We start from the raw sequence: 72,089 nt of genomic DNA, 5'->3' as shown, positions 1-72,089 counted from the left end.
CATTCTAAACCCATAGTTTGTTTCCTCTTGAGCAATAGAAAGTTAACCATTAAAAAAGTTAATAAGTTAAAAGAAGACTTTTAAAGAGGGGGCCTTTAGTCCAGTAAAAATCATCCAAATACTTGTGTGGTAAGCTTGATCTCATTTATGAGCTTTTGAATGGTCTCTTCCTTTCTCTTACAACTTTTCTTAGTTAACAAAGATATTTGTATTATTACCACAGGCTTCTGCCTTCACATTTTCATTTTCTATGTGATCTTATAGTGATGCTGACTGTAAAACTTTGCAGCATTTCCATGGCAAAGGCTGCAAGGTCAAATGATTGTGGGTATATCTTCACGCAGGGCGACACTGTTGGTGCCACTGGATTGATTTTGCAGGATCGATTAAGTGGCAGTGGAGACCTGCTCAATCGATCAGGAAGTTGACTGAATAAATCCATTCCCCACAAAAAGATTAACGCTGCGTCGACGGGAAGGCATTTCCTGTCGGCGCAGCGTAGTGGGGACTCTATGTAGCTTGTATATCTCCTGTTGACTACTGCTGAATTTCACAGCAAATGTAGACCAAGCCTGAGAGTCACTGTATTTATTCAGACATGGGGATCTGCAACAGAAGTCAAGGGAATAGCTTAAGAGTCTAAACAGAAAGGCCAATATTTTCTAAAGCAATTATGGATGCTTAGCTGTATGCATATGAATAGCCCATTGACTTCAATGGGACTCTCCACTTATGCAAAGTTAAAGACATACATAAAACTGGGCTGGATCAAAGTTTTATTTGACAGGTTTAAAGGTTTCTAAAATCTCAGTTTTCCAATTCAGTAATTGTTTTCTCATTAATCTGGAGGAAAAAACAACAGTGAGCAGGTACAGAATGAATTAATTCCAGGACTGTCTATATCAGCTGTAGATGCAATGTGGTCTGAACTAATTCCCTTTCACATTCTTTCTCCTCTTTCACTGCTATTCCCTCTGAAAAGATTTGAGTTTAGTTATAACTGTGGTGAACACAAGAATAGTATAAGGAAGCCTTAACAGACTCTGTCCTGTGGTCTGGTAAGGGCTAATGAGAAAGAAGTTTTCTTTGGGCACATATTTATTATTGCATTCAGTCTTTTAACTAGTTTTTAGAACCCAGCTAACATTCAGAAGCAAAAACTGCATCAGAAAGGCCTTAAGGGGGATTCCAGCAAAGGTTAACCAGGAGGCCTTTACAGGTTTCAATACCAGATAGATTCTTGCCCTTGCCAGCCATGCTTAGATGTTGTTGTGATATAAGAGCATGAGTATACAATAGGGTGACCAGATAACAAGCGTGAAAAAGTGGGAGGGGGGTGGGGAGTAATAGGTGCCTATATAAGAAAAAGCTCGAATATCAGGACCATCCCTATAAAATCGTGACATCTGGTCACCCTAGTATAAAACTGCTTTAAGAGCAGCAAGGGTTGGATGGGAATGGAATCAATCAAGAACAGTAGAACACTCTGGGTTTTCTCCTCCACAGGTTTCCTCTCCTCCCCCTTCATCTCCCAAGAATAAACTTGAAACTTAGCGACATGGTTCTCTTTCAATAAAAACTCACCAGAAATCAGCAGAATTCCTTTCCAGCTCTTTAACAGTGATTACACTTCTTCCTCATCAAAATGAAAGGAGACATCCTCTTCCTGCTGCTACATGGGGAGGTTGCGTGAGTAAGGTCTACAAGAAGACAGACAGACAGACCAAACAACCAACACCACCATCGCTGGAACTGTCCCGTAGGCTCCTCAAAGAGGCATAGTTACCTATTCAGGTACTGTAATAAAGCTACTTGTGGATTGTTGACGAGGAGAGTTGGGTGGGGGAAATTGAGGATAATTAATTATGGGACAGCACTTCACTTTACAGATTAGGCCTCATGTAAATGTCACCCAGGAAGTCATTTTAATACCATTAAGGCATGGAGGTGAATGCTGGAAAGATGGTCAGTTAACAGTCCCTTGGGGATGTGGCAGTGTGCTGGGCTGTTCGCTGCCTTGGGAGATGACTATACTATAAGAGGAACATCTCCTCAGTCAAGGTCGCCCTTTTCATTTGCCCAAGAACGGCTGCGATAAGCTCTGGAGGGCTTTGTTTAGTCCTGGGTTGGCTCAGTACAACAAAGAGCCAGTGGAGAAGGCATAAAAAGCAAAAGTGAGGAGAACTTCCTGCTCACCTAATTCAGAAAAGTACAACCAAAAATTACCGTGGCTAGATATTAATTGAGGCCTTGGTTCCAAATGACCATTAGATATTCCGCTTTTCAAAAGTTTTAGGGTAGCAAAATTTGCTGGGTTGACATTGCTGAATACTGAAGCCCCTTTATTCACAGAAGATAGCCAACTTATGAGTAGGGAGAAGGAGTTGGCTAGTATTTAAATATAACTAACATTTGTATTCGGGGATCCTAGGGCTCAGGAAATATATGTTCCCTTCAGTTTACTCAAATACTACATTTACAAAAGTTGCACATGCAATCGGATAGTTAATAGGCTATAATTGTCTATTTGCACTCACAACAGCCTATTTTGCACTTGTAATTATGGATATATATTATGCATCTATTTTTTTGCACACAAAACTACTTCCTTTTCTCAAAGTTTAGTGTTCAATGTCTCTCCTCCATCATGACTAGTTTAAAAACCCTAATGGACACATGGCTTTGTATTTCTATAATGAGTGCTGACCAGTTCTTAGGAACATGGTAGTTTGGCTCATCTTCAGAAATTGGAACCAGTATGTTGCAATTCTAGACAATTTTTATGTATATGTGTGGTGATGGGAAAGCTGGTAGACAGATAAATATGTGAGAAATAATGTGGGAGGTCATATTTCTTCAGGTGGAGCTCTGTGGAAGCTAAAGTGTTTGTCTCTCTCTCACCAACAGAAATTGGTCCAATAAAAGATATTACCTCACCAAGTTTGTCTCTCTGGTATACTGGGACCAACAGAGCTACAACAACACTACATACAAAAAGATAATTACGTGCTCAGTTTTGGCTGAGTATGGCTGCTCTCAATGGCACTCAGTGACCCAATTTCTTGGTTTACACGTTTGTACGCTGGACAGATGGTGTTACGAGTGTAAGATGATTATCCCACTGCAAATCCCTGTCTTTAGCCATCCCCCTACAGAAGGTGAGTGAAGTAGAAAACATGGAATTAATCTTCCTTCACCTGAAGATGTTTACAGGAAATGCATGTGAGGCACAAAAGTAAATATTGAAGTTTAGGCTATGACTCAGGAGCTCAAACGTTACTCCTATTCCTTAACCCATCTTTCTGCTTTTCCAGGAAAGAGAGAGAATGCTTTCACACCTACATACTTGAGGGGATAGGGCTCAGACTTAGGGAATTTCTTCAGTGCCAATAGCTGCCAGGTCAGAGCCTTTAGCACCTGGAAGGACAGGACCATTCGTTGGTGGTGTTTAAGAAGTACTGCACTGTGTAGATCACCACCCAAGCAGGACACAATCAATAAAATTGATTGTTCAGTACTAAATCTTACAGTATTAATTACAGGTTCTGATAATCTGGGGCACAAATGACTTTGGGATGAAAAAAACAGAACTGGAGAGCAGTGAGAAGAAAAGTAATCATAGCATGGTGGGTTAGTTGCATGGGGAACTCTTACTTTTCCCCACAGGCACTGGAAAGAAAACTAATATTTGAAGAGTTCTGCAAATGAAGAGGCAGTGACACAGACAACTGTGCATATCTGATGGACACAGCTGACTGATTTGGGGCACAAGAGCTTATTAGTTAAAGCTTTTTCCCTAGGAGGTGTGAAATGGGAAAAAACCTCTCTATTTGGTGGGCAAACTTCTCAGATTAGTTTCCTTAATAGTGCACTCTTTCGAAATTCCCAGGCTGCTGCTCTCAGCAGTCTTACCCTGGCACTACTTCCTTTCTCCCCATGTCTGCTCCTGCTGTCCCCAGGGTTTTTATACAATTGGTGTTATTTGGAATAGGGTAGCCTGCCTGGGCACCATCTGACCCTTTGATTCTTATGTACTTGAAGGGCCTGTTATAGAGACCAAAAAGCCATGAGGTATTTTTTTTTGCCCTTTCTGGCCTTGTATATTTCATTTACCTACTCATGGCTCCTGTAATAGATGCCTTTTAAATTAGTATATGAGTCATAACTTGCTTATCTTCTGGTGGAGTAAGGGAGAGGAGAATGGATTTTGTTCCTTTAACCTGATGAGTGTGCATAGCAATTATGGGAAATGTTATCCACATATAATATTGTTAATTTAGCAGACACAGCTGTAATGGCCAACAGCAGAGACTGAACTGGAGATCACCAAAGCTAAAAATCATGAGTGTCTACAACTTGTGCTAAACAGCCAAGCTCTCTAGCACTGTGGTGTAACAGACTCTCATCCTCCGTGCACTGAGTACAAAGGTGGACAAATAACATACAGTGACCAGGGTTTACATAATAGCTTTCCTTTCATTCCTTCAGGTATAAGGAGAAACATGATTGTATACCATTTTTATTTCTTATAACTGCTTTTGAAAGAACCCTTCTTCCCTCTTTCAGATAAAGATGTCTGCCTGTGTCAGTGTTTCCTTTCCAATATAACTGCTCTTACCACCTTCCTTCAAATTTCCAGTTATTAGACTATCCCCCGGTTCACTCTACAAACTCAGAGTCCAACATTTATTCAAACAAACACAAGGATGATTCAACACTATCTTTATTGTAATTTGTAGATACATGGATGTTCTGCTTAAATGTATCTAATCAAATGCATTCACCAGATAAGCTAGGCTAGGTTTTGTAGGTTATATTTATTGCCTTATTTTAAATGCAATTAGTAAAATATTTTTAGACCTAGATAATGCCAAACATGCATAGTCCAAGAAAAAAGAAAGGGAAGAAAAGAACAGGTACTTGTAACTTAAGCCATGTGCAGATTTTAGTTGCATGCTACCATGTAATAAGAATACCTTAGTTTATCCTTTCAAGATTAGAACTGATGCTGAAAGTGTTCCTGCACTCAAGTAACTTTAATCATGCAAGTAGCCCTATTGAGTTCGGTTTCACCATGGAAATGAATAAAGTAACTCACATGTAAGAGTTTGCAGAGTCTGGCCCTTTAATGGTAAAAATTCCACAGAATATATTTTTATACTATTGCTAATGTACTTTTGAGCTTAAGTTTTTGTTATTCAGTTTCAAACTCCCTTTATTCTTCCCCTTCACCCATCAACTGGGGTTGGGTTATTGTGCAAGCATCCACCATCTTCATCTGTGCAAGGTGACACTAATTTCAAATAAATTGCTTGAAAGGGATGATTTTTTCAGGGAATCATTCTCACTTGATTAGAGATGAAAACAAAGGGGGTTAAACTAATGTTAAAGACCAGAATCTCAGTACTGGTTATTACTACTAAAAATCATTTCTTCATAGCCATAAATGTACATGGTGATTTTTAGAAAGTAAGCCACTCATTGCTCCAAACAGCTTTCAGTCCAAGATATGTATGTTACATTTACTTGTATTAGACAGATGCATTCAGAAAACAACAAAACAATGACAAAACTGAAATTAACATTTGTGACAATGATCCAGAACATTCAAACAACTGATTCACCATTTCTGACTTCTGAGATTAATGACATTTGGCACCTGCTTATCCCCATTAAAAGGCAGTTCTCTAGTTTCTGAACATGGAGATAGAGAGCCATAGGCCCTATATTACAATGAGAACATTAAACACCAAGCAGAAATGTAAATATAAGAAATGATGGTACCCAGATGTTTTAACTGGGGACCACAATACTTATAGAGTTAACTGCAAATGAACCCTGCCAATCAGGTCTATGTACACTTCCTGTTGTCCTAATTTTTCAGTCCCTTGATATCATTCTATTTCACCCTTTCAAAATGTGCTTTTGTTTATGTGCCATAAAACACTAGCTTCAGCAGTACCTTAAAGGAACAACTGCCTTAGAACTCACACAGAAAGAAAGGGTTTAAATAATTAATGCTAAGGCATTTTTTGAACATTGCTCATCAATCAAGTAATGCCATTCTCCTAGAGATAAGGCAGCTGGCATTTTAGAGCTGATCCAAAGCCCAATGAAATCAATGGAAAACTTTGTATCAGGCCCTTAATGAATATTTAAAATTGACCTGTTTGTCCCTCTGTCATGGTTCTCAGCCCCTGCTCAGAAGGCTGAGCTCTCTCTCACGTAGGAGAAATTCACCTCTGTATGAGGGCCAGCACAAATTTTAAGCATCCAAGAAAGACTTAGGTGTTGCCTAGGTAGGTTTATCCAGGTTTTCTGCACAAATAGGGACAAATTTCAGCACCCAGACATCTGTCTAAAATTGTGATCCATTTGCTGATATAAGATAGATTAAAAAAAAAAAAAAAGTGAATGACTACAAGGAAAAACAAACAGCCCCTCCCCAACCAGCTCAGCTTGAGCTGCCAAAATTGTGTCACACAGAATGGTTGTGTAGAAGGCTTTCTCGCTGGATCTACTGACTCTGCCACTTGTTGGGGGAGATCCACTATGGAATAGAGGGGCTGCCACATAACTGGAAAGTTTGAAGTCCAGTGACATCCCACTTCACACAATAGCTTTGGAGAGTTTTTATTTTATGCAAGAAAGAGAAGAGAACGCGATGAATGGATGAACATTGGTGACTGAAAGCATATACATTCCTGATTTGTATACTGAAAGGATGGTTCCCCATAGAGGGCGCCAAGTCAAGTAAAAGCACTATGAGATGGAGCAGCAGCCAGACTGCTATGGACCACAGGCCTTTTATGTTCTGCTGAGGCTGTTCACTTTAACTCTGAGGAAGTGGTCCTGTTTTCGGAGGACGCATATGACTTCCTTTTATGCGATTACATGATCTACAGCGTTGTTTGTTTTTTCGATGAGACGTGCCTGTAAAACACAGATGGAAAGGAGAGAGAGAAGGGAAACAATGTTTAACTACAAACAGGCAGAAATGTGTACATTTTTAGCAACTGAACAAATTGAAGCTTTTACCCTGTCCCAAAAATTGGATGCTAACCCGCTTCATTAGAGTAATTGACATATAGGCTACGTTTACACTGATGGCAGCAAAATCGCCGTTGCCAGATCGATCTCTCAGGATCGACTGAGGGGTCAGTGAGACCAGCTCAATTGATCAGGAAGTCGACTGAGTAAGTCCAGCCCCTCAAGTAGTGTAGCGCTGAGTCGACGGGAACACGCAGTGTGAACAGCGCGCAGAAGGGAAGCTGAGCAGTCGACATCAGTTACGCAAACTACTTTGCGTAGTTTGCGTAACTCCCGTTGACTGCCGCCGAATTGCACTGTCAGTGTGAACCAGCCCATAGAGACTGATCCAAAGTCTTCTGAAGTCAGCTGAATGGGCTTTGTATCAGACCCTGACAGCCTAGTATTAAGACCATCAATGGTCTGAAAATATCCCATTACTCTATATACATTAGAAACCGAAAGAAGAGGGCCTGGATATTTTCAGGGATTGACAATACAATGCAAAGTCTTTCACCATAAGGCTGATGGAAGTGGCTAATTCCAAACGGACAGATGCCCCTACCACAGCAACTGCTGTTGTATTTGTTACCGTTGTTGGCAGTCTCAGAAGAAAGGCAAAGGACTGGACAGACACAGGAACAGAATAGCCCTCTCACTCTAACTCAAGACTTGCAGAAAATGAAGTGGTGCATGCTGGCTCACCCCAACCACACACTCCAGCCTGCTTAGAATGAAATATTTGGTGGACAATGATGCAATTTCTATATTTTCTTGTCATTTTTATTGCCTCAGTTTTGGTATTAGAACTATTTTTAGGAAATCAGGGTCTTTGCTGGTTAAAATTTATTCTGTACCAGTTGCTTATTTTCCTTCCAAAGTCATACTCTCTTTGGGTCCCCAGATCTGGTTGCATGTCATCTCAGGCTATGTCTGAACTATAGCCTTTGCAGACATAGTATAGAGATAACATACACCACAATAGAAGGAGATTTTCTGCTGGTATAGAAACATTGTCTCCCTGAACGACAGTAGCTATGCTTACATAAGCACTCTTATGAGGTTTATTTCACACCTCTGATTGATATAGCTATGCTGGTAGAAGTTTTAAGCATAGACAAAGGCTCAGATGAGTATGCCTTGAGCTGGGGAAAGAGCAATAGGAGTCAATGAATGCTTAAGGAACAACTATCTTGTTTGTTTACTAAATGTCATTAAAAAACATCCCCAATCTTTCTTACTTTAAAAAAAAAACAAAAAGCAGCAGCTAAGCCTATGGCACAAGACCTGCCATTACCCCCAATAATTCAATATTAATGCAAAAGAATTAAACAATGTACGAAGCAGAGGTCACAGTACTCCAGCCATCAGTCTAACCATTAGTGAGTTTTTGTAGGCAACATGACAGAGGAGAAGTTTAAGAGGATTGTGTGGTGGCTTTGCAGTGTTTTATGAGGAGCTCTTTTCATGCATTTTTCCCCAGCAAAGTCCTTTCCACTGATGCATGAAACATATGGGTATTTGAACGTGGAAAACAGCGGATCTAAGAATTTGTAAAGGGGCACACTGAAAAGGGACATGCTACTCCATTAGCACCTCCAAAAACCAATCAATCAGAAAAAGCAAATGGATGTTTTTACAAATGGAGTTTGAAATACTTGTCAGAACTTCACATCCTGAAACATCTCTCAGTAAGATTAAGAGTCTGGAAACTACATTCATCTCATCTCAGTGCAGAGCTCTGGAGAGATAGTGGGTTCAACTGGGACAAAATATCCATTCCTGCCTCTCCCAACCAGCAGAGCAAAGAATCAACTCTTATTCTCTTTGGTCTACATCGAAAAGGAGGGTAACAATGCCAAGTGTGCTCAGGCAGGCCTGAGAATACTGCAGGATGTAACTGAGTCAGTATCAGAAAAATCCTTTGGCTCCATTCCACACAACAATTAAACCATACTTCAGTGAGAATCACATCTTCACACAACCACACCCAGTTTGCCAAGTCAGTAAAAACAAACAATCCTACTCCCCTGATCGCAGGAATGATCCTGCTAAGTGCTTAGTGTCCTTGGCTCACATTGATGTCAGTGGGAATTTAGGGCATAAAACCTCTCATTGGATCAAGCTCATGTGACTAGGTGAGATAAGCCTTCCATTTGAAAGTATTAGTCACGTTCACTGGTTAAAGGAAATGTTAAAGGAAAACTCCAAAGGAATATAATATGTGAGGATTTCTAGCTAGCTCATCTAAATACATGATGTAAATAACTAAAAATACTTAATACTTATATTAGATTGTTCTTTAACACGCACAGGAAGCCACTATAGTAATACATTGATTATGATAGTACTGAAAGATCAGCCCTCAATGAGAAATTAAGAGAAATCAGTTTATTATAGGCCAAGTTGTATACTTAAAAAAGGTTAATTTAACCAATGCTAAACCTTAACAAAACCTTTAACAAAAGGTTAAACCTAAACATACATAAGTGCACCTTGACAAAAGGTAAATTTAAACAAGAGTAATTTCAAAATTAATTTAAAAATATTTTAAAATTAAAATCATTCTGCAAAATTTACCTTTGCTCTCCATATATGTAATGATTTCTAAAGAGTACAGCTAGTCCTTCAGTCAGACTCTGATCTGCAAAGACTTAGGCATATACTTCACTAATGTTAATGAGACCACTGACATGCAGAAAGGTAAGCACTGTGTATTCTCAGGCGCAGGGTCTTAACTTTGGGTCACTAAGATGGGTCCCTCCACAGATGCATTGAAATGGCAGTCACCATCGAGTTAGACAACCACCACTTTCACTAAACTAGTGAAATGGAGGCAGGTGTTTTGAAAAAGCAGCTTTGAAAATGTATTTCTTCTTAAGGAAATATTTATTTAGCTACCAAAAGTATCATTAACTAGAATTGGGAAACTACATCAATACACGCTTTGCGTGTTTGCATGTTGTGAACATCTCAACAAGTGAGCTTACTGGCTGAAATGGGCATGTCTACAGGTAATTTTAACTGAATAAAAGGGAAGGCACACAAAGCGAATGCTTAATTGTAGATGCGAGTACTCACACCAGGACCCTAACTGCGGCTACGTCTACACTTGGAGCTGGGCGTGTGAGCCCCAGCTCGAGAAGTCATAGCGGGCTAGCTCTCATCAAGCTACTGCACTGAACACTGCAGTGTAACCACAACAGCGCGGCAGTGTGGACTAGCCACCCCATGTACCAAGCTGCCTGCTGTCATGGCTTCTCTACTATTTTTAGCGTGATAGCTCTATGAGAGCTAGTGCGAGTGTTTCCTCTCAAACTGGGGATTGCACCCCTAGCTCCAAAGGTAGAGGTAGCCTCTGACAGTAACACCCATCCCCTCAAAAATACCATAGATTGATGGTCAAGGTCTTAAAAATGCCTAGTGATTTTGAGTGCTCAACTGGAAACACCTTAAAGGGGCCTGTCTCTCAGGGGTGAGTGGCCAGCATTTTTCATTTTTGGAAATCTTGGCCTGTGTGTCTTTTTGACCAACACAGCTTAAATTGTGAATACTTGCATGTCTTTCTCATGCAGAACAATGTTCCTTTCCTCTTTCCCCTAAAGAACATGAAATTGTTGCCCTCCTTTTCCAGCCTCACAGCAGGAAACGCAACTTGTTAGAAACGGTCCAGTTCCATCTGAACGTGAGTGCACTCCCTACCCTCCACAACACTTGGACTTCTGTGCTAAGGGTGAGTTGGGTATTTGTGAGCTGCAGGATGCAGGAGGAGCTGCAGGCTGAACAGAAACAAAATTAAAGTTTTATTTGATTTACAGAGATGTGCTTTATTTAATCTATAATAAAATATTCACTGAGAATGCAATGGACGCTAAGTGGGACCTGAGTAAACAAAGGACAAGAGAAGGATCATGCAAACCACCGAAAGACCTATTTGCTAGTGTGGGGTCTCTTTTTTTCCTTATCTATAAGAAATACCGATATCAGGAAAATGTTACACCTGTCTTCAAAACAATAACAACACCTTTTGCAAAGCAGGTACCAATAGATGGTCATTACACATAAAACAGCTGTAAATTAGCCTTCTCTGATTGTTTTATTCTGAGGACTAAAGTGGTTTCACTTCTACTCACTCTTGTGCTGTACAAATAGGTATGTTTACATCCCATATCAGTGACACACACACATGCTATATATATTCTTGATAAAGGACCATATATGGAAGAAGGAAAGGTGAACTATACATGGTGACATTGTGATGGATCCAAGTTCCTGTAGAATATTGAAGGTTTGATTGTACTGAGAAGAGCACACACATCTCATACCTGTAATACTGGCATTTTCTGTTCTTCATACTAGTGTACTAATATTAACACTTAAAACTTACCTAGCACTTTACATTTTCAAGCAGAGGCAGTGTTATCCACTGGATACGACAGAGGACTGAAAATCAGAAGACAGCTTTCATTCCCAGCTCAGCCTTTGATTTACTGAGTGATACTGGGCAAGTCACTTAACCTCTCTGTGCCTCATTTTCCCTGTTTGTACAGCAAGGATAATATTGATTACTCACCTTTGTGAAAGTGCTGTCAGTTTTACAGATTAAAAAGCACCATTATTATTAGATATTATAATTAGGTATTATGATTAATTTATAAATGCCAAGTAATTAATCTACCTAAAACTCAGATATATTATTATTACCTGGGTGAATTTTTGAAGTGTGTCTGGGCACTCTGCAGCAGCGTATTCCATTCTTCCGACCTAAGGGTGTAAAACAACATTTTACTAATGGATATGGAGTATAAATGTGTGTGTGTGTGTCTGGATATATTCTATAGATACTGATGTTATTTCATTTATAGAAAACCTTTGAGCAAAAGATAGCTGGAGTTTCACTGCAAAGCAGAACAGATAGTAAAAGGATCATCAAAAGCTGTGTTTCAGTGTAAAACTTGATCATCAGCAGGGACCCGAAACAGCGCTTGCTGCTCATCCATCAATGTGAGTTGATACAATTGGCTAGGTACATCAGAAAGATTTTCTCTCTCTCTCTCTCTTTGAAATGTCAGATACTGGCAGTCAATTCTGTCAATGTGTGACTGAAACTGCTTTAGGCAAAGAAATGATACATTTGCAATGTTTTTACAGACATGCTACTTAGTGAAAGCAAAAAGAGACTACTATATGTGCGCATGCCCATGTGCGTTGGGGAATAGGCTGAATTGCTTTGAAGAGACCTAGCCATTTAAACCTTGGCTTTTCCTTGTTCACTAGATCTGAACAGTGCATATTGAGCTCTTGTATAACAAGATTTGTTTTTATACAGTATGCTTGATTAAAATGCATTAGATAGAGAGAGTCACAAGGTGAAAAGTAGATGAACTTGAAGTACAAGAAGCGACTCTGAGGATCGGAGGGTGAGAGGAAAGAGAGTCTGAGATAGGTGAAGCATCAGCAGCAAGATGCCACATTTATACCCAATGTTTTCAGAAAGTCTCCCATCGTTGGTCTAGGACCAGTGCTAGTGATAATAGTTGCTCTCGCATAAAGTGGTTTTGGGTGCTTTTACCAGCGTCATTTATTCCTACTTTGAAAAGTCTTAGCTGACACACTTACGTATCTACCATTGATAGAACAAATAAAGAGGTACCAGCGCTAGATCAACAGTGGGAGAAATTCTGAAAATGCTCAGTGTAAACAGAGCCAAGGAGTGACTCAGCAGAGAACAGACCATGTTTAGAGAAGAGAAGTAACTGGGCAATGAGAAGGCCCATGTGATAAACTGTTGGGTCGAGTGAAGCCACTCAAGAGAGTCCAACTGCTTCAGTGGCTCAGCCTATTAGATTAGTCTGATGGGCTGGCCGTTAAGTTGTGGGTCAGAACTTCCCTGCCTATCTCTGTTTCCTTATCCATCTTTCCTCATAGTTCTACAGAAGTTGCACTGATATATGATCACCAGCTTGAGGGGTTTGGCAAATTACTCACATTTTTAAACCATCATTGAGATCAATATATTCATGCATAAAGAAGCTATTTCCTTTTTTTCACTCTCCCTGCTTACCTAGTGATATGTAGGAATCCTGAGGTTGCACCTAAATGTGTATTTCATTACCAGTCTTCTGCATTTTCTTCCTATTCTTCCTCCTAATGCCTATGCTGCCCTCCCAAAGGCTCCATTTATATCTTTCTCCCACTTTCTTTGCATCCTTTTTCCATGCTGCCTATAGACTTGGAATTCCAACAAAGTAGTAAGATACAAAGAGAAAGTATGTATCCCAAAAGGATTTTCACAAATAAATGTGGTGAGTTCACCCTGTTACTATTCATGAGGCCAGATTATTCATTGCAATCAGTGTTCTGGCCACCAGTGTATATTCATGAAACTGTTTGTGAAACCTGAAAATGTCATGAATTTTAGCACCAAGAATTGTTTGCCAGAAATGCCCTACTACACATATGGTATTTGCTACTCATCACTCATCATTTTCCTCCTTAAAAATGTTTTAGCCATCCAAATCAGGTAGGAGAAATGGCACTACATCACACACCATCAATAATAATCATGAATAGTCAAAGAGAACAGCCCATAGGGTAAAAGTTGTTCACGTACATTTTGGTGAAAAGCAGAATTCATTACTAGAAATCAGGACTGGATCTGAAAACAGGGCTATTCATAGCAATTTGTTTGACTAGCTTTAATGGCAAACAACCTTTCTCCTTATTCAAATTTATCCTTAAAAATAGCTGCTGTGAGGTCTTTTAATAATAACCTAAGTATAGACAATATAGAGCATTTGGAGAGAAACCCACGCCATTTGAACTTTGGACCTTCGACCTACTGGTTTTACATATATGGACCTTCACTGACTACATCTAATGTATAAGATAAGCATCTGTCTCACCCTGAGATTTTTACAGCAAACACACTGCTGGATCTCATCTGATAATAACTAATAATTATAGACATTAAAACTGGGAAATGACTTCTACATTACCTCCCTGTAAACCCAGAATTAAAGTGTAACAGAATCTGTGTTGTGACAGGCTGATCAAAAGCCCTTGGGCTTAGTTGTACAGCAATACTGAATAGGAATAGGACTTAAACTCTGTTTTGCAAGGCCATATGAATATTGGGAAATCCAAGGTGTTGACTAAATGGTGATGAAGCAATACAGAAATTGAAAATACACAATTACAGTGAAAAAATCAGCCATCCAAAAAATCATGAGGTCCTGTTTCCTGACATGCAACATACACTTTGGAAAAAGCTCCCATTCCCATACTTCCAATTTAATTTCAAGGCCCCTTGTTCCATTAGGAGAAACAAGGTATCGCTATGTTGATCTGGTGTGCACTAATCCGAAAATATATTAGTATTATTATAGCATTCACATCAAAGTATTGCCAAATAGGTGATCTCTGGAAATACAATAGGTTACCTATCTGACAAAAGCTTTAAATATCATACTGTACAATGTGCAACAGAGAGCAAGACAGATGGCTCTGCAGTGCGAAGGTAACACCAGTAAAGACCATATTCATCAGGTCTAACTCCTCAAAGTTAATTGCTCATCTCAGAGCACTAGGTGTTTGTAGTTTTGTAGATCATGAAATCAGCCTAAAAATAGCAAATACGTACTTTAAGTTGAAAAATAAAAGACTAGGACAGCAAAAAAGGCAGTCATGGATAGGGCTAATAGGAGTTTACTGTACCTTCTGTAGAAAACACACTGAGGCACAGGATCAAGACACACAGCAAACCAAAGAGTGTCAAGAGCTTCATTCTTCCAGCTAGTCAGGTAGTTTCTCTGACGTGAGATTGAAGCAATGGTTTTGCTCTGCTGTCAAATATAAACTGATGCTTTTATATACAAAAAGGAAAACTGCTGTGTTCATGCTGGGTGGAGATTTGGCCTTTGTATTTCCCTTCAGGAGACGGAAGAATCAGCCCTTTCCAAACTAAGAAATGGCTGGTTGCCAAAAAAGTTTGATTTGTCATAGAGATTGGCCCAACCTACAAGACTGGGATCCTGGATTTTGGGCCCAGAACATTCAGGGGTGTTCACATACAGAGTTTTGGCTTTGAACCCCTCTCTTGCTGGCACTGTACCAGCTTTGTTGAACAACATTGTGTAAGCTCTGATTGATGCTTGGTGAATTGTCTAGGCAAGCTATGAATGATAGGTATAGAGAAATGATTGGTACTGGAAGAACGTTACAAAACACAAAAAACTCACCCTGGTGTATACATTAAAATTATTGCCTCTGGTTCTGTCAACTCAACAAGATAACAAGACTTCTGATCAAGCAGTGTATTTTTAGGTTTATTATTAACTTCCTGAAAGTTATTATACCTGCATCATTATATCTCTGCAAATAGAGTTGAGATAAAGATGTCCAAATTCAATACAGTATCTAGGTCCAAAAGGCATATACTGATAATGTCTTTTCCAGTTTTAAGTAGGGATGAGCTGTGGAGGTGTATTCAGCTTCAGATCAGGCCAGGCTTCGAGTCTGATGGCGCCAAAATCTCAAATGTTATCCTTGAGAAATTTGTCCTCCAAATAGTAGAAATTTCATGAGATCAGTTCTTCTTATGAGGTTTCATCTACATTGGAATCTGAAACAGAACATAGACTCCTTCAGGACTTGGATCTGCTTGCAATCAAAACTAGAGTGGACGGTTCCAATCCAGGGACTCTGACTCTTCCCATATGTTGATATTCAAAGGATTCAGAACCTAGATTCCAGACATGGCCTATTTCCAGTGTTTAAACTGCTACAGTTTCGAATCTGACTACCTACTTATCAGCATTTAAGGGCTTGCTAGTCGAATGATTGTGGAAGCAAATTGATTAGTTATCTTGAGATAGCCAGATAATTTGAAGTATTGACATTGCTTGTCCTGGTATTTGCCAGCTCTGCTTTCACCACCACCAAAAATAAAAACAAGAGCACTTACTACACATAGCAATGTTCTTTTCAAAATGCTTTATAAATATTCATGCCTCAAGAATGGGACAAATTAAACAGCTAAAACTCTACTGGTTTAGCCTGCTGCAAATGTAATTCGCTTCATTCCTAAAGCCTCTCATGATGCAAGTTTCTACAGTTCAGTTAATGATGCAGAGAAAGAATGGGAAGGCAGGGGCTTGATGCTGTGTTATATTCTTAGACTATCCACCGATAGCACAAGAGTATGTATACAAACCCTGATCCTGCACCACTCACACTGGGAGTCTTGCTAGTGACTTCAACAAGCATAGGTTCATCCCTTTACTACTTTGAGTTGAATTCAAGTAAATAGTTCAGCTGAAAAAAATGAAAACAAACATTTTAGAAATGTTCATATAATTTGTTTAAAAAAAATGCCAAAATGAACCATTTTGCTATTGTTTTGAATCAGCATTGCCTAGATGAAATGTCTATTCAAAACGACATTTTCAAGATGAAATTTTGATTTTAATTGACATTGAAAACAACTTGTTTGACCCGAACAAAGTTGTTTTGGTTTTTCATTTCAGCAAGATAAAACTGAAAATTCAGTTTCAGTTTCAAACTGATTTCTGTGCGTGTGCGCGTGTGTGTTTGTTCAGCTCCATTTATGAGTAGCAAAGTATTTCAAGGGAGTGTCCCTTCAAATTCATGCAGCATAGTCATTCAGGACCCAGTTCAGAAAATCACTTAGGCATGTGTTTAGGTCCATCCCTATTCAGGAAAGTAGTTAACCATGCTGTTGTTAAGCAAGTGCTTTCCTGAAAAGGGATGTTCTTCCGAACATAGTTAAAAAGCTGAAGTTCTAGATTTTCTAGAAAGCAATATTGTGTACGTGACTAGCCATCAATATTATGGGAATCCTTTCTTATTTTTAAATCCTCTCAGACTTAAAGGGCCATGAAGGAAAATAAAATGAAGGAAAATAAGGACCTTCAGATTCAATATGCAAATTTTCAAAACATTTTAATTCCTCCAGGGTTTCAAACTGAGCTTTGTAATATTAATAATGAGGCAGAAAATGTGCTATTTCATCTTCAGAAAAGACATTATGATCATGGTGAGAAAACAGGGAAGTTACTGACAGCCCAACTATGTTAAAATCAAGCTCAGCATGCAACTCCTGCAATTAGCTCCCTGTGGGTCAAATTAAAACAAAACTATAGGAAAGCAACAGGTGATTCTGCTATAGTTACAATGGTTCATATTTGTCATAATTTCCGAAGCACTTCTTATCCACTTATAACATTCCATTTATTTCTTTATAGAAAATCTTTGCTTACTGTACCATTATTATATATATGTTCAGAGCTCTGTGGGTCTGATCCATTGAAGTCAAATACAGATTGCTTATATTATTCTTATACAGGAAAACCACATGTTCATCATCTGTAAATGCAACCTCTTGTACTAAAGTATCCATTATGTATCCCCTGGCAATGCAGATTGCTAGCCAGCTGCAGGATTTATTTCTGTATACATAAGCCACAAAGAGTTTTTATTACCCTTGCTAGAAAGACACATTTCAAGCAAATATTGTGGTGCCATTTTATTTTTTATTAAAAATAAGGTAAATGTACATAAAGTAATGACAGACTAATGATATTTAGCTCTTAAATAGATCTCCCATGAAGGGGTATTTCTCAACACAAATAGGAAAGCAGGTACAGAAAAGTTAATGGAGAGTTTAGCAAGGAGTGGGTGTAATGTTCATCCTTTAACCAGAGCTGGCCCTAGACCAAAGGGTGCCCCAAGCAAAGAGCATCTTCAATCCCCCTCCCCTCCATTTGTTAAATTTTTGAATACGTTGTTTTTATTGCATTTGTAGCCCATTTCACGACTTTGATGCACGATTTGCATGCATGATTAAACCCTGTCATATAAGACCATAAATTTACATGCTAGGATGTACTGCTAAACCCTTAAAGTCTTGGCTACTTGTTGCCTAGACTACTATAAATCTCTGACCTCATTTCTCCCACTCCAGGCTATTCCAAATTCCATTTAAGATAACTTTCCAATATTTGTCCAGGTCACTCCTTCTTGAAACCCTATCTGAGCTTCCTGACTATTAGTGCATCAAATTAAAGCTCCTCACCCTCATCTACAAGGCTTTACATAATCTTGTTCCCCTGTAGCTTTTGCTCTGACTTCGTCCTCTTCCCCCTAATCTCCTGGCTTTACTGATCCCTTCATCTCTTTCCATCACCCTCTGCCTCCTTACTAACAGGGCAGTCTGCCAAGTGCTCTCTCCCTATTCCAGTTCACACCCTTCTTGAAACTCACTTATTCCCAGAATGCTTCCTACTCCCACCTGTAATTTCCCAGCTTCTCTCTTTCTCATACTGTTGGGCTGTGCCTTGCCTTTGTTTGCCTTATTTTATATCTTCAGGACAGGAAACACACCCAACTGTTTGTAAAACTTCATGTAAGCTTACAGTGCTATAGATGTGATCTTTAATTACACAATCATGAGTGTGTTAAAAATTCCCAGCTTTCCAGCTAAGGGAATGATAGCACATGTTCCAAGGAACATTAGAGTATTGGCATACATTTATCTGTAATTAAATCAGTTGATTCTAGACTTTTTCATCAGAGGATAGTGCAATACCCTGCAAGAGTTACATTATTTGTCACTGTACTGTAACACTCACACAAAGAGTCAAACGGACGCACAACATGGGAATGACATCTTTATCTATGAAACCAGCACAGCACAGGCAGCTCCTCCACCGTGCAGTCTACTCATCATGGAAGGATGGTCTCTTATACTGAAGACTAATAGAATTTCTCTATGCAGTGAATCCCTAGCCTTATTTCTGCATAAATTGTCAAGATGGGTGCTTATTAGCAACAGTTGTGTTTTGTGGTTGTGGAACCTGTCGTCTGGCATGGGACTGAGACCACCAGCTCATTTCGTATGTGTCGCGAGAGAGCCATCAGATGGTCACAACTTTCATTTGCTATTACCCTTGAGTTGGATTCGCACTGGTGACCTGACAGTGAAAGACTCTATATCCCATGACCAACCCCTCCACCATTCAGTCCCAACAGCATGCTGCTCTTCTCTAGTCAAGGATATCTTTTGTTACATAAAAGTTCTATTAATTGGTTTATCATAACACTGAGGCCCTCTAAAAATACAAATGTCAATTGTCTCCAGTGCCTTCATGTAGTATTACATAATACATCTGCCACAAGTTCTTGTGATGGGAAAGCAGTTAACTACTTATCTCAAGAGAAGTCAGTACGTTTCCTAATTACATCTACAGATGTATCTTTTGGATCTGAAAAAAGTGATGCAAACAGATGTGAGCATATTCTTTGGGGGAAAAAACATATTGGCTAACCATCTCACCTCTCAATTTAGGTGCTTGGATTGAGAGCATTCACAAGGAAGGGGTGACAGTTAGGGTTGCTGGGACTGACGCAGTTACCTAATCTGTTGTTTTTAGTTCTAGTTGTAACACTGATCGCCAGTAGTACTTTGTCAATAAACACAACTTTGTTGCCACAAAGATCTGTATTAATGTACCGAACAATTCTTTTGCCCCAGTAAAGTATTTCCCTTTATTATAATGTACATAAGAACTAAACTCAAATTGAAAAGCAATTTTTCTTTGAATAAGCAATTTAGCAATGTGTCACATGAGGCCATTCCTTTGAATTATCATGACACCAGTAAAAATTAATGCATATTATTTTAAAATGCTTGAGCATGTTTCAAAGGAGTGCCATGACAGTGTTTGCTTTGTGAAAGTTATGATTATGGCTAGCAAAACTCATATCAGTCATTGAAAGTTTGACGCCTAAAAGGAATCTACTACTAGAAGAAACGTGTGCGTGTGGCCATCATGTGCAACCAATGCATAGATAAATGCTACATAATTGATCTGGAAACTGAAATCTTCCTTGAGTGTGAATGTAGCACTCATGAAAGGTGACAGACCAACCTGAAACCTTAAGTCCTCTGGTCATCTACAAAAGTACAGCATGGACAACAGAAGCGCATACCTCTTCATGTTGTCTTGCCAATGTGTTTCAGTTCTGGTTGAGAGACCAGGAGAAATCCCAGTTCTCTCTCCATAACCCATTCCTTCACTGTCCCCTCTGCAGAGACTGCTGACAAGAGTGCCAATTCATTCTGGTTTTGGTAATAGATTTTGTGCTGTGGCTACCAGTCCACTGAGAACTAGACTGAGATCACCACTCCTGTTCCACAAGGGAAACTGAAATGGACATCAAATGAGATCAACTTTTGATCACTGCTAACTGACCTGATCTAGAGGTGAAGCGGTGACCCAGAAGTAAAGGTCTGTGTTTCATTATCAATTCTGCTGCGTGGCCCAGTCCACCTTTTCTAAAATAAAAAAGCTTCATCCTGACAAAATAAATGTTTCAAATAACAAATGACACTAAAGGTGCTTGTTAAAGCAGCATTGCTCAACTATGGTTTTTTGAAGAACTTGTAAGAGCAAGTGAGAATTTCGTGAAACAGATGTACCGATAGGGAAAATGTCAGCTATGAAGAATAAGAAGGGGAATTACACCACGGCCTTGAATAACGAAAAAAAAATCCCATTATTTATCATTCAGATTGAAGGACAGATTTAGACAAGGCTATGTCCTACGCAACCTCCAATACGCGCCTGAGTGGAATTTCCCTAAATAAATAAAATCTGCTCCCAAATTTCCACCTAAATTAAAATCTTGCTCATCAACAAAGTCAATGAGTGACTGAACTGCAAAAGCTGTGGAGATTTTTGTTGTTGTCTCCTTTCTCTGAAGTATCAGTGATGAGACAGTGGGTGGGATGGGCCAATGCTCTTCTGAGGTAGTAATCAGAATTTTCTCTCAGCTGCTTGACTTGTGGGTCCTATTGAGGTGCTCAGGGTCTAACTGAGCGCCACATGTGGGGTCTGGAAAGAAGGTCAGATTGGCAGGGACTAGTCACTTGCAAGCATTAACTGGGTATCTATAAATAAATCAATTCTCTGATATTGCGGGGGCCTCGAGCATTGGTGCAACTCGGTCCCTCCTATCTTTTGCTTGTGGCACATAATAGTTTAGTCTCCTATGAGCTGTAAAATGCTTTGGTCTAAGTTTGGTTGCTAGGTTTAGTGTGCAGGTGCTGGGTGGTGTTGGTGACCTGAGATATACAGGAGGTCAGATTAGATGATCTGGTGTTCCTTTCTGGCCTGAAACTCTCTGACTACCTTTAACACTTTTCTCTTTTCCCACTCCTATCTCTCTTAGGGCAAGGAATATCTGTTCTGTCTTCGTACAATGCTTAGCACAATGGGGTCCTGTTATGCAACTGAGACTCCTAGGTGCTACCTCAATACAAAAAATATAACAGTAAATAATAAATGGAGGACTAGAACACCTCTTTTCTCAGATTACCTCTCTTTAGAGGGAAAGAACATGAGCTGAAATTCATATAAAAATAGAAGACACGACAGCATTAGCCTCTCATCTTTGAAGGCCCAGGTTCAAATTCTGGATATTTGATCACACGCAAAACAGAGTGCACTACAAGATGTTACCAAAACTATGAAGCAATATAGGATCACTGGCCATTTCAAGGGTCTACACAGGATCAGCAGGTGTGTTGCACTGGCAGGACTGAAGTGTACTGCCAGGCGTGGTGGTGAGAAGCTTCCCACATCAACCCTGACCCAAACCATTGCTATCAGTCCCTCATCTTCCTAAGTGCCAAATTCATTTCAGTTTTCAAGAAATGATTTACATGAAGGTTAGTCAGTCTTCCTCAAAGCCCTGAGGGATAACAGCTGCACGACGCTTTCCCTTTAGCGTGCTGGCCCTGTGTGTGCAGCAGTTTATCAATTTAGGCAAAGAGTAAATCCAATCCCTGCCAAACTGGCAGAACCCCAGGCAAGTGTCATTCGTTAATTACAAGATGTGATACTTCTGAAACAGGGTAATTTCACTTGAAATAAACAGCAAGAGGTGGCCAGTTGAATTATTCTACATGAAAGATGTGCTGTAAAAACCATTTAGTGCATGTCAGGGGTAAGGCCTGCAGCTGTGCCTGCTCAGGACTCCTGACACCCCTGACTGACCACCCTGCCTAATTAGCCGAGGAAGTCAGGCGGCTAGTTCTTAAGTTCAGCAGTAGCAGCTCACTTGCTGTTCAAATGCCCCTGGACTCTGCCTCTGAGTGTCTATGCCACCATGCCCTGGTCCTCCACAGCTCCAGCCCAGAGCCTACCCTGCACCCAGCCCTGCTCCTGCCCTCCCTGACTCCTGGTGTTATGGTTCCAACCCTCAGCTCTGATTCCTGACTCCGTCTCTGTCTTGACCCTTGGCTCTGGCATTCAGATCCAACTCTGGTTCTGATCTTTAGCTCTGCTTCCTGGTTCTGGCCTTATCTCAATCCCTGGCTCTGGCATTTGGACTCTGACCGCTCGTCTTGATAGTGTAATTCTTACACATGTATCTTCTTAAATTTAGCCCAAAAGGCTTTTGCAGTCTCTTCCCAACTAATTGAGGAAAAAGGCAAAAAACAATACTAGATGTCTCAGATAGTGACAAAGGATGGCAGGTGTCTTTGTACCCATGATTAATAAGAGGACTGGAAAATATTTCACATTTAGGCTACATACATCTACTTTACATAAGAACTAAGCATAATAGGAACATGTCTATAACTGCCTGCATAACCAGAGGGTTACCAAGATATTTCTGATCATTCGTACTACAGAAGAGTCAGAGCTTATAATTTTTTTTTTATGAGTCCCAAACAGACTGGATCTCAAGAGCTATTTATTAAATTTTACTAACCAGAATAATAGGTTTTGCTTTAAGCATCGGGCACCAAGGAATGAAACCATCAAGCGTTGCTTGTTCTGCTCCTAAACTCCTTTGAGCATTATTATAAGGCATGGCATATCAAATCAGCTTTCTTATATAGCTCTCACATCTTTTAAATACTGTATCTTTCATGCACATTTTTGGACTGGGATTGAAGGATACAGGCACAAGACTTTTGTTCACCATTGCTCTTTAGAAGCCAGATGCTACAGTAGCCCTGGCCTCAATTAGAATCTCTAGCCATTACTGTAAAACAAATAATCTGTCTAGTTGGAAATAGAGGGAAAACTGAAATAGCTTGTTTAAGAAAATGAGGGAAACAACTATCATTGCCCCCTTTGGAGATGGAAGGAACGGTTAAAAATTAGTGAAAAAAATACACTCTGACAAAACCCTACTAGAAAGAGCAAAGCAGCTGTAAAATGTGACTTGTGGGAAGGATAGTTCTGACATCTAAACAAAACTAAGAAGGATCAGGCTAGAAAGAGATCGAACAGAACAGAAGTAGAACTAGGAGGTAGCACTCAGGCAATCAACTCTAACATGTCTGAATGAGAAAGCAACTCTATAAAGAAATAAAAAAGATACTTTGAAGGTACTCAGAGAAAGGCAGAGGGAAACTCTGAGCAGTCGAGTACTGCAGGGGAGTAGGCCAAGTGATTCTTAAAATGCCATAAATTATTATGAGAAAATGCTGTTCTTGCATTCTCTTATACTATTGCCCCAACTCCAAAACTCTACCTGTTACAATGTTCAACACTTATTACCACTTTTCCTCAAAATGAAACAATATAATCTGAAATTCTTTCAAAGTACAATATTCTTCACTGGAAACAATGAGCCAATTCATCCCTGATGTAACTTAACCAGTGCAACAGAATTAAACTAGGACTGAATTAATAATGCATTATCATCCAGTTTCTTCAGACTCTCTCCAACCCAGTAGTCCAGGTTTTCTTTATTTTCAATTTTAACAAGATCACTTAGGCTAGCTGTTTCATCTCCTTCATCTCACAAACAGCAGCCTCTGACTTCCCAGCCTGTTTGGGAGAGTGCACTCAAGGGAAGCACAGCTCCATCTCAATATCAACAACTTTCACAATTTTATCGTGTTTTGCAGCATTTAGTGTATTTCTTAAAGCCCCAGCTCCCGGGGTTGTATGAACACACAACAACTGAAGTTGTCTTTTAGAAACAACGTAAGTTTCTAGTTATCATGGTTATAGAGAAGAACTTGATAAAAATGTCCTGAGTGTAAGCTAAAGACTAAAAGAACAGAAGATAAAGAAGAACCCCAAATTTATTCTTCTTTAAAATCAAACTGTGTCCCAGTTGGCCATGTGTAAAATTTTCAAAAGCACCTAACTGACTTAGGAGCCTAAGTTTCAATGGGATTTAGCATCCTAAATCACCTTGGTGCTTTTAAAAATATACCCGTTGTCTCTATGCGTGTGCATGCTCTCCCCAAATACACCTGCATTGACACAATTTGGCTTCACTTTCTTATAGAAATTGTTAAAGTTTAGTTTTTGGATTGTGAGGGTTTTTTTTCGTTTCCCAGGATCTGGGAGGATTTTGGAGATAAATCTGATTATTGCTTTCACTACTGCTTTTCTCCCAGCTGGAGGCTCATTTCCCTGGCTTGCTCAGAATTTATTTTTCCTGCATCCCCTCTTCCATCTTGTTTCAGGTTGATAGAGTCCCAAACTTTCTTCAATCCCCTGAATGGCTGGTGTCAGTGGATTTTTATGTGGAGGGAACACAACTTCCTGTGTCTTACCGTTATAAAACTCTCTCAGCATTATTGAAATAGTTTGGTCTCCAAAGGTCAGTCACTTACAGATAATCTTGCCTTCATACACAGCTTCTTGTCAGTAGCAGTTTCTCCACTTCCTCTCTCCCCCTGCTGCAGATTAGGGCAAATAGCATTTACAGTTGACGCCCTGCCACCTAAATGAATATGCATCACACCTTTCCTTGTTATTCCACTTACTCTCCACCTAGTGGTCAAAACTGCAAAGTGTAACCCTACACAAATTTTATGAGAAAACATCTCAATGAGAATATATATATCTATATATCTATATATATATATATATATATATATATATACACACACACACACACACAAAGCAGAAGCTCATGTGTTCTAACTTCAGGAAACAAACAAAAATCTACACAGACTCATACTAAAATTATTACTTTTGCAAAGTTATTGCTGATGACATGGCTCCTCCCATTAAATGATTGGAACTACTCTGATGAGTAACATTACTCCCTATCTTAAATCTTGCAGGACTGGGCTCTATGTTTGCATAGCAGAGGATGAGTTTAGAAGTTCTGTCACCAAGCAGTATTGGTAACAATCTTAGTCTGTTCGGACAAGGGATTTCCCTCTTCCCCACAGTAAAATACAAATAGACAAATCCTGACATCCTTACTCAATTGAAACTTTCAATGAGATCTTACTTGAGGAAGGTTTGAATAATCACTCAGGTGCTCAGATATAACTGTGAATAGTGGCTATAAGAACCTAGATAGATGAGATAGATGCTTAAACCTTTGACTCAGTGTATTAGGACTCTTTACAGTTAAACCCTGCACAACTTGTATTTTCTTTTGTGATACGATTTATGTAACTCTAAGGGTTCTTTGGGTCATCTCAGACTCCTTGAATAACCATATGTAGACTTCGCAAAACTCAATTTTTATTTTTTTGATAATTTCAACAAAGAATACTGATGTTTAGTTTTAAGCATTCTTTTAGATTGATTTAAATTTTCACAGTTGTGGGAAATTATGGGAGGAGGTTAGATTAATTATTTAATGACAGTGGATGTTGAGATTCAAAAAGTTAAAGCTTTAACTGTTAAAACAAATTGTCAACATCACACCAAAATACATACAGTAAATATATTTTTAGCAAAAATGAGAGTCCTGTAGCACTTCAAAGACTAACAAATTTAATTTCTGCAGGTATAAGCTTTTGTGGGCTGCAACCCACTTGATCAGATGCAAGAAATAGAAATCAGATAGGGGGTATATATAAATACACACATCCAAGGGAACAACAATGGGGAGGGTAGGTGTTATCAAAGTCCTTTCAGTTAGAGTAGATGAGGCCTATTCACAACCATTGATTAGAAGGTGAGAATGTGTGAACCGTGACAATTACTTCTTGTAATGAGTTAATCATTCCAAGTCCCTATTCAGACCCAGTTTGATTGTGTCAAGTTTGCATACGAGTTCCAGCTCTGCAGTTTCTCGCAGATGATCCCTTACTCGCTCAAGCCATGGGAGGCAGACCTATCCTTGCTTACAGACAGCTCCCCAACCCGAAGCAAATACTCAACAGCAACCGTATACCATACAACAAGAACACTAACCCAGGAACCTATCCCTGCAACAAACCCTGTTGCCAGCTCTGCCCGCACATCGACTCTAGTGACACCCTCACTGGTCCTAACCACATCAGCCACACCATAAGGAGCTCAGTCACCTGCACATTGTAGCCTATAAAACTAGCCTGTTTGCTTGCATTATTATTATTAGAGATATTTTTCATATATATTTTGATATGATTGTGTGACTCAATAATAAAATTAGATATTTTATTCAGCTGTGGCCTGGAAGGTACCTTGCATTACATTCTGGATGACAGCTACCGTTAATATATATATATACAACCTTTGGCTTAGATAAATGTAGAATAGGATAAGACATATATGGTCATAACCTTTACCCTAGACAAGCCAAGTCAACCTTTGGCTTAGATAAGTATCAATGTAGAACAGGATAGGACATATATGGTTATAACCTTTACCCTAGACAAGTCAAGAGACATTAAAAGGGGAAGGGGCTGTCCCGGCTACCAAGATACTTTACAAGAACACCACAGAACCCACAATAAGCTAGAAACAACAAAGGTGAGATAAAAGACCACCTGGAGAAGGATGTGGATACGTCAATAATACGTACAAACCTAGTAGCCAATAGACAATATGTACCCCAAAAGTTTGAAGGTGGAAAGGCCAAGTATGGGCCCGGATAAAGGACCCATATTCTTGGGGGTATAAATAAGATCAAATCCAGCTCATCGGGACAGTCGACTGTCAGCTATCCTTGCTTAAAGTTTTATTTAGTGTTAAGATTCATTATTTTATATTCTTAAAGTTGTAATGTTAGTCTTAGCTTATAGCTCTTAGCTTTGAAGCAGCTCTTATTCCACTCAACTCCAACTTGAGAAATTAGACATCTCTTTCAACCAAGTCCAGGAAGGGTGTGAGTATACTAGTTTAAAGCATATCATAGATATATCTATCAAATAAGTCTTTACCTTTAAGATTGTATTAATCCATTATCCATTTGATTATTCATTTTATTGTCTCTATATCAGTCATTTGTTTATTATTTTGTGTTATTTTAATAAATTTATAAAATTATACAAATATTGGTTATCACTGGAATTCTTCCTGTGTTGTACCCGGTGTCCTTATAAAACTCACCTGAAGCCTGATTTAGGACACGAACCTCATAATCCTTTAATTAGAGCAACTGGCAAACCTATTACCCTATTCAATAAATTAATAACTATAAAATCAGGCTACAACATACATGTAATATATGCCATCATGTGCCAGCAATGCTCCTCTGCCACGTACATTGGCCAAACCGGATTGTCACTATGCAAAAGAATAAATGGACACAAATCAGACATAAAAATGATAACATACATAAATCAGTCGGAGAGCACTTCAATCTTCCAGGACACTCTGTAACTGACTTGAAAGTTGCCATACTTCTACAAAAAAACTTCAAAAACAGACTTCAGCAAGCAACTGCAGAGCTAGAACTCGTATGCAAACTTGACACAATCAAACTGGGTCTGAATAGAGACTTGGAATGGTTCTCATATTACAAGAAGTAATTGTCATGGTTCACACATTCTCACCTTCTAATTAATGGTTGTGAATAGGCCTCATCTACTCTAACTGAATGGACTTTGCTAACACCTACCCTCCCCATTGTTGTTCCTTATCCTTGGATGTATATATATATCCCCCTATCTGATTTCTATTTCTTGCATCTGAGGAAGTGGGTTGCAGCCCATGAAATCTTATGCCTGCAGAAATTAAATTTGTTAGTATTTAAAATGCTACTGGACTCTTCTTGTTTTTGCTGTATACAGACTAACATGGCTACCCCTCTGGAAGTTTTTAGTGAAGTAATTTCTCAAGTAGCATTTTTCTTACTTTGCCCATCTGTAAATTTCATCACCATCATCATCTGTGGAAAATGCATCAGTTAACAAGTATATGGTGAAGTCAATGTATATTGACATTTATCAATAAAATCTAATTCTTCTAAACCTACAACTGTTACCACAGTGTGGTCTTTGTTCCCCCTATGAATACATGGATGGAATTCCAACCAAAGTCACTGTGAATTGCTCCTTCAAAAATTGAGCAATGAAATAGGACCGATTGCAGGTTTCATTATTATGAAGCTACTTTAGAATCACAGATTTCAAGGCCAAAATGGACCATATTATAATCTAATCTGACTTCCTGCATAACACAGGCCAAAAAAGCCTCTCAGTCATTTCTGCAGCAAACATTCATTCAAGTGGGATCTGGAGGCCACATGTCCCCCTTCCTAGGTAGATATCTTAACCAGCGATAGAAAGTCATTCAAGCTCTGGCCCAATGAATATTTAATTCTTTATCAAAATGGAAGAGCATCAACAGGAAAGACAGAGGACCCACTCCATAATAGCTAATAGCCCAGTGATGAGGTCACGCACCTGGAATGTGGGAGACTTACATTGAAGTTCCTGCTCTGGAGGAATTTGAACCTAGGTCTCTCACATCTGACGTGAGTGCCCTAACCACTGATCAGTTCAGCTCAGATGGAGTAGTAGCCCCACCTCCACCATTTTGTGAATGGTGCCTAAGCTGCCTTATGCATCTAGGCCAAAATATCAAAACTTTAAGAAATGTCACATAGAACTGTTTTGATATTTCTGAAGCTTTTGGCCAAAAAGAAAACTTCACCAAAACAGATGCACATTTGTGAAGTGGTCCAGTTGAAGCTGCATTTTTCAGTGAAAAAGTTTCAGCTGAAATATTGCACCCCGCTCTAATCATTATTTATAACACTGATTTCAGACAGAAGATTTGGGTTGTTTTTTTCTTGCTTCATTGCTTTTCTGACTTTATATACAACTACTAAAGAGAAGTCAACAAGGGAAGAGGTGTGTGTGTGTATATATATATATATAGAGAGAGAGAGAGAGAGAGACAGAGAGGAAAATATTCAACAGAAATGATGGCAATGATTGTTGTCCATTAATATTCATCTGAGTATTTCACACAACTTCAGGTTTATATGAAGGTACGGGCTGTTGGTGCCAGTAAATATTCTTTTATTTGCAAAAGCATGCATTACAAGGTATTAAAATTAAGATTGATCCTACACAGTGGTAAGTACCTTTTAATCCTATTGAAGTCAGAGTTGAAGGCTCTCGTCTCCTTACAGGAGTAACTCAACCATTTGGTGCCTAAGGGCTGAAGCAGACTACATCACTGGCTATTGATGCAGCAACAATTAAAGTTTTGTATATTTCATGTAAAAGTTAAATTGTTAGTCAGTATTTTAGACAATACACAATCTAGCTTTTCTTCAATTTTACCTGCTTTGATAGTGTTGCTATTCATATGGAGTAGCTACTTTTTTCTATAGCTGAGGGCTGTTACAGAAAGCATGTAAGATTGTTTCCTACTAAAATTTGTGTGGCATCAAATATTTATTGGAATTATTTGGACGAAAAAGAAAAGAAAAGAATTTTTTTTTTTTCCAGAAAATTGTTTTGAATACTACTGATGTTCCAAGAGCTCATTCTCCTAAATGGTAAGGCTGAAAATGAAGGAACCATTGGTAACAAATTTACGAACTAGCTTGGCTTATGCTCATCATTACATGCGATGAGCAGTACATATTTTACACTTAAAGGATATTTACTAATCAAAAATAAGTGAGATACTTACATTAGATGCATACTAAAAAGATAATGAAACCCTGACTTGTGATTTCAGTATCCCACATTTCACTGGTATTGGAGTTTTGGAATGCAATAATGTGTAGCAGAGAAGAACAAAACAGAATGGATACATATGCTACAATAAGGAGACATAGAATAGCATGGCATCTGCATTTTCTTACTTTAAATTATTTAAGGTATTCATGATTAATCTCATAGTGAAATAGTTATCAGAAAATGTCAAATTCAGGTGCAATTATTTTTAGTAAGTCATCAATGCTGTCTTTGTCTCACGATTTATATGTGCAATGCAACAAGTATTTTGAAATGGGCACAAGTTCCCATACCAAGTTTCTCATGAGTTGCTCCACCCCTCCCCCTCCTCCCCCCAAAGACAAATTTGATAGTGGTTGAATATACCAACTCTCTTTTTTGTTCTTGTTAAAGCACAGCATGTTTGTTTTCTTAATTTATGTAGAGACAAGTTTTAGGAGTCCTCACATCCAGGAATGCATGGTGAGACTCGACTAGAATAGTACAACAGCAAGCTCTCATTTTTCTTTTGGTAAGGACAGTTCCCTGTTCTCATTCCTGTCCAATAAATAGCATGCATTACTGGAGGACCATCCCTTATCCTAACCTGGGACCTGGCGTTCGTTAATAAGGCAAACCCTAGAATAAGCTACCTTATTTATTATGCAGTTTCTACACTGATTTGTCTTTTGCAAACCTACTTCAGTCAATAAGATCCTGGAGGGTACCAGACTGTACTGATTGGGGACTCACCCCTCATATTACCACTGTAAATTTGTTCAAAAGGGTTGCTATTAAAACTTCTCTTCCAGTGGTGGTGGGAATAAGAGGAACAGTAGACATCTCCCTCCTCTACCAAATTAAGATTAAAGAAGTGGATGCTGACAACTTCTCTTTCTATGAGTTTAGGGAGGAAGAACTATGTAGAGGTGCCAAAGCCTCTAACGTCAGACTTTGACAAAGCAATTGTCTCCCCTGGTGTTTAACTTTGTACAATAAGGAAGTGATATTGGGTGAATATACAGTTGGCTGGCATTAGATCCAACAGTTTTCTATAAAAATCACCCTTACACCAGTGAGATTTTTACAAAACTTGCCTGTAACTATCTTGGGATTCTAACAGTGTAAACCAAGAGAAAAGATCATTGGCTATCTTAGTTATTTCTTTTGATACCAGTGCTCCAGAATTCACCAGACCAGTTAAATTACTGCCAGCTGCTGTTTGTCTAGTTTGTTTTAATTCCCTCCTTGGGTTATAAACAATTTTATCCTTAAATTAAATAAAAACGATTTCCTAAAAGAAAAAAAAAAAAAAAAAGGATAATTATGGAGCAATAAACAAGCCAACTGAATAAAATTTCACACAGCTGTATAGATTAAATGGAAAATTATCAAAGTTAAGATTTAAGTGACAACTGTGTTTGAGATTAACAAAGACCCACTAAATGGACTACTGAAACTTCACCTGACAGTATGATCTGGAATCCTTTAGTTTCCTCAATGAGGACCTAATCCAAGGTCCACTGAAGTCAATAGAAAAGCTATTATATCTGTTCCATAAAGATACCATTACATATGGCTGCTCTGTGTAGTAAGCACACAGAGCAACCACATAGTAAAATTTATTAAGAATGGTACCTCCTGTCAGAGGTTATGTAATGTAATTTACTGATGCAAGAGGAATTTGACAAAGCTCTTCCTCACAATCCACTGCTCTCCTCCAAACCACACTGTAATCTGGAGTACCAGAAACAGAAGGGCATTGTTTCTTATTATAGGTGAAGTTGGCAGTGCTGTGTGGCTGCCTAGAACTTCTCAAATTTAGAGTGCCCAAGTTATACCATTAGCTCCACAGGGTGAGGAAAATTTCTTTATACCAGGAGTTAAAGATATAAGCATTTATTCTAGAGAGTTTTGCCTGTCTATAGTGCTATTTGAGAAGAAAATGCATCTAAGTGATGGGAAGATAGTGTTGTGGACTCCACTGCAAACACTTAATCATGCAGACACTGCACACAAGGAGTAGGTGCTATTCATTTAATTCTTTTTAGAAGAAAAGGAACTGGGGGAAGAAGTTACAGTGCCCATAGGCATTGGTGTAGGGTTATTAAACTAAGTAATGAACTACAGTATGAACATTGTCTGAAAGGAGAAATAAGAAACCAATGAACTGCTGGGCTTGGACTTTATTGTTTCAGAAATCAGCACACAAGCATAGCACACAATTGTCAGATGAAAGGAGAAAATGTGTTTCTTGCTGATTTGACCTTTGCCAGAACTGGTAATTAGATTTAGTACAACAGCAGTTACACAGGCTATATTTGAATTTAAGGATTTCAACAACTTGTGCCCAGTATTTTCACAGGCTTACCTGTTATCCCAGTTTATAATAGCTGCATTTGCCAAAGTAAGTATGATACGAGAACAAACAATGAAACATAGTTGTAGATTCACCATTAATGGTAGTGGGGCATTTTTATTAAATATGGTAAAGAAAATACTAGTTGTATGGCAGCAATTTGGGAAGAAGAGTCAAAGGATTACAGACCGAGAGCACTTGAAAGAAAGTATATGGCATTTGGTTTTGGGGCCTGGAGAACACAGGTCAAAAAATGCTGAATGACGTTCGTTTCCCTTTGTTCCAGCACCACCACTGAACAAATTTCAGAGTGGGACTGCTCACAGGCTGCTGGAAATCAGCAGTAAAAACAACAACTTAGTTGATTTCAGTATTTAAAAATGTAATCCATAGTTGTTTTAAATCAGCCAACACACACATTATAGTCTAAATAATGTTTTGGTTCCGGAACCAACACTTCAATAGTCTGATGTTTCCAAAGTTTAACTTCTCAATGCAAACACAAAGTAGAAGATATAGCTAACGGACCTTAAGGATGTTGGAAACATAATAGCCACACCAAACACTAATTTTTCAAGTGTACTCAGGAATGGTGCTGAAGTTCTATTTAACCACAGGACAAATACATGTAGTAAGAATACAAGCTTCTTTACCATTGCCCACTAATCTGGAAGGGTCGCACAACCTTTCCAAGGCCTTTGTATTTCTGTGTTCACCTTAATTCTTTCTAAAATTTCAGCTGAGGTATCACAAGGACACCCACTATGATAGACTAAGTTGAATTCTAGTAGATAGTGCTCCAATTCGTTTCACATAGGTCACCCAAAGGCCATCAAATAGCAGCAACAGCTTTCAGACAATACCAACATATTCCATTTTAAGCACAACAAAGTTCTATATTCCAATATCAATATCTTGAGCTATTACTTGATTCCTCATTTTGGAGATCAGTTTCTTTTTACTGTGCAATTATGGTAGATGCAAAAATGATAGTCACAGAATAACGTCAAACTTTCAGAGAAGCAGACAGACTTAAGTTTTGTGAACCTAAATTTAGAATATAATTTACTGAAATATTTTTTCCCCATGAAGATATCCCAAATTATGTACAAGTGTTTGCACTGTAATTCAAATTTGACCTTTTAACACAAGAACTGGGAAATGTATCCTTGAGAGAAAAAAAGTCAATCTGATTCATGTTGCACTGAAACAGCTTGATAATAATGTTAAAGTGTTTCAAACTTCTACATGAAAGCTGCTTGTACACCAGATTATTTTTTACTAGGCAAACACACTAAGTAGACAGAGCTTGGTGAACTATCAGATGGTTTCAAAGAAAAATCTTAAATTCACTTCCTCCTGCTACTCCCTCCACTGGCAAGCATAGTGGCCACCCGGATGAAAATGTTCAGTGTATCCATGTAGATACCCAGACACCTAAAAAACAGAAAACCAGTCAGTCAAATTTATTATAGTCATGTTCTGAAAGCAACACTGAGTAATAAACAATGTCAATTCATGATACTAGTACTGTTTAAAAATCAGGTTGAGGGTCTGACTGTCTCACTCAGCTTGGTTTTAAGATACTACATTGTGCATGTGGAATCTTGTTTTTACTGAAGTGTACTGTGTGATCATTACAGGAGAAAATGACACTGCCACTGAGACTTCAGTCATGGCATACAGCTCTTATGTATAATTGTTTAAATCTAAAGATTTAAGTCACATTCTGGAAACTGGAACGACAGCCAAATTTATTAAGCAATAAGCTATATATGGGTAAAAATGCATAGCAACTTGTCATGGTACACCGCACTTGGAGCTAAAATACTTAGTGGAACTAGAATTTGCCCCAAAACAACTGAGCTTCCATTAAATTCATTGGGACCAGAATTTGGAACAAAGTTTTGGGTAGATTCTACAATGCTGAGTAGATTCCTTCTTTCTTCCTCCCAACACCCACTGGCTTACCCCCAAACCTCTTTCCTTTTAGGGTCATAATTACTTGAATAAAAGTACATACTGAACTCATCCTTTTGAATTAACAGAAATGCACCTTTCCAACCCAAAAAATATAACTGAATATAGAGACATTTACGAAGTGACAAGGTTAGCCTATCATCAGATTTTATATTACTATTAGCTACAGTGCTCCTAAAAGTTTTACTGATTTACAATGATAGACACTAGAGTTTATATAACGTAAGATATTTACAGGTTACAACACTGCTAAAACTGCTTTGTTTGAACAGGTTAAGAATGTGAACTGAAAGTCTTTCAGAAAACAAGTACCAGGAATGTCCCCCACTCACAAATAAAAATTGCACAAATACAATTAACACTGGCTGAGAGACACATTTAAAATGAAAAAAATGACCTCCTGGCATCATATGCAGTACTTAGTCACGCTGCTGTAGTTTTAAAAAAAGGTATTTTTGTCCAATAGTTTTAGTCCCATTAGCTATTTTCATATTGTATTTGGAAAACAGTGTAGCTATAATCTAGTTCATTTCAACGTAAACTGAGGCTAAATATCCCAAAGTGAATTTCTCGGTTTCATAGATGCAGCAATGCAGCAGGTAAATTTTTTTTATACACTACTGCATAGCTTGAAGGGACATCATAGTCAGTTAAAATAGTCTTACAATCAGATCAGTGTTAACACTGGGATCATACTTACGAGTTGATGGGGTCATACTTTGCTACTCCATATACTGACACTGGATGTGTTTCTGCACGTTTGATAACTTTTTGTGTATCATATAGTAGGAACATGCCAAAGAGGATTAATCCACCATAAACTGCTACAGAATACAGGCCTGCTCCAAATGCAGAGGTAGGAGGCAGGAACATAGATCCTGGAATAAGTGTGCAAAAATGGTGTTAAAAGCAAGCCCCTGCCTTGTGTATGTGAATTATGTTAAAGACTTAATTATTTGAAGAATACCACGATCACCACCTTAAATCATGCAAGGAGCATCCTGCAAGGGTGTTCAGGTCACTTAAGGTGCATCTTACAGCCAACTATTCTCAGAGATTCTACCATGCACGTATACTATAGTAAAAAATGTTGCATTTATTCAAAATTTAAAAATTCTAGATCATGCAGTACTTTTGCAAACACTATGGGATCACAACTAGATTGTGCCAAAATGCATACGAGCCGCGGAGCAAATATGCAACCATCACTTCAGCATTTTGTGATTTGTGAGTGCTTAACTGTTCAGCCACAAGTTAAAGTAGTTAGAACTTGTAAGCCCCTTACAAGTTTCTTATAGCATCTACAAGGGAAAACAAAACCCACCTAATTGTGTATTTTCATATGAAACACTTCTATACCAGACAATTTCACTGAGCAATTCTAGCCGGTATGTTATAAAATCAGTTTTGAAAAGAAGAGAATTTGCAGGAGCTGTTATATCTAGCCAGGTGCTTTAGGGCGTAACTTTCTCAGTCAGCGCCAGTCTCACTATGTTAAAGATACTGTATCATCAGTTGAACTCCGTTTTAGACACTTAGAAATCAAAAAAGTATTTTGCTTACCAATTGAGGAGGCAAGAACAAGGCCTAGGCCTACTCCCAGTGGTCCTCCCATGTTCAGGAACTTTTCACTTGGTGCACACATGGCCACAGTCGAGAGACCTCCTACAATTCCTGCTGTGTACCAGGCAGCTCTGATCAGCAGAGGACCACCTAACAAGGTCAAAGGAGCCACCACTGCACCCATTACACCTAAGTGAAGAAAAAGACAAGTTTGAAAATTTAGTTACGTTCAAAGCTGTATACAGTATATTGAATAACTAAAGATAAATACCCTATTCCAAGAGAGTGTTTTTCAGCCACATAACTGAATCAATAGGCCACATTCTGTACTGATTTACACTCTGTTCAATCTTATTGAGTTATGTGGGTTTTCATAAGGAAGAGCCAATGCAGAATTTGGCAGAAAATATTCAGGACTATGCCCCAAAATCTGGCATCTTAAAAATGAGCTACCATTCATTTAATTATGAAGGACAGTTCAGGAAACTGGGCAGTCTTTATACTGGCTAGTGATAATAAGGGCCTGTTCAAACTCAGTAACAAGTAAATTTTGAACAGATAAATGCTTCACACAGTATAGTCAGCCTATGGAATGCACTGTCACATGAAGTTGGAGTTATAGCTGCACTTTGAAAAAGGGAAAATTTTTGACATTAGGAACAGTCATACAATCAAGTTGCTCACTTTGATTTATTCAATCAAGTCACTTTGTACCCTGAAATGTGTAACACAAGCACCAGAAAGGAATCCTTCCTCCCAAATACAGCAGCTTTATAATAAGAATTTGGCCTACCCCTACAGCAACAGTATTAGACTAGACTGTGTACGTCTTATGATCTTAAACCCTATACTAGGTACCACACAAGCCAGCAAACACAGTAGTTATACATATGCAATACCATCACATTAACATTTCTGAAATGCACAGAAACAACTGCAAACTCAGCATTAAGGTTTCTAATGGAAATCGCTTTGAAAGCAAGCTGTAGTGTCATTTGAACCAGTTAATACTTTTTCAGTGAGACATTTGTGATTCATCATCAGATTTGTAACCAAAGTTAAACATCTGCTTGATATGAGTGAAGTTCATCAACTATCTTTTTACAAAGTCTTTTCAGAACAGTGGGTTTTCACTGCCTACCTGGGCAGTGAATTGAGTGTGTGGACATTTAATATGTTAAACAATACTGACCTTTCAGGAGTTACAAAAAACAGGAGAAAGGGGATAAATGCTCTGATACATACTGTGAACAGTACAATTACAATTCCTTTACTGAGACACTAAGAGAAGAGTGTCTTCAGATGACAGACCTCATTGACAAACAAGTTACAGAAGATAAGCTGCACCATACTCAATAGTGAATAATATTGCACACAAAATAAGTATCAACGAGCTGGTAGCTCATATCAGCGTGGACATTACTGGTGTTGCTCTACTGCTTCTCACTGATCCATGAAAAGCTGATTGTTCATTGATATTGTGGCAACAGGGAACAGAAAGAGAGAGCAACTGGCTTACTTCAGTCATTTGCATATTATTATAATGTTAAACTTGTTATAATGGCACATTCATTTGCACAAAAAATATAATTCAAGTGACACTTTACTCACTCTCATCAGACTGTAGAAGTAATCTACTGCACACTGACTCATACTACTTGATTACATAGGACTGCTGATGAGACAGTATCAGTACCACACTTATAAAGCAATCATTCAACTAGTAAGTTAAGAAGGTGGCTAGAAGAGGCAAGTAATTTTATGTATTAGTGTGGCATATATTGTAGGTTTGATTTGAACATGCATTCTCACAGAATGGAGAAATTACAGTTCTTTAAAGGGATACACACTTGACTAACCACACATCCATTTAAGTGTTCTTACCGTTATAACTCCTAAGATCACTATGGCAGATTCAAGTAGTATTTATATTTTTTAGTTTGTGCATTTGAATGTACTTTTTGTACTGTCAATTTCACTGTTTTGTAGAAGTAATAAAGCTTTGTTGGGCTCTTCAAGAAGATGCTTTGCCTGTATTAGTAACTCTGACAATGAAATTAAAGGCAGTAAAAAATAGAAAAAGTGTGCATGAGAGAAAAAAGGGGTAGGTCTCAGCACATTGCTATTCTGAAGGGTGTTTTTCATGGGCCCCAAGAGAAATAATCCTAAGGGAGCAGAACATTTCTTTTGGGGTCATTCTTTTAAAATTTTCAAAATTGTTTTTAAGGGTGCTCTTAGAAAATTCCTTTTTATGAAGCATCTTTCAACTTTAAAAAAAAATTAAGTCCCTTCATCAAACAAAGGAATGGCTTTACATTCTCAATTGCCAATGGTGCATATAAAGTAATTGTTCATTTTAAATATTATGGAAACATTCCTGTAAACATTTTTTCCTATGAATGAAGAAATGCAAATCACAATTTTTGACGCTCTGCTGAAAACAGCTTTGTGACTATGAATGAAGACATCTAACATACCAGACAACCTGTCATGTATGACTGACTGACCAATAATTTCCATGTTCCTATTGAACTACAGAACTGAAGCTCAGTAATTTCATAGGCAAAGTTACCTCAAATGTTGACCTTACCAGAGCTCCTCCAAAGGTCAATCTGGATCATCAGATTTCAACTGCTCAGGTACCCTTTTGAATTATATCACAGAGGCTGGTTCATTCATACATTCAGGCCCGCTACCAGGCCCTCAATTTTTGCTTTACCAGCATGGGAGAGGGCTAGGTTATGGGTTCTATTAAGGTGACTGTGCTTGGGGAATGGTTTGATTGAATCAGAGGGTAAAGGTTCCTTGAGTGGAAAGGTATGCTTGCAGAGTCCAAATATCTTCAATACCATTTAATGAATACTAGCAAGAGAGAAAATGCACTGCAAATACCAATGCCAATAACCACATCAACCTTACAGAGGATCTGTTATCAGTCCATTTATATTTAAGAGAACAAGGATGTCTAAGCAGTTTAATACTGCACAATCTACTTGGTACATGGGCAAAAAGATTTCCAGAACTTATCCATAAGCCACAGCCAACATAAGGAAGGTACTTTAGAGACTATTTAATTAACAGCCACACAGAAGATGTTGTGAACAGGATTGAAAGGAGCTAAAGTTACAGCCTCCTCAAAAGCAAGAGTTATTTCATTAGAGTTTTGGAAGACTAAAAACTTGTTTTCTTTTAAAAGTAGGCTTATCTTCAGCAAAACCACAGACATAATACTTGATGTTAAGTAGCTGAGATATTGTCACATGAAAAATTAAATGCACGTACCTGCATGGAGCATCCAGGCAAGGTGTTTAGTACCAGGATTACCTTCATAGGATATTGACCTAACCAGCATCCCAGCACCAATCATAGCTGCAAAAGTTGCACCTATTGCCTGTAATATAAAGTATTACATATAAGAATTCAAGAGCACACTGAGCTGTGCAAACTTTTCTACTTTCTCTCTGAAATCCTATTGTTTATATTAATTTTTTTTACTAGCCTAAAAGTCAGTAGTACTCCCATGAACAATTATCTTTGAAAGATTCAAGAGCAGAAGGCTGCACACACAGCTGAGTAAAAGCACAATTAAGTCAGAGTATACAACTAAACTTCACACAGTAGTGTTAACCCAGCAGTCCTTACTCCAAGACTCCATTGAAATCAATGAATTTTTTTACCCAGAAAATCTTAGGAATTTACAAGCCAAGTGGTATACCAATTGGTGCTGTCTCTCTAAAGCTGTCCAATATAAGACAAGCCAGGTAACAAAAAACAAAACGAAACAAAAAACCAACCAACCCACATGGAAGCAGCTGCGTGGCTGATTCCAAAGGTGTCCTCTGAATCACCACTTACCTTTAATTTACTTAAAATATTTAAGCATTGATGCTTGTTCCTGGTACATGCCTTTTACCCAAGTCCCACCAAATCCTATCTATTCCTGCTCCCATTTGTTTCCAAACCATGTCTCTCTCCTTTTGCTCTGTCTAGCTGTGGCCTGTTTGAACAGAAATGGGTGGTCTAGCAGCTAATAGATGGTTGACTGAGACCATTATCTGGTATGTCTGGTTTGCTCTTGCCAAAAGCACCCCTACATGACATGCCTAAACAGACCATGGAACAATTCTATACATAGATGAAACATGGCTGTCTGTAGCTACGCCTACTACTTTGCCCAATTATCTGCACTTATCCCTTTCAGCACCCATGCTCTGCAGATACCCAGCCACCCCTTTCAATGTATGTCTCCTGCTACTCTCCCTGTTTCCTCCATATGTGCACACACTCACTAGAATTTACACCAGCATGAACATTTGAAGATTTGGGCCTGAATGTCATCACTACATTACGCACAATTGATAGATGGATTTGCAGAATCTGGTACAGACCTTTAGTACTAAATTTTCAGATAGTTATGCATGTACAATTGCCAGTGTGCATGTTCACAGGGTAGGAGACATGCATGCACAAGATTTCCAAAAGATGTGGCTGGACACACACAGAGCATGTATAGATGCAAATGGATAAAGTAATGAACCTGGCCTCAGACAGCCAAATACCATATTCATAGCTGTGCATTGTTTTGGCAGCAGCAAGTCATATGACTTGCCTGTGAACAGTTTGGCACTGGCCACTGATAGGCTTATGCATTCCTTGACGAAATCAGTCTGATCAGATATGTCAAGTCAGATGTGACAACAGTTTCATACCAGAAGCCATAGTAGCTTTAGGATTCCATAAGCTTTAAACTATGCTTAATTGTTTAATATGGCCAGCTGAAGAAATTTTTACATGGCCACAATAGAGTATTTTAACAAGTAATATTAACCAGCAACCATTAGGCTCTTGATATGCAAATATACTTAAATTAAACAGAAGACATACTTATGTTTAAGTTTAAATACGTATGTTTAGTTTGGATTCTTTGACATTCATAAAGTCATCTTTTACTAGGATTGGATAATTAGCAATAGCTCCCTCTACTGTACATAATGTGCCCTTAGCGATATTTCTGAAACAAAATGTTTAAAATAAAACTGCATGCAGCACTATGTGGAGTAAAATTAGTTTAACCTTATGACCATTTTTATTGGCAAGTTATGTATTTTAAATTAGCTATAGTTTAACTATAACTAAACTATGCATGTTTTAGCTAAGATAGATCTCAAGGATTTTTAGTTTTCTTTATGCCACTACAACTACTCTATTGGTTAGTATTAAATGTAGCTATTAAAGCGTGTTTAAAGCACAATATTTTCAGCCGTACTACTTTATGCTGTTAAACCATCTAACCATGAGAAATTGATCTTGTTCAGACCAATTCAAGTCTGAGGTTATTCAGACTGGTCAGGTGCAAGAGATTAAATTCTGCCCCCATGCAATTTAACTTCTTTCCAAGTACTGAATATCTACACAATGTCTATCTTTAAGAGCAAACACCTTTGAAAAGTGAATACTGTTTGCAAGAACTTCTTACAACTTGGTTTCAGCAGGAAGATCTGTTTACCCATCAGGAAAGGAGTATCTAAATTTGATTCTATGATGGGTATGTATTATCAAAACCCTTAAATAAATCCAGTTACCCAAAAAGGGAGCCAATTGTAAAATTATGAATACCTAAGTATCATATCGTTTAGTTTAAATATTTAAACATAGGATTTACCTCTGCAAGCTTGTTTCAACATATTTTTGTTAAGTTTGTGAGAGAGTGCAGCACATTAAATCAGATTTCAGTTTTATTGCGGTCTTCAGTTGAACTGGTTAGAAAACTGAATTTCAGTTCTGCAAAACTTTGAGTCTTCACAAAACGTTTTGTCCTTAATCAGGACAAAAAGTAAAAAACTCAAGTTTTTGCAGAACTGAAATCCCCCTATATTGTTCTAGAGACATTTATTCATGGTGTTTCCAAAACAAAATATGCTCCCCAGATACTTGGCTGCCTGCCTGTTATCAGCTTACCAAGAGTCTGGCCAATTTCACCGCTGCTGTTCAGAGATGGGCAAAAACCAAATTGATCATCATGTCAATTTCACATCTACCAGGGTTTCCAGGGTCCCTGGCGGATTGAAGAGTAGAGAGCCTGGAAGTACCAGCTCCCATATTTCAAGGCTCATGGTTCAGTTAGGGTACCCAAGCTTCCTTTCAGCCTGCCTGTGTTCCCTTGGAAGTTGGCTGAAACCAAACCATTTCCTCAAAACATTTCAATTTTGCCTAATCAACAAAATGATGTTAAAAAACAAACAAACAAACCCAAACAAAAACAAAGATGTTTCCTCAGAATTTTTCCAGACACCACTAGTATTTAGCTTAACTACTAGGAGACATTTAAAAAGAGAATGCTCAGAATGTTTACAAGTAGTAAGCTCCTACTGTCAACAGTCTAGTCTTTTAAACCTGAGCAGGGGTAGTCTACTTTTTTATCAAGTTCCAAATTTCTTGGTCAAGGCACAGTCAAGATCCAGACTTCATAGAATAATAATAATAAAAATGATAGTAAGCAAATAAAAAGATTTTAGGGTTCGTTCACAAGTGACTGGTGGCCCAGATTTGGTCTGCAGTCCGACTACCACTGCACTAGAGCTTGTAGGAGGAAATCTCCCTCTCTCTCCTACTCCCACACCAATGACCAGAAGTTTGTAGATGTTCCTTATTCAAAGAATTATGTACCCCATGCTGTTGATACCAGTTGACTGTGGCAGCTTTAAGACAATTAGACACACCCCATGAAGCTTCATCTCTTGCATTCCAAGTTTTACTTCAAAACATGATTTTCTTAATACTAATCTTTCTGGTGATTAAAGAGAAAGGCCATATAATCTTACCAGCCAAGAACCCCTCATCATGAGGCTCATGAGTGCAGGAGATCTGCTGACTGCTACAGCAGATAGTGCTGTCAAACCAACACTTCCTGCAAAGTACATGTAGGTAGAACGGATCCGATCTTTCACGTACTCAGGCCAAATACTGAAAGAGAAGAAATTACAACTAGTTATGCTGCTATTTTTTCATGTTTCATTGATCTCACCACTTATTCTTAGTTCTGATACAATCAAACTGTTATAAATATTCAAAAGTTATGAGATTCATCTTACAGTGACATGCAACATTCAGTTTAGAGACATTTGTCATGAAATATATAATGTTTTAGATCTTAATTTGTTAACTCCCTTTCCACCATACACAATTGGTTTTTTTTTTCATGGAACTATTCTAGTTAAGTACATGATGACATTCTATTAGAAGTAATGCTAGTTTCACATTTCCGGTGTGCGTTTCTTTCCCCTATGTCTCCACACTGTAAGTTTCTTACTTATTACTATTTAAAAGGCAAGAGGGTAGTGTGAGTAAGTATATTATAGGTTTTAAAAGAGTCTAAAAGGAAAAACCCATAGTATAAAGTTACTTAGAACGGTTGGTATGTAATAAAATAGTCTCAAAATGCTAAGTCACCAGAGCAACGAGTACAGTGCACCATATGATATACATGTTATGTTCTGAGATAAGGAATACCTTAGAAATGATAACCTTAGATATGAAAAGCTTCTGTATTACTATGTTTAAAGAGATTCTATATGAAAATAGAATTTCCCCCAGTTAATGATATTTAATAAAAAGACTATGCAAGTTTTTTAACATATCATTTTACAAAGTTACTATTTTTCCCACAAGTTTGCAGACAATTTGAAAACAGCTCAGAAGTGCAAACTCTTCCCCAATTCATCTTAATGGTTGGTAAATGAATGACAACTATTGAATGTTAACCAAGAAGGTTGTCAATTGTATTATGAAGATTGGCACAATAAGGTGCCAAAATGAGATGTCACTTGAAGCATGAATGTGCGGAGCTTGGAATACCACTTCTTCACAATCTGCTTCTATTATGAACCCAGTAAGTTTATCACAAAACTCTGCAAGAGAGTCTCTTATTTTAAGCCCACACATTTATATGTTTTTTAACAAAAAAGATTTATTTATTGCTGGAAGGCTATCATTAGCCAGGCTGCTACACTGTAGACATGGAACAGAATTTATTATGTTGTGGGCAAACACTTTTTGTAAGTTAGTGTTTGCAAGAGACAGGTAGATAGGGAACAGTTATGACCTGCTCACATTGTTTACGTTTTTGAACAGCTCTTGGTGATTTCAAGCAGCTATTTTTGCTTTCTGAACAGGGTCTCAGAAGAAGATAATGTGGAATTAACTACAGAAGTTAGAACATCCACCTACATTTTAACTCATGACATTCCCCAGACTAGAATATAGATACATACCCTTTGAGAGGTAGCGGGGGCAAAAACGTTTAAAAAAGTTGGTAGTATTTGCAAGATAGGAAATAGGCTATTTATAGCAACAGTTGGCCAAACTGAATTTAAACTCAAAGCTTTATTAACGTTTGTTTTCAGATGTATAAAAAAAAAATCAATGCTTTCTGCCAGAAATCAGGGTTTTTCTTTTAAAAAAGCTTTAAAAAAATCTGACCAAGTGGGCTTCTGCCCACGAAAGCTTCTGCCCAAATAAATTTGCATTTCTTTAAGGTGTCACAGGACTCTTGTTTTTAAAAAAAATCAGTTTCAAGTCATAAAAAAATGTGTGCACACTGAAGGATACTGGTTGGGAGAGAAGTTTATGCATATGTAAGGGTGAGTTTCAACCGATCTAGCCTTGATTTGAAGTCATAATAAGTTTGATATTTTGCTCACACAGCTTTTTCAATGGCTCCAATCTCATTTGACATGCCCATTCCATAATAACACAGAGCTCCAAGACCAACAGCGGCCCCTCCGGCGACAATCCATCTTCCCATCTGATCAACTGCAAAAGAGAAAAAAATGTTGATACACCTGTAAGTGTGTTTTCCTGGGTTCAAGTAGAACAGTTTTCTAATTATGGGTTAATTATGTATACAAATAACTGATATAAGGAAAGGAAAAACCTCAGGGTTTATAAAAACTCTTAATTCTTAGTGTCCAAAGAAATAAAAACATTACCTGCTAATCTAACATTTTATAGAAACTTCTCGGCCACACTGCTTCTCTGCCAAAACACCAAGGCTATGTCTTCACTGACGGTGGCAAATTCGCCACTATCAGATCGACTTATCTGGATTGACTGAGTGGTCAGTGAAGATCCGCTCAGTCGATCCAGAAAATCGAAGTATTAAGACCACCTTCTCAAGTGCAGTGAAGATGGCGCGCAGAACAGAAGCACAAAAGTCGACAGGAGTTACGCAAGTTTTTTGCATAGTTTGAGTAACTCCGGTTGACTACCGTTGAATCTCCGAGGTAAGTGTAGACAAGCCCCAAGTTAAATAGGAAGAAAGATACCCTCTGAATATCAAATTCTCTTGTACAGCTACATGATACAGCTTCATAGTACAGCTAGCTAACTATGTGGATTAAGAAATAAGTGTTAGATATTTTAAGTTTATCTTCATTACAATAGGAGGCAGTCATGTCTAAGACTATTCAGTAAATGGAATAAGATCCAAGTGTGAAAAAAGAAACAAACATTGTCACCCACCAATTGGTTAGTGATATGCACCATCATCTAGTTTAGTTTCTTCATCAAAAACAGGTGAAAACCAAAATATCAGACCTAGGTCTGTTGCCCTTATGCTCACACCTCCAGATGTTGCCTTCTAAACTTGCTCTCATTGAGAACATTTGTAACAAATTTTTATCCAGCAAAGACCTGAGATTGGAAATTACCGATAGTGCTGTAAAGGATAATTGTCTAATAAAGATAAGAAGCAGCAATTGTTGAGATTTCCAGTTGCATGGTTTGTTTTCATTGGAAATCTGTAGTCTCTCTCAAAAAAGTTTCATGAAAAAAGATTGATGTAAACAAACCTCGGCACCAGAAATATATTTTCAAAGCTGCGTGCACTGGACTAAATGTGCTAGTCAAGAGTAACCCCTTTGTGGTCTATCTGGCAAAACCATTTTTAGAAAAGCAGACTTTTGAACTTAAGTATCTGAAGTCAGTATATTTGGCATCTGTGTAATGGGTACATTCTAACAGCAGATAAAATTCAGAAGCTATGTACGCTTCTTGCTACCTTCAAACACTGGAAGACTGATCCTCCAGTAACCATACTGCACAATGCTCATGGCACCAAGGCAAACTCTGAACAGAAGACAGCAATTCCCCACACCCAAAGTAGTATTCATTTCCACTAAAAAGAACTTCTTCAATTCTCAAGCTGCTCAAATAGAGTCAATTATAAGTAACAGCCATAAATTGCCACTAAATTTATTATACTGGCACAAATTCCAGTGATTTCAACTGAACTTTACTTTTTTACAACAGGACTCAATTTGGCACACTTCCTTTCAGTCACATGAGGTGATTGTTTAAAATCTTGCCAATTAGAAGCAAAGAATATTTTGAAATTATACAAGCTTAAAGTAGCTGATCAGCTAATGAGCAGAGACTCTGGAATAGAGCTCGGTTTATCTTCCTCCCCCCACCCCAATCCCACTTTAATTACTAGATTATCAGTAGACGTGAATTCCATCAGTGACTCACTATATGAACCTGGTAAAGTCACAACCTTTTTTGCCTTTGATAACCCATCTATAAAATAGAACCAATATCTCAAGGATGTTGCAAAACTATAGAAATATGAATCAAACATAAAAACAGATCTTTGTTTCTTAAAAATATATTTAACTTTTAAGAAATTTACTACTTGACATATGAATGATTGAGAAAGGGTCTTTAAGTTCAGGAACTTCCATGTACTTTACAATGGTTATCACTACTAACAACTCAACCATGGCTACTGGAGGTACTGGCAATATAAAATGTATCAGAGACGTGAAGAAACCTATTTTTAAGACATATTTTCAAAAGCATAATTGACACTTCATCAAACTCTATAGTAAGTCATAACAATCCAGGATTTTAAACTGATTTATTTTAAATAAGTTTTATAGTTTGTGTTCAAAGATTCTGAATACTTGAGTAGAATGGTTACCTTTAAATGCAGTTTCCATTGCTGGCTCAAAGGCTGCTTCTTTAATTTCTTGGCCAATTTTTCCACGCCGGACACCCATTTTTGCTCTGGATGCATACCCCTGTTATGATCAGATAGAAAGGAAAGACAGTTAAGTAGAACCTAATTAAGTAGATCCTAGAACAAATAAAGTTTTACACATTTACAAGCAGTAGCTACAGAGTAATGGCAAAATCTATTTCAATGAATAGCAAGACAGTATATTTTAAAAAAAAGAGTTATGAACTACTGCACTTTACTTGCTAGATTTTGTTATTTAACTACAGCTGATATGTGTAACTGAGGTGTCATTATACTCTTGAAGCTAAAAACCCAAATGTGCAATACTTTAAAAACGATGACACTAAATTACAGAAATTACAAAAGTATCAATTGTATTTGAGCTTTTTCTCAGAATAAAAATCGTGCTGTACTCTGCCAGTATTCAAATGTTAAAATACCCTTCTTCTCTCACCCATGGGCCCTGTAAAAAGGCAATCGACTTCTTTTTTTAGGCTTTGCATAATAAAGTTAATTGTTTGCTGCCTATTTGCTTGTGAACAGGTCAGACTGAAAGGCACAGAGACTGAACGCAAACTGATCACAGTTATGGGTGAAGCAGTTGTAGTGAAACTCCAACTTTCTTCACATTGTACCACTTGAATGCTTAAACCCTACTCTGAAGTGCAAGAGTAGAATTGGGGTCCATAAATTAAGATTTTATGGCAGGCAAAGTCTAAGAGAAAGGATTTAAGATGAACGCCAACAAGCTTTTGAAATACAAGCATATCAAAGGTTTTTTTTTTGTTTTTTTTTATTTTTACGATCTTTGGCTCTGTTTAAAACAGTCCCCTGGAAATTTGAAGCCATTGCATTCTAATGGCTTTCCTTATAAATCTGCACATGCAGATGTGATTCCCAAATATGGCCTATAAGTACTTAGGAAATTAAAATATTCTGAAGGAGTGTTTTAAGACAGATTTAGAACTCATAATGAAAGAAGTGGTAGTGAAATTTGACCCTACCAACTTTTTAACTATAGTTATGAGAGCTTTATATTAGCGATTTAAAATGTAACAGCAATCTTTTTTTTTAAAAGCAATTTATAGTGATAAAGTATAGAAGGTGCACTGTCATACACAATTCACAAAACAACATCCTCTTTTTGCACACTTTGGGTTTTAGAATTTAAGTTGAAATAACTTGGACTTTCGTGCTCATGAAACTGACGGAATAAAAATCCTGGAGACAAAACCCCTTCTAAACACAAAGCAAATTGATCACAGAAAAATTTTCCTCATTCCATTTTGAATTTTTGTTGTTGTTGTTTTTTTGGGGGGGGGTGGGGGGGAGAGGGGGAGAAGAGCCAGTATACACCTGTGCTAACTCCCCTGGTGACATTGCTACTACAGGTGCAAGAATTTTAAAGTGGAGTTGTCTCTAATTCCGTTTAGAGCAAGTCTAGATGACAGTAGTAAATATGCCTGAGCACTGCCTACATTAGTGTTTCCAGTGCAGTAGAGAAACAAGGTGGGTGAAATATCTTTTGAGGTAACAACTTCTGTTGGTCAATAAAAGATATTACCTCACCCACCTTGTCTCTAATATCTACAAGTTTCCCGTGTAGTGGCAGAATGAGACTGAGAACTTGGTGCAGGCTTCTCCAAGAGATCAGTGCTAGAGGACAAGGCCTTCTTAGACACCACTAAAAGATGAGGTCTGAGAGGGTTTACTGAAGCTTGATGTATGTGGTTGATGAATGATTTGCACAAAGAGCATCAAGGAGAAATACTTTCATCCCTAAGACAAAAGACACAGAACACATTTACTAGTGGAGGAGGACAGAAGGCCTGATCGGAGAAGCATGGTTGATGACAGACATGACAAATGAGCATATAGTACCTCAAGAATGGCTCAGTATAGCTGTAAAGGCTAAATGCCAAATAGGAACAAAACACAAACACGGTTGCCATACAATATTTTGTACAAAAAAAGTTTTATGTTTTCTTAAAGAAAAGAGTGGAACAACTGAGGAGTTGCTGATACTGTAGAGTTCCTGTTTGTTATCTGCAGCAGCCAGAAGGAATTGAGTGGCTGTGGGAGTGTGCTCTCTTGTAAGTCCTTAGATAGCATAGCATAAAAGACGGGAAAGAAACATGAGGACTGGCAAGATCTGAGCACATCTCTAATGATTGCTGCTGTTCAAGGGTTCTGAGCACAGATGATCAAGCCGCACATAACATTTAAATGGGAATCCATGCAGGCAATGCACAAAATACCATTCTAGCCTTGTCAGCCAAGTCTTCCAACAAGGGAGTCCCAATTAGAGTAAAATATTCATTTGACATCTTCGGGCCATTGTTAAATACCCTTTTTGTCATTAGTAACTTTACAGCAGATTGCTGCTTCAGTAAAACTAGGACAACAGCACTTCAACTTAAATTGGGCCTTCCATTTCAGTTACCTCACTTACATTTTCATCTGTACCAAAATGCTTCTTTTGGTAAACAATGAAACGGTCTCAGTGGTCTAATTTGACATCTTTTGTACAAGCAATTCTTATCAAATTAAAAAAAAACTACCTCACCTGGTTAGGCTGCAAAAGCCACCGATTTGCTTTTATGCTGGAATTCCTCAAAGCTGGGAAGGTCTGTGTAAGTGCAGGACGGAGACTCTGGCACGGCAGTGTCCGTAGACAGACTAATCTTGCTGCCAGCATGATTGCTGCGATTGATTCAATAACGAGTATTTCTGTAATGGTACAAGAAGAGATGCTTTAGTATTTGGTTATTATATCACAAGCAGCACAAATAAAGCAGTAAAATTATTTAGCAGTTACGTAATAGAAAATTAGTTTTATTGATCATCAAGTACTAAAAGAACAGAGTCACTATATGAGATGCTTTTGGAGTTAAATGCAGCCAGTACAGATACAGATGAGTTTAAAAGCCTACTCTTCGGATTAGAATATCAGGGATTTCATTTCCAATTTGATTCATACCACATGCTCACCAGAGAACAGTGATGTCTTCTCTTCCTCAAACTTATCTGAACCCATTACCTGTATGTGCTCATAAATAAATGGCGGCCCAAATGAAGGTTTGAGACCTTGTGGCAACTAACTCCTGGTGTTAAGAAATTAACTAATCACCTGCTAAATATTCACCATACCTTAAATTCTGGTAATAGAATGAAATACCCTGGACTATTATGAATGTGAACTATTAATCAAGTTATCACCCTAAGTGTCTTGAAGTGATACATAGTACAACTCCACCACCACCAAGCTCTCTTTAAATAATTTAAAGAATACTTTTATTTTCTCTTTGAACAATTAACTAGCTTCATCTTAATACTCCACCGAGGTCACAGATTAAAGCACGTACACAAGACAAACTCAGTTTTATAAAGGGAACACTGAAGGGTTATTTACTATAACAGTCAACTTACTGTATGTTCTACTAGTACTACCAGAACTACCAACTTATTTGCAAAAACATGGCTTTTTTTAATTTTATAATCTTATGTATTAGAAGAAAAATAGTTCTACGCATGACTTTTCTATATAAAGATAAAGCTAAGCTACCAATACACTATATCAGAGTTACTTAACACTTTCAATTTTACTTCCATTTATGCACATTAGAACAAGCATAGTTATCTTTTAGAATTCAACTGACATTTTCTATTAGCCCTCAGGACTAATATTAGTCTTTGGGACAGACACCATGTCTTTTTTTTTTTTTTTTTTTGGGAAATACAATACCTAGCACAATGGGGCCCTAATCACGATTGAAGCCTCAAGCACTAACATAATCTAAATATTAAATGAGTTATTTTCAAAAGAGGAAAATAAAGCAGACTTCCAAAGAAGTGCTAAAAAAAAATGCACTGTGTTTCGTAACTCAGTTATGAAATGCTATTGTTACACTTACAAAGAGTGTTTTCAGAAACTAGTACAGAATCTTTTGGGTTTTTGCATTACTACATTCTCCAAAAGGCCGATAAGTAATGCAACATAAGACAAATTTTCAGAATTTAAAAGGATTTGGGGCAGGACACTCAGCTTTCAATTAATTTTTAAAACAGACACTCTCAAAAACACTATTATATTGAAACCTTGAGCAGGTTGTCAACAGAACGAGACAAATCTCAGTAACATTTTAGGTCAACATACCTTTTATGAAACAACATAAGGCAAGAAAATACTTTGGTCATCAGTGTGTGACACCACAAAGGACAAATTCTAACCCAGAAGGTCTTTTTTATACAGAAGCCTTGCTAGTGCACTTCTTATATAGTGATGGGATCAGCCAAATCCAGAGATTAGGAGTCAAGATTCCTGGATTCTGTTCCCAAACTGCCACCAACTTGTTATGAGCAAGTCATACACAATCTCTTTGTATTTCAACGTACCCATCTTTCACTTGGGCATAAATATCCAAGTTTCACAGAGCATCCTAATACCTTATTAATAGCTTCAATGGTATTACAAATACGACCAGTGAAAAGTTATTATTACACACGTGTTACTATCATTTGCCATGGAGTGCCACTGACAGTCATTTGAGAAAATAAATGTACCACACAATATAGGGATAAATCTTGGTTGCATGAGCCTCTTTAATAAAAATACAAGTTATAACTAGAAATGCAAGACTTTAATCTGTATTAATTGTGTCATACCATCAGTTATAAAAAATAATCAAGATACTAGTTAGTCCATTTTTAGATGGGGAGAGTTGTGAACTGACAACCCATGCAATTTGAAAAGACCAATGCCTATTGAACACCCCCGACCCTCAACCTGCTTATTTAGACCACAAAATACATCCTAGAAGTTTGAGTGCATGTTGGGGGGCAGGACGGGGGGACCAGCACTAGGATCAGGGGGAAAAGAGGGAGTGTTTGCTCCAGATCTGTGAAAGTAGGTCTCTCCCCGTTGTCACTCCTACCCCAGCATTACTCTTCTTTTAGAGAGAGTCTCCTGCCTACTCTGCCCAGATAGTTTATTACATCCCTAGGGAACTCCCCCCTCCCCCAGCAAGAGACACAGAGGGCAGCTCCTCCCTCCCCCAGAGCCCTTCTCCCCCCCATACAACAGCAGACGCGGGGGACCAGCTCCCCCTTCCCCCCATGCAACAAGAGGAGCAGCTTCCCCCTCTCCCTTCGTGCCCCACCCTACTGCTCCACAGCGCTCTGGCCGGGGGGGCGGGGCAGGAGGCGCAGCTCCCCCCGCGCGCTGTCCAGTGCCCGGCTCTCATAGCGGCGGCAGAGCAGAAGGAACGGGGAGGCTCACAGGGCGCTGAGCGGATGGGGGAGCCAGGCTCGGAGACCGCTCACCTGCCCGTGCCCACCCTCACCGGACTCCACTTACTGTCTCTCGTCCCCTCTTTGTGCCGTATGACCCCAAACGTACTGCGCACTGGGTCTGCTCTGTGTGCGCGCGCGCGTGCAGAAGTCACGGGTGATGACGTTAGCATCACAGCGCGGAGTGGCTCGCTCTGCTCACGTGACCTGAAGAGGGGCCCGTGCCGTTGGCTACGCCTCGCTCCGCAGACATAGTAGCTTTGGGCAACGAAGTTACCTTTCCCCCATATTGATTAAGGGCGAAGAAGCCATGTTTAATTTGGCCATGGAAGCTTCTGGAAGACATCTTGCGCGAGGGCACCACTGACAGGGGCGGGGGCGTTAGCGGCCATCTTCTAGGGACGCGACAGCGACCATCTTGAGTGACGGCATGGAAGCCGGCAGCAGCCATCTTGCAAGAGGGCACCCATCGCTATTAGCAGCCATGTTGGACGTGGTAAAGGCAGTCAGCAGCGACGGCCATTTTGAATGAGGGCAGGGAAAGGAGGAGTCCTTGTCCTTGTCCGGGCCGAGCCGACGCCCCTGCAGACGTGGTGCCAGCGCCGAGCTCCGGAGCCTCGATGGATCCCAGCGCTGCCCCCACGCCAGGGGCCCTGGGCGCTGTCGGGGCGCGGACGCTCGCTGTGGCTCCCCGCTTCCGAGCCTCGGCCGCGCTGTGCAGCCCCCGAGCCAGCGCTGACTCGGACATTGCCCAGGAGGGGGGCGTGCGGCCGGTGTGGTTGACAGTGTGAGCGGGCCCGCGGTAATTGTGAGGCAGTCAACACCCTCCCCCCGCTGGACACCTTTATGCTCTTTACTTATCAGCTAAAGCCCCACGGGTAATGGTAAAAGTAATGGTCCTCACTAGCTGCCCCTTCACTATGGGAGACCTTGTGGTATCGTCTGCAGCACCCTTATCTACACTGTCCGAGCAGCAGCCTCCCTCCTCTTAGTCTGGTGCAAAATGGTTTTCTTCTCCCAATCCCCCAGCCATTGCCAGTCCTTTTATAGACTCCTGCTGGGGCACCTCCTTGTCTTCAGCCTTTTCCTAATTTTCCATTACTTCTATCCCCCTGACAAAAAGAGGACATGTCTTGTGCTTGGTAGAGCAAACCCATTGTCCCAAGGTTATTTGACTAGATCATTGTTGGGGGCTGATCACACGCTGTATCTGGCTTAGCAGAGACATGGTGCGCACCTTGTAACTCAGAGTGGTACCACAGGCTTTTCATGTCGCAGCAATTTCATGGTACAATTTCATAAAATGATTTACAGTTCAGAAGTGGTGCAAACAGAACATCCAATTTGGTGCAACTTTCCACAAAATATGCTATCAGCTCTGTCAAAATGCCTGTGTGTGTGTATTATGGGGAAGGGTGGTGAATGGCTGGAGAAAAATAAAATAGCACAACAACTAGGGGTCACCCTATGAAATTCATAGGCTCTAGGTTTAAAACAAGCAAAAGGAAATACTTACAACACAGTCAACCTGTGGAGTTCGGTGCCATGAGATTTGTGAAGGTCAAAAGTATAACGGATTGAAAAAGAATTAGATAAATTCATGGAAGGTAATGGATATTAGCCAAGATTGTCAGGGATGCAATCCTATGCCTATGCTCTAGATGTCCCTAAACCTCCAACTGCCAGAAGCTCGGACTGGATGATAGAGGATAGACCACTTGAAATTGTCCTGTTCTGTTCATTCACTCTGAAGCATCTGGCACTGGCCACTGTCAGAGACAATATAGTGGGCTAGATGGACCGTTGTTCTTTTGTTAATGAAATCATTGGTTCAATGTGCAGTAAAAGCTGGGATTAGTGGCTCTGGGCTGAGAAACAAAACAATGAGAGTTACACCTTTGGGCTTAGTGGTGTTTAGAGACTACAGACCAGTGCTCCTATGAAATGATTATTAAGTGATATTTTAGTTCCGGGTAGCAGTGTTATTTATACAGTATTAGTTAAAATGTGGCATTGAGCCACAGCCTTTTGTTAGGAGCCACGTGATGCCAAGCCATCCCAGCAATAGCACCGAAAGCTTTGGACCCACCTATTCCCTGCCCCTTGTGCACAGCTGCACAACTGCAGGCCTAGTCTTGGGAACTTCGCTTGCCAGGTTTGGTGAATGAATAGGAGGAAGGCACATTACCAAATAAAACCTGAAGAAAACCTACCCTTCATCAGCAAAAAGATGTATGCAGATACAGTTTTGAAGCTCAATTATGATATTCTACCCCCCAAAATCCTTCCCTTCTCCCTATTTCTTTTGTTTCCTCAAACTCTCCTGGCATTCTTCTTGCCCCCACTCTTCTGCTCCTTTCAGCTGGGATTTTCAAAGAATCCTAATCAATTTAGGTGCCCAGTTCCAACTGAAAGTCAATGGGAGTTGGGTACTTAATTCCCTTTGGTTTCTTTGAAAATTTCAGCCTCACTGTCCTTCACTATAAACAAAATACTAATAAGATGTTTATTCTGCTCAGTTTGTATGTTACATCCCTTTCCCAACCCTGTTGTCTTTTTAAATGGTAAGGTCTTCAGGGCAGAAATTATTTCTTTATGTATTCTAGAGTGCCAAGCACATTGTGTATGCTACTGTAATCATAATAATGTATCTATTTAGACCTTGTATGGAAGTTAGGGGAAAGAGCATAGGGGAAGAGCCTCTTTGAACCTTTGCCTTCCCTTGAGTGTGCACACACAAACCTTGCTCTAGCGGCAGTCTGGTCCAGTGTATTGTGCGTCCTTTGAACTGTAAGATAGTTTCTCCTTGTTTCCAGCAGATGGCATTAGCTGTGTGAAAATAAATACAAGGAAGGCTTAAAAAAGTTAATTTTCTCTTCAAGGAGTAGCATAGTCCATCTTGTTCTCTGTGAGTTTCCCTCCATTTTGTCAGATATTGTGTTTGCTGAGACAGGCTTTACAACAGCAGTAAGGAGAGGTGTATTAGCTAATGAATGCAGCCACTGAGCAGTAATAGAGCAGTAACAATAATAGGGATTTGATCACTCCATGTCAGTGTATTTTAAGTGTTTGTTAATAATGACAGAGGTACAGACACAAGGCAATGACCACCACATATGTCACTGTATAAGTAAAGAAGTTATTATTTATCATTTCTATAGCAGCATACTGTAGGTGTGCATGGAAGCAAACATAGGATAACAAGGAATTGAAGGTAAACTGAATAAAATTTGAAGGTTGACAGAATTATTAATGATTGGGAGATTAGCTGTTGTATGTCCACATCTTATTTCCTTTTTAATAAGAAAGTTAATACAATAATCAGATCATTTGAAAAAGCAGTCTGGCAAGAAATCGTGTGGCAGATTGATAGATAATTAAGCAGAACATTGAATCTTGAGGAAGGATTTGAATGAGAAGAAAGAGGTTGCAATGGTGCACACAATCTGGGAGGATATTCCAGGCAGAGGAGGGCAAGTCTAAAGAGATTCAGGGCCTAATTGTTATTTACTCTAAAGCTTCTTCACATTGCTCTTGTATAACTGAAAAATCAGGGCCTTAGAACTCTGAAGTCTGTTGAATTAACTACAACACCAGAGTACTACAGCACTAAAGAAAGTGCCAGCTTCCAGCCCACTGTCAATTTTATTTAAAGCTTTACAGTGCTTATTGCAGGCTCTAAACACTTTATAATTCTTATATAAAAAGGATTCAATAGAGAAGTTTAAATTTACACTGCAGCTAATAATCGTGGTCCATGAAAACAACACATCTTTCCAACTAAGGCATCCTGACAACAGAAAAATACCCCTGGGACTTTCAACACAGTTAATCAACCACTTCTGCCCAAAATCCTGTATTTTAAAAATGGCTTTGCTCTTTGCCAGAAAGTGCATGAATTCAGGCTACAGTGCATCACGGTGCAGATCAGATTCCACAGCAGAAGTGTGTTCACGGAGAGTGTTTTGCTAGCCGCCCCTCTCTTTTTAATGGAGAGTGTTCAAGCATGTGCAGTTCACTCAGTGAAACACAACTATAATGGTATATACTGGGGTGGCCAAACTGTGGCTTGTGCACCTTATGAGGCTCTGTTACAGTTAAAGTGCAGCTCACGGGGCCCTCTATGCCCCCCCATTCTCCACCTACTAGACTGGGGTGGGGAGCTTGGAGCTTCTGCTCTGTGGCAGGATGCGGCAGGGTAGAGGATTCTGCCAAGCAGTAAGGAGTCTTGGGGGTGGGGGGTAGTAAGTTTGGCCACCCCTGGTATATATGTCCCCAGCCATTTAGGGCTTTTAGGTTAAAACCAACACTTTGGATTCCACCTGGAAACCTACTGGCACCAATGTAATGTGTGCCTTACGCAAACCTGACTGTAGTGTAAACCAGGTCCAAGAGAATCACCAGGCATATACCTTTGCTGCTGTCAGCCTTCAGCCCTCTCTGGCCTGGAGAAATTTGTAGGTGAACCCCCAACTGCCTTCCGATTTCACCAGCCTGATCTGCTCTTCTGCTCAGCTAGGGAACTCTACCTACTCCCTCCTTCAGGGGCATCCTCTCTCTGAAGCTGTCAACCCAGCTCTGCTCTTCTTCTAAGCTCTCTGTTCTTCTCTAAATAAACGATTCAGCTCTCTCCCTCTCTGTGTTCTGGACTCTCCCTTGTCTTTGGAGTGTCTCTCATTTATAACTTCCAGGAGCAGTTCTACCCTCATTATTAGGGCACATCTGTTCTGGAACAGGAGCACTGGGTCCGATATCATTTAAAGCCATCTCTCTCAGTCCCTGTGCTGGATCCAGCACCCATGTAGGGATGAATTTCCCCTTAAGTGCTCTGTCACCAACTACACCAATTTCAAATCTGCATAGTCAGTGTGTTCATATTGATAAATGGTTTGTTAAGGGTTTTTGACACTATGCCAGATGTGTACAGATCGCCAGTAATGAAATTATTTTCCAGCAAATACCGCATGAAGTATTTTTTTGTTCAGTGGTGCATGCTGCATTGCCAGGCATCCTTAACAAGACAATAAAAGATCTTTAAAATTTAGCTCAGTGCAATAGTGGAAACAGCAAGAGCCACAACAAGCCATAATTGCATTAACAAATAGGGTGATTATGAAGTTTGAAGTTTAAGCTCATAACTCTAGCTCTGGCACCCTCTTGCAGAAGAAACAAGTTTATCAGTTGTTCACATGGCTGTGTTCATAACCAGAAAATAAACGAGTCAGTGCTTAGTGCAATTTCTCCTTGGAGTGAGCTTGCTGTTGAAGTTTTTCAAATTAGATCTGAAGAAAAAAACCTGAATGCTTTGTGGCTCTGCTGACTGTTTAGCATTCTAGACATGTCTGCTGGCATATTGCATAGGACTTGGGGACTTATCTATTGCTGCTATTTACATTATCAGTGCCTATTTAATAAGAAATCCTGTTTCTATTTTAAGCTAGATTATCAATAATGTACTGTGGAGATTTTGGGAAACAATACTGCTGCCTATGTCATTATGATGGCTCATAACCTGGCAAGAAAAAAATTTCCATTTAACAGACAGAACATCACTTCACTTTGTCATGCCATAACAAGGTTTTTAAACATAGCCTTTCACTCTCCTCAGGAATTGATTACTAATATCCCGGTGGGCTGCTCTTAAGGTGCAGATGGGTCAAAATTTCTGACAGGAATGAAGAGGACTTTACAGGAGCACTTGGTTTATTATAAATCAACTAGATCTTAGTTGATTTACAAACAGAAGGTTGTTTCATTATAGTGATGCTGAGCTGAGCTATTAGAGTTTAGGATCTTTAGGAATTTCTATAACAAACAGAAAGTTTTAGTTTGATAGCCTAAAAGTTCTAAATAGCATTATGCTGAAATTTGGAGCTCAATGTAGCTGAGGCTGCATGCACTTTTTTTTTCTTACGGAATGCAGCTTCAGCTGGGTAGTGTTGGTGGCTGGGAGTGGGGGAGAAGGGGTATGTGTGGTGGTGGTGGGGATGCTATAGCTGATGACATGAGAAATATCACTTTTGAGGAGTTTCATATTGTCATACTGGGTAGATAGGGGAAGAGCATTTGTTATATTGTTTGACATCAATATGTAAAAATCATATTAATTCATGTGAGATATGCTATGTCAGGTACTGTTAGAAAGGTTATAATATGCTAAGTAAGATGATAATACTTATGTTCATGTGTAACATGTGAAATGGAAGTTATGGATATATTTGAGATATCTGTATTTCAAATTGTGCTGCCTGGGCAACACCCCAGATAGGATGGCGGCAGAACAATAGCCTGCTTAATGGCCCATTAAGACACTCAGGGATGCAACGGGCCCAGGAAGAAACTAAAGGCATACCTGAAGAGTTACCAGAATTGGCCCATATAATTCTGGACTCCATTTTAGTTCTTGTAACATTCCACAAGACAGCATGGCCAAGGCCAGAGGGTATATAATGCCAAGCCACATAAACCATTTTGTCTTTGTTCCTGTTCAGCTAGAGACATATACCTACCTCTAGATCAATTCATTTTGCAACTGAACCGAAGGACTTAGACCCATTCAGGTGTTGGATGTATGCCAGAGCTTGCAACTCCACAATTCTCCCAGAGACTTGATATATGTGGACTTTTAATCATTTGTATGTATCTGATTGCTCTAATCCTTTAACATTTCTCTTGTGGTTTCTTTCTTTCTTTTTACAATAAAACTTTAGTTTTAGTTACTAAAGGATTGGCTATCAGTGTGGTATTTTAGGTAAGATCTAAACTTATATTGAACTAGTGCTGTGGCTGACCCCTTGGTGTCAGAGGGAACCTTTTTAGTAAAAAGCATAGAGTTTAAATAACCAGTCTCTTTACTGGATCTAGTGCTGATTTGGGAGCCAGAAGCTGAAATGCAGTAAAGGGGGCTGTGTGTATTTGTATACCGGCTTCTGTGGGGATTCAAGAGAGCAATTTGTGGCTGGTTGGGAAGCCTGACTTCAGTGTCACCCACCAGTGTTGGGAGAATCTGCTCCCTTTTTACAGCCTGCCCTAACCTTGGCATTTTCAGGTGGCTACCCTGGACACGGGACGGGTCACACATATGTTTTTATTTGTCATGCTATAAATAAAAGCAATATGGCAGGCAGTTGTTAGTGTGGAGTGGTGCTTTTAGGGTGCACTTTAAAAAAAAAAAAAAAACTGGTTGGGAAATGATTTTTTGTGAAAAATTTTGTTTATATGAAAAAATGAACAAAAATTTGGAAAGTTACTGCTTAAATTAGAAAAAACTGGGTTTTAGCAGCTGAAAACTTATTTTTTTTGTTTTAAAATTTAAAAAAAATGTTTTTTTCACAAAAATTTCCATTTAATTGAAAAGCCACTTTCCAGTGAAAGAACATTTTGACAGAAAATTTTAGACCAGCTGCATTTTTTAATTGTTATTAGTATTAGACTGTCTAGGTTTCCCCCCTGTATTTGTATGTTCATTAGCTGCATGACATTTTTAGACTGAATATCAATGTTTCATAATAACAATCCTTTGCATTTATATATAGCACTTTTCATCCTCAATCTCCAAGTATTTACAAACACTTATTTAAAAAATTATTAAGGAAAAAGTGGGAAAATCTCTGGGAACATATACAATGTACAGAGCAACAGTTTAATGTTAATATAGTGACAAATATAAAAATGTAAATTCCATCAATTAAAACCTTTATTTAGTTCTCTTAGGTATCGTAAATAAAGGAATGAAGGACTCAAACTATACAGGCTGTATAGATCAAAATCAAAATCAACACATTGAAATTGCCCTCAGAAATGAAATGGAAGTCAATTAAATCTGTGCTGAATAGATTTATTCCAGTGTGCTCCATGGTTGTCATCACTAAGTAAGGGAGTGCCTGGCTTCTGCATTGGCTGAAGCGTTAGAGTGCTATTGAAAGGTAGAATAATTGCAGCACTCCAGTCAGGAGGTCACAAAGTCATGGATAACTGTAGTGAGGACTGTGGCAGAGAAAACAACTTCCTAGCCAAATCCAAAGAGAAGGCAGTACTTATGGTCACTGCTACTACCAGAGAATCCAAGAGTAGATTCAGTCACAGTGCTTATATTATATATAATTTTTTTTAACTTTATCAGTGTACTGAAAATAAAATTGACGGTCTGTTCCCTTAAAAGGTGGCATCAAGTATCAACTTTTAATATTTGTTTCCTGTTTTTGTTTTTTTCCAGTCAGTGAGAAGTGTGGATGTCACAAACAACTATACTCTCAACCCTCACTTTGAACAGTTTGAGATAGATTAGTATTATAACCCCCATTTTATGGGTGGCAAAACATTTTACTTTTCCCAAGGTGTCACAGGCCTGGTCTATACTTATGGGGAAATTCAGTGGCAGTCGAAGGGAGTTACGCAAGCTACGTATAGTAGCTTGCATAACTTATGTCGACTTCTTAAGACCTCTTTTGCGCACCGTCTCCACTACACTAAGCTGTTGGGAAATGCGTACCTGTCAACTCAGCGCTATGCTCTTTGGGGAGTGGTTTTACTAAATTGACTTCCAGATCGATGGAGCAACCTTCACTTCCGCTCAATCAATCCGGATAAATTGATCTGTCGGCAGGGAATTTGCTGCCATCAGTGAAGACATACCCACAGTGAGTCAGGAATAGGACTTAGGAGTCCTGACTCTTATCTCATTCTCTGATCTTTATTCTCACGATCTCATTCTCTGATCTAAATTACATGTTTATATATAAAGATTTCTGAATGCAAAATCTAAATGATTCCGATAAGCATTTTAATGATAATATAGTAAATATGTCAGGCCCATTGGCAACATTACATATTTAACTTTCTACAATTTATAGTAAATTGCAGGTGACTGAAAGGGTCAAGCCCTTACTTTTCAAACAGTCACTATTTCTCTTTAAAAAAACCCCAAAAAACAAACAAACAAGCCACCACATCACAGTACTCTTTGCAGACAGGATTCTCTTGCCTTCTCTCAGGTAGCCGTACCAGTGTTTGGAACTTCCATGTATATTCTATCATCCTGTATGAGGACCCTTTGTGTTTGGTTGGATATTGTATGTACCGCTGGGGCCCTGCCACAATCTTCTCTGCAGTTTTCACTCACTTTATTAAATCCAGTCACTTTCTCTCACTTATTCTGGCCTCTTTGTGGTTCTGTTTCTTGTGGCATCATTAGGCCTTGCTTTCTTTCAGACCCAATACCCCATCAGGATCTCTCTCAAGTCATTACTCTTTAGGCTTTTCTATTAGTTCCTGTGGTTGTTTTGATTCTTTCTTGGCTTTCTCCCTGACCTTCTTATGCTTTCTCTGGTTTTTCCTCTTAACATTCAATTCCTTCTTTTACCTCCCCCGGGCAGTTGCAGCTACCATAGTTGGCTCTAATCAACTCTTGTTTAGGAAATCAGGTGTGAGTTTATAATTTCTTTTAAACAAGGAGTCTGTATACTTTTCTCGACCATCTTAGTGATGACTTTGTGACTTAATGGACATTTTCCTTTACAACACTTTGTGCCATTTCTTCTACTCACTGTACACTATCAACACTTAACATGTATTCTTTTAACTGTTGACTATTAATGATATACTTTACCAACTACTAGTAAAAGATTCAGAGCCCAAATTATTCATAAAGGAAATGTGATCACACCAAGGCTTACATATACTATAATTTAGTTTATAACCGATTTGAAAAATATTGGATGTGGCATTCACTTTCATTTTTGGGTTTAATCAGTGTTATAAATGGGTGAAGATTAAGATGAAGCACAAAGTATGTAAGCTTAGGTACTGATGATGCTCCAATTCAGCAAAGCACTTACGCATGCGAATAATCTCATCCCTATCCAAAAATGCATGTAAAATACATGCTTAATTTAAAGCATGTGCTTAAGTACTTTGCTGAATGGAGGCCTCACTTTGCATGGGTATAAATGAATACACAAAGTGCTGGATATTTCTTTCACTGAAGCTTCTGTTTGAACAAATTGTGTATAAAGGGAGATTCTCTTTCTTAATCCATATTTTGGAATCCACAGCATGAATTAAATATGTATGTCCAATGGAAGGAAATGCTAGAAATAGTTTAAACCTTTTCCATTAAAAAGGTGAAATCTATAGGACCAGCATGAAACCTCTCAACATTCAAGAAATTGCTATTCATTTCCCTTAAATACAACAAATACTTATTCCCTTAAATGCTGGTGAACTCTGTGCTGCAGGAAAAAGTGACCTGGGCCTTTTTCTGAAATTCCTATTTGTACTTTCTAATTACTTTCGACATACAGGGCACCATTCTCCCATAACTTCCGTAAAAAATAAAACACTTTCTGATATCCATTAAGCTTTGATTTACAGTGATTGGCTTCTACGTGGATGGAGTGAAATTTTCTTAGGAGATTTATGAGTACATTAATAGATGCAAATACATTCATAATTCTTTTCAGCTAATTCTCTTGGGAACAATTACACAAAGAAATTAATATTAATAAATTAACAAAAAACAACAGTTAAAAATCTCAAAGGTTAACAGGATGTGGAATATATAAAAGTTTAAACATCTGTAACAATGGAGCTTGGCAAAAATAATAAACAAATATGTCATAAAACAATAATTATTATTATTCATTTGTATTCTGGTAGTGCTCACAGTGTGGTAGGCAATATCCACTCACACAGGAAGACACAGTCCCTACCTCAATGAGTTTACAGTCAAAGGGTCCAATCCTACAAATGTTTATTTAATGTTATTCATACTCATGTGCATAAAGTTAAGCATGTGTAAGTGGCCGAGTGTGGTGTTTCAGTCAGTTGTTAATATCTCCTGCATCTGTACTATTCCCAGAACAGTCACAAACTCAATCCTTTATGCTCCAGCAGATGTCATTCATCTTCATCGTATCCACTGGATAATCTCTCACATACTAGTTGCTCATATTTTATGAAAAAAAGCAGCAAATGTTTGTTTTTTAGGTTTGGTTTTCTGATTTTTCTTCTTTTATTTAAAGCATTAAACAGTCTGGCAGTAGTTGCCAGTTTTACTTTCACAGTTCATGTTACGTGCTTTTAATGTTATGTGTCTGATGAAAAATTTAAATATGGTCATCAGCAGAGTCAAAATACAGTACATTTTCAGGACATATGTATTTATGCTTGGGTATCTGCTTTCATCAGTAACTGACATTAGTGGGACAGCATCTCACAATTGATAAGCAAGATTGAAATGGAAATATCCAATAATTACTCATTGAAAAACTATTAATAAATTCTAAAATACTGTACAACAAAAACAAGCAGCGATTGCTGAGTGAATTCTGTTTATAATATAGAGTCGTAGAGTGTAAGGCCAGCAGGGACAACCAGATCATCTGACTTGCTGTAGATCACAGGCCACTAATCCAGCCACCCCCACACCAAACCCAACAACCAAAATTAGACCGAAGTATTACAGCCCTCAGGAGACTAAACTATTGTGTGTCACAGGCAGAGAACAGGAATGACCAAGGTGCACCAATGCTAGAGGCCCCTGCAATGGTAGGGAATTAATACTGCCATTATGCTTTAAAAGAGACCTCTACCTTTCTTATAATCTTCCAAATACACACTCATTCTCAGCTATTGTTGTGACTTTGCTCACCAACATGATTTTCCTTCAGGTCACTGAATTGAAAGTCTGGATGTGGCTTCATAAGTCTGGTTAAGAGTGGATAGGTGGGTCACATGACATGACAACAGGTACAGAATATAACATACAGGTATTTTCCATCACTTGTGACAAAGACAAACTTACATAATGGTTTTATCCAGTGAGACTAGGGATTGTCATTGGTTTACAAACTGAAAAATAGGTTTAAATTTGAAAAAAAAAATAGTTTATTGCAAATATTTCTCCCAGCACTAATGATAAATAAATTAATAACAAGCAAAAGCCCAAATAAAATCCAAACAAAACAATTTAGCAACAATAATCCCCAAAAAGGAGGTTTCTTCATAAGACTGCTCTGCATATGCATATGCATATGCAAACAGATAACAAAAACCTTTTATTAAAGTGATACGGTTTTATTTGTTTTGCAATTTTAGTTGGAGACTTCCAAATTTAGCAACTTCCCAAAAATAATCATTCTAATGATTTATATCCAGGAGAGAGATGTTTCTATACTAATAATGAAAATAGAGAGAGTGGCACTGTAGAAATTATAGTACAGATCCTTGGTCCCTGCTTTATCCTGCTTCCATAGCATAAAGAGGACAGAAATTCTGCCCAAACTGGGCAACTGGGTATTCCTTTTACAAAACTAAAACAGGCAAGAAGTCTTTCATGGAGACAGGCATACTTGCTCTTTATTATAAGTCCAATTTAGGTTACTGGTAGGGAATCAATGGATACTGCCTATCTAGTGCCATGATTCCATACATTTCAAAGAAGATGTGGACTTCTTTATAGGGGTGACATGGTGAATGCTCTGTGTGAATATAAATTGTCTTACTGGAAGTCAAGTAGACTTCATTAGCGTCTTCCAGCTAGTTTCTGTTGATTATTACTGGTCTTGTACTAATAGCTCCATTGCTCAATTCAAAAACCTATTAGACCAAAAGGAGCCAGAAGAACAATTTGAACTGGAGTTTCCACAAAATATTATTATTCAGTTTAAACCATATAATGTTAAAATATTAACTATGAGGCAGCGTGGGTGAAGCTCATCCATATAATACAGCCTTTATTTCTCTCCAATACAAAAAATGGAAGATCAAAACTGTAAAAAGCTTTACAAATTCATAACCCAACAGGGGAGTAGATAGCTTAAGAGGTTTGTGATATGCCTGGCTATTTGCCTCTAGGTCACCAATTGACTCCAGCCCAGGTTGGTTGTGACCCAAATGGTAACACTCTGAAGTCCTAAGTCTCATGGGGTCCTATGTGAAATGAGTTGATATCAATCCAGTTCTTAAGGGACATGTGACTATGGTACAACTACCCTTACATCTCTGGCTGTAACTGGCACCTCTACCTTGGTAATCTTAGCAGAGAAAATAAGGAACAAAATGGATGCAGAAATTCCTTGTCACCTTTGAAATGGTCTATCCAGGTCAAGATTGATGTTTAATAGTGGAAATGCCTGCACTACTACTACCCATGATGTACCTTTTCTGCAGCTAAACAGAACATATGAGTCCTAGTGATGTCAATCTGGCACATTTCACAAGCACTAAATTCATTTAAAGTGGATAATCCTAAAGGATTAGGACATCCCACAGAGAAAATAAAATTTAGAACAATGTTGAGATATAATTTGGAGAAAAGGCTTTGGCAGCTATTGTAGTTTATAACATTCTAGGCTCGCTCTAGGTGATATTTTACCAATTAGTTTGGGAACCAGAGAAAAGACCTATAAACAAGATATCACATAAGGACAGCTCTTCAAAAGAGCTCAGCTCCTGGTTACGCATCAAAACGGGTGGCTAGATTTTTCAAAAGAGCTAAACATTGAGCAATTGTGAAAACAGCATTTCCTTAAAACAAGTCCTGAAAATCTGGCTCCCATTTTGGTTACTATGCTTTTGAAATATGATCCTGAACTATTCAGAAAATCTGGCATATGATTGCTACCAAAGCAAAATACGTGATGCTGATGTGCAAAACTACGAACACCAAGGAGACAGATTACTTTGAAAATGTTGTGATGCCTCATTGACTGAGCAAATTCACTTATACTACTGAAATATTCCAGTCCCTGTTAACAAAGCATTACTTGCCTGACTGAAGTGGCCTCACGAAGAATGCCTCAGGTGGTGTAGAATTGGAATTCTGAATTTCCATGTGGAAAATCTCCTGTGTTCTGTAATTGATATAATTTCACCTGTGATAGTGAATGAGGACTAGCCGTATCTGGCAGTGCCATATGATTTAGTTATAATTGCAGATGACTTTAAAACCACATGATTTAGTTCTAAAGATATTTATGGAAGGGGATCATTTCTGGAAGATTATTGCTAAATGATGGAGAACAGTTCTAATTCATTATAGTTAATTTACTACTACATAAGTAAAAATGTGCTAAGAGCAGCACACTTGTTGAATTAAAGATCAATTAATGATTAAACAGCATTTGAAAATAACCCCCAGTTACAAAGTAAGCAGCAAATGGAAATTTTCTTTAAACTCATACATATTGGGAAAAGGAAATGACAGAAGCCCAAGAAAAAATTTCTGAATATAAAAAGAAAGAAAATAGCAATAGACAGACTAGGAAGAATTTGTTTTAAAAGTTGATTTGGGTAGGATATCAGAAAACTTATTATTGCAATACAGCTATTATTGCAAAGACATTCGCCCTGATTCTTTACTTCATTTACACCAAAACTGAAGTCAGCGGAGTTATACTGTAAAATTGGTGTAGCAGATTGGAGAATTAGGCCCATATTATTCCTGATATTATCTATCTTAAAATTTTATTATTTGTTGCCCTCCCATCATAGTGAAATCTAGGCATTTTCTAAGTAAATTCAAGAACAATAGCAAAGTGGGCTTCATGGGGTCTCTAGGCCTTCTCCCTTTGTGGGGCCAGAGCTCTGCTTGGGGTAGGCTTTTTTGCAGGGGGGATGATGCGGAAGATTGGGCGGGTTTTGAGAATAAGGGGTGTTTGTATCGTGTCATTCACAATGTTCACAGCATACACACAGAGAAGTTAAATAAAACATAAAATACTATTGCTGGAAGATTGCAACCTAACACTGCTTTGTTTCTTGGAATCCAGAACAACACACAAGAATCCCAAAACGGAGAGACAAAGCAGGCTGTTCCTTAAAACAGAGTGGCGAAGCTCACCCCACTTTACTCTAGGCTGCCTGTCTGCAAACTGGCTGCTGCTAGACCCAGCTTGCACACTTTCCTGCAAACAGTCCCCCAGCCTGCAAGTAGGACTAGGAAACCCCCCTGAAATATGAAGTCACAGCCTACAATTTTAAACACCTTTTAAATACAATGCACTTTGGAATGTTGTTCCATGGTCAGATCCCTTCAACAAATAATGTTTTATCTCCAGTTGTCACATGTTTTGTCCTGAGCTTTTTACCCACTGTTTAAAAATATTGCTGGACACAATCTTTATTAAACAGGAATTAAAATTGAGGCTAGATTAGATTAAAGTAGATTAGACAGAGATCAATAATTTAATGGTTCAAAATTTTACAAGAGCATTATACTGATGGTTTTCAACAGAGCATCATTAGAAATCCAGGAAATCAATAGTTAAGGTTACACTTAAAAGAAATCCAAATGCACAGTGAAGACATCTAAACACCGAGCCCTGATCTTCCTATCTTTGTTCCTTTGTATACTTATGTCATATAATGTGTTCTTTATCCATCAAGGACTTTTTTCCTGAGGAGTTTGAGCTGTTTTCCATCTTAAATTTGAAAAGCCACTGCACTAATGGATAGTTCCACCATCCTTCAAACTTTTCTTCACCATCTTTTCACATAAGAGCTTTATGCAGTCCTCAATGTGTGGCAGTAGAAAGGCTAAGGAGCACACTGTGGCCAGTTCCTCTGCGGGCATGAAAGGATAGCTATGGTCCATAGAGCTTTCCCCCTTTGAATCACCATGCCAGAGTCTGCCGTACTAGAATTTTGCCACTTGAGTCCGAGGATTGTTTGGGACCATCACCACTAGGCTGGGTTAGCACTCTCAAACGGGGCAGGCAGGGGCGAAATAGGCTCATGGCCTTGAAGGATGCATACAAAAGTAAAAACGTTTTGCAAGCTGCTATGTCAGAGTGCTAGTAGAAGAAAAGAGTGGAGGGCTTCTTCTGCTGCCCTCTGTGACATAGCAGGATACAGTCCAGACCAGAGGGGGCTCTGTCACGCATGCCCTGCAACCTTGGATGCCTTACACCTTGCTAAAGCATGGCCGAGTGCCTGTATTCCAGAGGTGATCTGGGAGGCATTGTGACTAACTGAGAAAGTGCTTCCCATGGGAGATAGAGGAGCAATACCAAACTGCCCCCAATGCAGAGCTAGGGCCTAATGCTTCCATTTTGCCTTTAGTTTGAAAAAAAGATATTGTACAGGTTCTGGATGGAGCACTGAAAATCTGTACCACAGAACATTGATATGTATGAAACTAGTTATAAAAATAGCGCAGTGACAAAGCATCACACTTAGTACTGGAGACTAACTGTTTTTCTTTTAGTGTAAGTGCTATCATTTCACAATTTGGGCCTGGGAGGTTTGCAAATGTAGATACACTCACTCTGTGCTTAATGACATTTGCCTAATTGGTGGCATATATAAGATCTTAATGATCACCTTCAGTATGCTATTTGTCTAATAAGGAATTTAAAATATATCCTTTTCTGTGGTCTGTCTCTGACCATGAAGAAGGCTGGAGTTCGTGCAATCACCATATGATTAAGAATAAGGCATTCTACCTTTTGCATTCACTGATGAGATGAAACTGTGTGTTATGCATGGGTATGGCTGAATCACAGTTAGTTTTTTCACAGGGAGACAGTATGGGTAGATTTTGCTAAAGCACTCAGCATTGTCCAGTCTGCTCCCATAGAAGTCAATAGGATTATGACTTGTAAAGTTGAAGCATGTTGAATGTCAATGCTAAACAAATAACCAATCAATATTAGGTATTTAAATGCACTGGTTGCCCAGGCAGTCAGAGATTTAGAGTTCCTTTTTCATAGTCCGTAGCCTCCCAGCTTCACAGGCAGTTTGAGTCAGCTGCTCCACTCCCAGGTTCCCATTTTCACACTCAGACTTCATACCTTGATTCCCATTTCCCATCCCAGATTTGTGTCCTTGGCGACATTCTGAAGTTCACAGGACTTGTTGTGAACCTTAATAGATCAGATAGTGTTTGTGGAAGCCATAGATTCCACGATTCTCCATCTTTTTCCTGAGTCCCTGTCTTTGCCTCTGCTTCCCTCAGCTCTGTTGGGATCAAAGAGGCAGTATGCCACAGGTGAAGACACAAGGTACATGTGGCTGTATCTCTGTGTGAAATTTCCGCCACATGCCCTGCTCGGTAGGTTGTGAAAATCCTATTGCTATTAGCCATTCTGATGCAGGAAGTTGTGAGGTTGGTGAAGACTCTCCTGCCCCACGGATGTGGGGCGCTGAAGATTAATACCACCATGTGGCCCACTGTAGGAGAGAGGTTTATAAAGATTCCACTACTAGAGAAATACAGCAGCATCTGCTGGGACTTATTTTCTGGAGTCTTTTCAATATTCAAAAGTCCCTTCCGGAGACATTCCTCCTCAGAAGGACTTCTTTTGTTTCCCTAGGAAAGGGAGGTAGATAGGAGCTAGAAGAGGATATTAATATTTGACACTGTTGGTGCTGCCGTTGAAGCTAAGAGCAGATATCTGAGGGGAGTGTACAGGGAATAAAGGTTGCATTAATGTTTGTCCCTTTGGTGGGGAGTGAGAGGAAAGAGAAGATACTAGCAACTCATACCATAATTGAGTTAGACGCACTGTTTGCCAGTGGCTAGTTGTATCATGCAAAAACACAACTGGTGTGGGAGCCTGGGAGATTGAGGTGGGCTCTGATATTTTCTGCATGTTTTCAGCAATAATGGTTGCGTCCTTCTCTAGCAGTCAGGTTACATTTTGAAGGCTACCTCCACAAGGAAAAAGGTGAGAGCCAGACTGACTTTCTTTTTAAATAAAATCATAGGTTCCCATCATTCATTTGATGGACTCATCCTCTTTCACAATTGACCCTCTGCAATGGCTCGCACCAAGATTTTTTGAATAAGCCTCATCTGAACTTTCTAGAAGCATTATTTTGAAATAAGACCTGGGGCAAAAGTATTTGAAGAATTTAAAAAAACCCATGATTAGTACTCTTTTCTCCCTTCTGCCCCCCCACCCTCATCTGAATCCCATATCTCAAAAGTGGTCTGCCAGAATCAATCATTTTTTGGCAGAAAGTTATTAACTGACAACAGATCACTTATGCAAAACTTGAAGTGGAAAAGGACCTTTTTTAGAGGATTTTAGAGGGGATAGCACTGGGAGACATTGTGGCTTGTAAAGTGAAAGCATATTTATAATTGGAAGCAAGTCTGAGCCTTAATTATGGAGAAGACACAGTCTCTGCATAATAATGTTTTTACTTAATTTATTCATAAAAATGTATGAACTTATTTCAGATATCCATAAAATCATTGTGGTTAAAGCACAAATACTTATGGTTCTGTTAAGACATGTTACATGGAAAAGAGGCAGCGGCTGCTGTTCATGAAGACTTAACATACCCAGATAATTTTACGGTGCTTAATATTCTTTATTCATAAACAGCAAGTCATTAAAACTCCACTCTTCAATTTGGATCCTACGAATCATTTAATATTCACACAGGAGAGCTGAGCAGTCTCTCACAAAAAAATAAACATGCAAAACTAAAAAAAGATAAAGAAAGTCTATAAGATACACAGTACAGAATTTTTGTACAGAAAGTATCTGAGTTTTCTATAACTATTTTATGAAAAAAAATTTTTTTTCTGTCCTAAAAAATTCTTAATCCACCCTCCCCCCAGCAGAAAACCACAGAAGGATACAAGAGAAATACATTTTTAAAAGTAAACAAGTCACATATGGGTGACCATTTCATATAATTAACAGATTTTAAGGCCAGAATGAACCACATAATCATCTAGTCTGTCCTGTGTAACACAGACCATAGAGTCTCACCAAATGATTCCTGCATCAAGACGATAACATTTTGTTGAGCTAGAGCATATCTTTTAGACAGAGATCAAGTCTTGATTTCATGACTTCAAATGATGGAGAATTCACCACATTCCAAGGTAAATTGTTCCAATGGTTAATTACTTCATTGTTAAAAAATTGTTATTTCTAGTCTGACTTTGTTTAGCTTCAGCTTCCGACCATTGGCTGCTAAATTACAGAGTCCTCTTCTTTATTGACCAGAATATTTTCATTAAAAAAAAGACAAATTTTTAAAACTGTGCATTTGTTTTGCTTTATTTGTTTTTTTTTTTAAAAAAAAATGTATATAGCTATGGGGATGGCAGATCCCAAAGAAGACTCACTGCTCAAAAATATTGCAACAACCAGACATTCCAGCGAAAAGTCACATGGACAAAGGTGTGAAATGAAATAGCCTGATGTCTTAAAAATCACAGGGCATATCATAAGAGGTGAATGACTTCCACTGAGTTCATTGGAAGTCACAGATGTTCAACACATTTCAGGACTTGATCCAGTAGCTCTAACAGAAATAAACATCAAAACAGAAAGCAATGATTCTTCAAGGAAGAGATGGATCTGAGGCATATTAAATATATGCCCTTTATTTTTTTACTTTATAAGTCAGTCTTAAAGAAGTCCTCATGGCTGAAAGTGTGCCATTGTTACATTTTCTATTTTCAGCCTGTTTCACATAAACACTCCATTCGATTAGTAGCTCACAAGCGGATACTACATTTCTTCTCTAGTTTTCTTGGTTTTTTCCTCTATATTAAATAAAATGGAGATTCTTTTATCTTTTTCTAATGGAAAATACAGAGTAATGAATGCAACAATGTTTATACTAACTCTTTTGTCACAGAATGTTAGATACATACCCACATATTAATCCTCTGATGCCGGAATGAAAGAGTCAAATTCAATCTTGGTGTAACTCCATGGATGCTAGAGATTAATTTGGCCCAGAAATCTTTTACTGGTTAATTGCATGATGCAAATGTATTGTGACAAGCAAATGAACAGACTGGATCTGACAATGTGAATCATTACAATATCCTTCATATGCCTTTTGGCTCTCTGTGAGTGAAGAACTTTCCAGATTGGAATACTGTAATACATGGTGCTTTAAAAGTTGGAAACAAAGAAACCTGCAAGGTCAATGTGGGAATGGAAAATAAAATGGGACACAGCTTTGAAAATGTC

General features: G+C 38.6%; 1 protein-coding gene across 2 annotated transcripts; it reads right to left on the bottom strand.

Annotated features, from left to right (window-relative positions):
• Nucleotides 1-32,100: 32,100 nt before the first annotated feature.
• GHITM (growth hormone inducible transmembrane protein) lies at nt 32,101-52,258 on the bottom strand. Of its 2 annotated transcripts, none has more exons than XM_067552467.1 (9): nt 52,208-52,258; nt 49,418-49,581; nt 46,813-46,912; nt 44,534-44,645; nt 42,656-42,797; nt 39,117-39,225; nt 35,835-36,023; nt 34,972-35,149; nt 32,101-33,728 (listed from the first exon to the last, which is right to left on the bottom strand). In XM_067552467.1, the coding sequence occupies exons 2-9, from the start codon at nt 49,547-49,549 to the stop codon at nt 33,641-33,643; spliced, it is 1,050 nt and encodes a 349-aa protein (XP_067408568.1). In that variant the 5' UTR covers nt 49,550-49,581; nt 52,208-52,258; the 3' UTR covers nt 32,101-33,640. The 2 variants fall into 2 exon arrangements, with proteins under 2 accessions (XP_067408568.1, XP_067408569.1); XM_067552468.1 differs by having other exon boundaries at nt 52,174-52,244.
• Nucleotides 52,259-72,089: the final 19,831 nt, after the last annotated feature.

The sequence above is a fragment of the Emydura macquarii genome, unplaced genomic scaffold (genome assembly GCF_026122565.2).
Source record: "Emydura macquarii macquarii isolate MOO-44397 ecotype Brisbane River unplaced genomic scaffold, CSIRO-AGI_Emac_v2 contig_1390, whole genome shotgun sequence".
NCBI lineage: Eukaryota > Metazoa > Chordata > Testudines > Chelidae > Emydura > Emydura macquarii.
This window is presented reverse-complemented; position numbering and strand designations above follow the sequence as displayed.

Coding starts and splice junctions, on each gene's coding strand:
- GHITM (XM_067552467.1), bottom strand. CDS start 49,549: ATGCTGGCAGCAAGATTAGTCTGTCTACGGACACTGCCGTGCCAGAGT. Junction 44,646..46,812: donor AATGGAAACTGCATTTAAAG/GTAACCATTCTA, acceptor TCTCTTTTGCAG/TTGATCAGATGGGAAGATGG. Junction 42,798..44,533: donor GGAGCCATTGAAAAAGCTGT/GTGAGCAAAATA, acceptor CTTCTCTTTCAG/TATTTGGCCTGAGTACGTGA.